At 41.9% G+C, this 72089-nt stretch overlaps 3 protein-coding genes across 4 annotated transcripts in view; 2 read left to right on the top strand and 1 right to left on the bottom strand.

The window, feature by feature from the left end:
- LOC139576815 (ectonucleoside triphosphate diphosphohydrolase 4-like) overlaps window positions 1-3868 on the top strand; it is a 13969-nt gene extending 10101 nt beyond the window's left edge. For both annotated transcript variants that reach the window (XM_071403319.1, XM_071403318.1), the window contains exons 9-13: window positions 1253-1419; window positions 1531-1855; window positions 1994-2079; window positions 2164-2325; window positions 2441-3868. In XM_071403319.1, the coding sequence (XP_071259420.1) occupies window positions 1253-1419; window positions 1531-1855; window positions 1994-2079; window positions 2164-2325; window positions 2441-2675 (975 nt within the window). In that variant the 3' untranslated portion in view covers window positions 2676-3868. The remainder of the gene's footprint in view (window positions 1-1252; window positions 1420-1530; window positions 1856-1993; window positions 2080-2163; window positions 2326-2440) is intronic.
- Window positions 3869-16752: 12884 nt separating this feature from the next.
- On the top strand, window positions 16753-48105 carry LOC139576814 (mitoferrin-1-like). Its single transcript, XM_071403317.1, has 4 exons — window positions 16753-17033; window positions 43470-43698; window positions 43944-44000; window positions 44133-48105. Exons 1-4 carry the CDS (start codon window positions 16878-16880, stop codon window positions 44663-44665), a joined length of 975 nt encoding a protein of 324 aa, XP_071259418.1. The 5' UTR covers window positions 16753-16877; the 3' UTR covers window positions 44666-48105.
- An 18288-nt stretch (window positions 48106-66393) lies between these two features.
- LOC139575231 (homeobox protein Nkx-3.1-like) lies at window positions 66394-67695 on the bottom strand. Its single transcript, XM_071400207.1, has 2 exons — window positions 67342-67695; window positions 66394-67123 (listed from the first exon to the last, which is right to left on the bottom strand). The coding sequence occupies exons 1-2, from the start codon at window positions 67541-67543 to the stop codon at window positions 66717-66719; spliced, it is 609 nt and encodes a 202-aa protein (XP_071256308.1). The 5' UTR covers window positions 67544-67695; the 3' UTR covers window positions 66394-66716.
- Window positions 67696-72089: the final 4394 nt, after the last annotated feature.

Here is a 72089-nt window from a genome sequence, read left to right as displayed (position 1 = left end):
ACCGCATAGTGGGTTAATTTCTGCAATAGCTAAGAGCGTTAAAGTGCAAGAATCAACTTCTTCGCTGTTTTTGATCCTCTGGCTACCATGCTGTAACAGCATGAAGCGAACCCATGCGCAGATATTGTCTGTAGCTAGCTTTCCATCCAATTGGCAACAGATTTTCATGGAAATATTCTAAAATCGCATTTTCCCACCAGATTCCATCAAATTGACTTGTTGTGGATAAATGGCTGTGTGATGACATAGTGCACATAAAACAAAAACAACACACTTTTGCGGTTAAATAAATACTAGTTAAATGGATTTCCATTGCATTTAACTCTACTAATGGTTTTCTCTCAAAAAATGTTGCATTATATAGCGTGTTTGCCCACAACAGCTCGCAGATACAGTGTGGGTAGGACCTACATTAGATTTATTATGAACATAATAGATCATATCACCTGAATAAGATCCTTAATATTTATTGGAAAGGGGCATCAAGCTCATCACCTTGCACTTTCACCACCCTGTGAAGTTTAATCTGTAGCCTAACAAACTGTATGGTTTCCCGACGAGTCGTAGGAGGACCACACATGTTATTGGGTGACTTTACTTCAATATGATGGTTATAATATCAATATTTGTGTGTAAGTGTTAACGCCGACATTTCTTGCATAATTTTTCCGACACAAACAGAAGATTTGTCAGTAAACTTTCCATACTTTCTTTTTTTTTATCCGACATGTACTGTACTTGCATAAAAAGGTTAAATGGAAACATGGTTACTGTGTGAGAGCAAAGTTTTGCATCTCGCTCATTTCAATATCTGCGGTGCTGCTCGTGGCAACGTCATTTTGCTGAGTCTACTTTTAAGATCACAGATAATGCTTAAGAGCCATCGTGCAAAACATCCATGACCAGATAATAATGCATTCATCTAAAGCAGTCCAAGTCCATCAGCTTTTCAGTCCTGCTCAATTATTTTTGCCAGTTCACAAAAATGTTTGGTTTATAATTTACTATGACAATTTGCATGTGCTCTTACTCTTGTAGTTTTTGCTTTCCAGTGAAAGTAATTCACCTGCAGTTTTTTCTAAATGCGGAACTTAATAGAACTGTCATCTTGATCAAAGTTTCTTTAAGTAAATGGTTGTTATACATGTAGTCTTTCTATTATCAATTAATATGTTGGATATTAGTGTAGACATAGTCCTAGAAAAAAGAGAATGTAATTTCCTGGCTGATATTGAATGTTTGATTTTTATAGGAGGAAGTGGCCAAGAACTTACTTGCGGAGTTCAACCTGGGTTGCGATGCCCACCGGACAGAGCATGTCTACCGGGTGTATGTGTCCACCTTCCTGGGCTTTGGAGGCAATGCTGCTCGACAAAGATATGAGGAGAGCATTGTCAGGAACACTCTCACTAAAAACACGTAAGAACCTTTAACACAAATGCTATGATAGCTAATGATACTGATAGTTTACTAGTTTGACATTGCTCAGTGCTGTCATTATGGAGAGCTCATTTTAGTTGGTTTGTCCAGGCTCCTGGGTCAGCATGTAGGTGAAACGGCAGAGTCCCCCCTGCTCGACCCGTGTCTACCTACAGACCTGCAGGACGAGGTGGGGCCAGCCACACAGAAACTCCACCTGCGTGGCACAGGGGATTTTGATCACTGCAGACAGCTGCTTCAGCCCTTCCTTAACCGCACCAACGAGACTCACTCCTCCCTCAATGGCATCTACCAGCCTCCCATCGACTACCCCAACAGCCAGTTCTATGGGTTCTCTGAGTTCTACTACTGCACAGAGGATGTGTTGCGCATGGGCGGTGATTTTAACTCCTCAAAGTATTCTGTTGCTGCCAAGGTGAGGCCTTACCGCAGCACTTCTTCATTGTAGATGGCACTCCTAACTGCATGGAAATGCATGTATTTCACCATAGCTTAGGCTAATTGCAGTAAGATGGTGGCTGTGTTTACAATCTACTTTGTGCTTCATCTCCAGGGTTACTGCGCCACCCAGTGGAGATCTCTGAAAGAGCGATTTGACTCAGGCTTATATGCATCTCACGCTGATGTTCACAGGCTCAAGTAAGTCCCAGCTCTGGCTCTTTAGTAAGACTTGAGTCCAGTAATAGTAAAGAGTTGTCATGTAAACATTTGTCTTGTGTGCAGGTACCAGTGTTTTAAATCAGCCTGGATGTATGAGGTATTCCACTCAGGCTTCTCCTTCCCTATAGACTACAAAAACCTGAGGACTGCCCTCTTAGTTTATGATAAAGAGGTGCAATGGACTCTTGGAGCCATCCTTTACAGAACTCGCTTTCTACCTTTAAGGTAAGAGAACACTTGCTGTGTCACACTTCATCATGCTTTAACACTGTGATAAGCCAATATATTTTTGCTGATTAGGATATGGAGAAAACCACACTATTTTACATTCCTTTCCAAGGGATATTCAGCAGGAGACCCTCAAAGGAGTCCACGCCCACTGGCGTCACAGCTTCTCCTTTGTCAACAACCACTACTTGTTTCTGGCCTGCTTCCTGGTTGTCTTCCTCTCCATCCTGCTCTACTTGCTGCGACTCCGACGTATCCACAGCTGTACCACGCAGCGCTGCACCCCCTCTACTGTTGAGTGGTTAGAGGAGGGTCTGGGATCCCCCTCACTGCCTATCACCCTCTAGACTTCAACTTTCACGCCAAAACCAGCTCATTTCCCTAGCTGGAGTCCCTATGCCTGCACTTTTATGTTCAGGCCTTCATTTGTTAGCTGGTCATGACGAAAAACTCTAAAACTGAGTTTGATTTTGAATGAGTCCAATGAACAGAGAAACAGCACTGGGAAGGGACTCTGGTATGGGAGATCTTGCATGTTGAGTTTGCATACTTGAGTTAGCCATGATTGTCATATTTTTAATGATGTCAATCTGCCTTTTTTTATGTTGCTGGAAATATGAACTAGGTACTAAGTGTAACTATCCTTGCCTGAGGTTTGAGAGCTCCCCATGCATACTTTATCCAGTCACACAGGTTTCGTTAAAGCTTCCTGTAAGGTTCGAATGGCAGCTGCCTCATAACGTCCCCTAATTAGTCAATCAAAAACACATTTTTAAAGAAAGTCCCTAAATTACTGTCTTTTCCAATTAGTGCACAGCATTGAATCAATGTGAATAGACAAGAGCAGGTTCGAGGATGATAGTGAAACCGTTACTGTTTAGAGTACATACTGTATTAGCTCATATGTATAGATTCTCTGTACTTGAGTGGAGTTTCACTTCCTTTCCTGTCACATTATCCTGATGCAATTTAATTTGTTTGTGTACTAGCAGCTCTGTTTGGGTGCATGATTAGTGAATGCTTATTTATTGTGTGGAGGAATGGTGTATGCCTCTGCTTACCCTCTGTGTACTCCTCAGTGTAGACAGACACCTGTCATACTTATTTTGATTGTCACCGCTTCTTTTTTTACTTTAGTTTCTTTGTATCCTTTGTTCTGCCTTCTATTGCAGAACACTCAGCATTTATCAAAGCTGCAATGGTGCAATATTTATTGTCTTATCACTGGAGAGACACTCCAGCCCACATCAGCTGAATCCACACAGGGCTCAGAGCTACAGTAGGGTAAAAATGTCTGCTGTCTTTTCAGCTCAATGGTGGCAAGTGATGGGATGCAGATCATTTAATTTGGAATCTCGACAAACACACTGGGCTTCGTTTTCAGAAGCTGTGATATCACTGCTGTAAAGGGGTTAGTTTATGAAAGCATATAGGCCATATTTATATTGAAGGGTGTACTTAGATCAATTCAGTTTGCACAGGATTTTTGTTTTGTTTTACAATACCATTGGTGTTGAATAATAAAGAGATTGTTTTGAGACTTATGGTTCAAAATATCAATGAAAGCTACAAAAATCATCAAATGCAATCTGTTGATTTTCACTTGTGTTCACGTGGAATATATTGGGTGGTCTTGAGGAGAGTTGGATGGAAATTGCTGGTGACGTAAGTATTGAGTAAATAAACACATGCATATTTACAGCAGCCATGGTCAGGGTTTACACGTCCCCAGTAGCACGGGAAGAAAAGGAGTGTACCACAAGGATATCAATCAAGACTACTAAGCTGCAGTCAGCCACTAATGACCAGGTCACCCAAGCCCATGTTGTTGTAGCCGGCCTGTCTCAGAGTCTGGGTGACCAGGTTTGAAACACTGCACTGGGGGTTTGTTTTCACTCTCCCTATCTGTGCTGTGTTACATTTCAGGTCTGCCAGCTGGTGATGGATGAGTCTGACGAGGACGTTTAGTTTAATACAGGTTGACCATTAAGATGGGGAATGTAAATACTGCATTGAACAGATTACATGCAATGCATTTTACAGATTGATCTATTTTCACTATGAATTGTCCTTATCTCTGTGGCCACTTGGCTATTGTCATTGTCCTGTAATTGTGAGAAATGCTTTGAGCTGAAACAACAGTATTTAACTGGTCAAATTGTTTAGCTTAGCTAGTGGTCATTAATTTAAAGTGCCAGAGACTAGCGACAGTAGCTGTCTGAGATGTCGGCACTTCGCATTTGTAAATTCAGTAAAGGTCTAACCTCACAAACCTCCTGCTGGCCTACACTATTCCTGTCACAGATAACCTTATCGCAATGTCCATATGGAATTATAGAAAGTACATACTGCATGCATAATTGCACATCACAGATGCTTTTTGATGCTCTGTCTGCACCCTAGGGCATTTTAAACCCCAGGAAACTGAGGTCTCAGCAGCCAATGGTTTTAATTCCAATAGGGGGCATTGTTACCCATGGTAGCATTTTACAGTTACCCTGTAAGTACAGTCTTATATAATTAAATGTATCAAACCAAGCAGAATGTTACAAATCAGAAATAGTCATGTAATAGCCACAGCATATGTGAGAGGGAATATAGTCCAATATTTGCTCTAATTTGTAAATTCCCTCTCAGATCATTGTTGAAAGTGTATACCAGCTGTAGTTGTCACCAGCAGCATTTGTGTACAAGTGGTGCAGGTGCTTCAAGAGGCTGCTCTCCATGTGCTGAGTCATCCTCTGTCTACACATGGGTCATACCACTTCAACTTCCTCCCTCCCCACTGAGTTGCACTGACGTTGGTTACGCGAGGAAGTTTGAAGGCGGGATGTTTGAGGAGCTTACGCTACAACTTGTGAGGTGATGGTAGGGCTGTGGGAGGGATCCCATCTGATCCTGCCTCTGCTGCACCTCATTCACTGTCTTAAACAGAGTAGGCCTTATAAACAAACCGAGAATTTATTTCCACAGCTTTACCACTTGGATTAGATTGGGATAAATTTGTTGTGGCAGAATATTACATTTTAATGTATATATGAGACGTAGACATACTGTTTAAAGTACACTACATGACCAAAAGTATGTGGACACCTGCTCGTTGAACATCTAATTTCAAAACCATGGGCATTAAAATGGAGTTGGTCCCCCATTTGCTGCAATAGCAGCCTCCACTCTTCTGGGGAGGCTTTGCACTAGATGTTGGAATATTGCTGGAGGGACTTGCTTCCATTCAGCCACAAGAGCATTAGTGATGTTGGGCAGTTAGACCTGGCTCACAGTCAGCGTTCCAATTCATCCCAAAGGTGTTTGATGGGGTTGAGGTCAGGGCTTTGTGCAGGCCAGTCAAGTTCTTCCACACCGATCTCGACAAACCTTTTCTGTATGGACCTTGCACGGGGGTATTGTCATGCTGAAACAGGAAAGGGCCTTCCACAAACTGTTGCCACAAAGTTGGAAGCACAGAATCGTCAAGAATGCCATTGTATGCTGTATAGTTAAAATTTCCCTTCACTGGAACTAAGGGGCCTAGGCTGAACCATGAGAAACATCCCCAGACCATTATTCCTCCTCCAGCAGAGTTTCCACTACTCCAGAGTCCAACGGCAGCAAACTTTATACCACTCCAGCCGACGCTTGGCATTGCACATGGTGATCTTAGGCTTATGTGCAGCTGCTCAGCCATGGAAACCCATTTCATGAAGCTCCCTTGTGCTGACGTTGCTTCCAGAGGCAGTTTGGAACTCGATAGTGAGTGTTGCAACCAAGGACATACAATTTTTATGATCTACGCGCATCGGCGATCCCGTTCTGTGAGCTTGTGTGGCCTACCACTTCGCAATGAGCCGTTGTTGCTCCTGGATGTTTCCAATTCAGAATAAAAGCAATTACAGTTGACCGGGGCAGCTCTAGCAGGGCAGAAATTTGACAAACTGACTTGTTGGAAAAGTGGCATCCTATGACAGTTCCACGTTGAAAGTCACTGAACTCTTCAGTAATGCCATTATACCGCCAATGTTTGTCTATGGAGATTGCATGGTGGTGTGCTCGATTTTATACACATCAGCAACGGGTGTGGTTGAAATAGCCAAATCCACTAATTTGAAGGGGTGACCACATGCCTTTGGTGATGTAGTGTATACTGTATCTGGACAGGTGTCTAGACTAGGGAGAACAATCTTGATAACAATTTAAGTAGCCTCATCTTAAATGTTTTATGATTGATAATGAGTAGATGATCATTCTGTCTTTGCGACACTAGACAGGTTTCCATCCAACTTTTTTATGCAGTAGAGTAGGCTAAATGTTGGACAAAACATTTCAAGACAGTTGAAATGTCGACAAAACTAAATATGCTAGACAAATTGGTGTCATTTGGGTTGGTAAAATTAATTATGCGGGAAATGGCGGTGGAAACGCCTTTATGCGAAAGAATTGACATAATAACCATCATATCAAAGTCAATTTGGAGTCACGCGATTATGTGTTGTGTGGTACTCCCACTTCGATTTGGGAAAGCATGCAGTTTATTAGGCTAGATTAAATAAATTATGATCAACTTCACAGGGTGGCGAAAGTGCACGGTCATGAGCTTGACGATCCTTTCCAATAAATACCGAGGATCTTATTCTGGTGACATGATGATAAATGCTTGGCTGCCGTTTGACAAATAAAAATATTCTTGCTCTTTTGTCCATAATAATCGCATCATGCAGTAGGCTATACCCGCACTGAGTGGTCACATTCGCTGTATAACCCCCACAAAAATTGTGATAAAACGATCAGTAGAGTTGAAAATGCGATGGAAACCCATTTAAATTGGATTTTGTATTAGGTACATGGAAATTTAACCGCAACAGCTAGTTTTATGTGCACTACTCAACACGCACAGCCTTTCATAAAGTAAAATTGATGGAAACATCTCTGGTGGAAAAATGCTTTTAGAATATTCACATGAAAATCTGTCGGCAATTGGATGGAAACCTATTTTATGTGACGTTCTTTTAAACTACTTATGTAGATCAACATTTGGTCCTGTTCAGTGGCAGAACTAAAGTTTTATACATGGGGTGGCCAGGGGGTGACCAAGGCTACTTCAGGGGGTCCATAGACCATGACAGAAAATGTGTGTGTAACCCTAACCTGGCATCTAAGGAGCATGAATGAATCCTATGATTACTGATTAGAGGTAGAAGTGATAATTCACTTAACCCGGAGTTTTTCAATGTGACAGATAGTGTGGTCCAAAAGGGTTACTTCTCTAGAATTCTTTAACATACTATGAATAGTCAGTGTCTCTACCTGCAGCTCAATTTCTTTCTCTCACACACAGGAGAGACTTGGGTCACTCTGTTTTCATGAATATATAATCTGGGTCTATAAGTGTTGAACATCCAAAATATTTTCAGAAAATAAAGCTCAAGCACCAAGGAGATAAGCTAGCATTTGTGTGTTACATAAATTGCATTGTTTATTTACAAAAAGGTAAACTTACTGCAATTTGACATACCAGATATCAAGCAGAAATGGACTTTAAAAATAATTTTGGTGCCCAGCAATATTACAAACTTACAGTATTATATTTATGCTCATATACAGTGGGGAGAACAAGTATTTGATACACTGCCGATTTTGAAGGTTTTCCTACTTCCAAAGCATGTAGACGTCTGTAATTTTTATCATAGGTACACTTCAACTGTGAGAGACGGAATCTAAAACAAAAATCCAGAAAATCACATTGTATGATTTTTAAGTAATTAAATTGCATTTTATTGCGTGACATAAGTATTTGATCACCTACCAACCAGTAAGAATTCTGTCTCTCACAGACCTGGTAGTTTTTCTTTAAGAAGCCCTCCTGTTCTCCACTCATTACCTGTATTAACTGCACCTGTTTGAACTTGTTACCTGTATAAAAGACACCTGTACACACACTCAATCAAACAGACTCCAACCTCTCCACAATGGCCAAGACCAGAGAGCTGTGTAAGGACATCAGGGATAAAATTGTAGACCTGCACAAGGCTGGGATGGGCTACAGGACAATAGGCAAGCAGCTTGGTGAGAAGGCAACAACTGTTGGCGCAATTATTAGAAAATGGAAGATGTTCAAGATGACGGTCAATCACTCTCGGTCTGGGGCTCCATGCAAGATCTCACCTCGTGGGGCATCAATGATCATAAGGAAGGTGAGGGATCAGCCCAGAACTACACGGCAGGACCTGGTCAATGACCTGAAGAGAGCTGGGACCACAGTCTCAAAGAAAACCATTAGTAACACACTACGCTGTCATGGATTGAAATCCTGCAGCGCACGCAAGGTCCCCCTGCTCAAGCCAGCGCATGTCCAGGCCCGTCTGAAGTTTGCCAATGACCATCTGGATGATCCAGAGGAGGAATGGGAGAAGGTCATGTGGTCTGATGAGACAAAAATAGAGCTTTTTGGTCTAAACTCCACTCGCCGTGTTTGGAGGAAGAAGAAGGTTGAGTACAACCCCAAGAACACCCTCCCAACCGTGAAGCATGGAGGTGGAAACATAATTCTTTGGGGATGCTTTTCTGCAAAGGGGACAGGACGACTGCACCGTATTGAGGGGAGGATGGATGGGGCCATGTATCGCGAGATCTTGGCCAAAAACCTCCTTCCCTCAGTAAGAGCATTGAAGATGGGTCGTGGCTGGATCTTCCAGCATGACAACGACCCGAAACACACAGCCAGGGCAACTAAGGAGTGGCTCCGTAAGAAGCATCTCAAGGTCCTGGAGTGGCCTAGCCAGTCTCCAGACCTGAACCCAATAGAAAATCTTTGGAGGGAGCTGAACGTCCGTATTGCCCACCGACAGCCCCGAAACCTGAAGGATCTGGAGAAGGTATGTATGGAGGAGTGGGCCAAAATCCCTGCTGCAGTGTGTGCAAACCTGGTCAATAACTACAGGAAACGTATGATCTTTGTAATTGCAAACAAAGGTTTCTGTACCAAATATTAAGTTCTGCTTTTCTGATGTATCAAATACTTATGTCATGCAATAAAATGCAAATTAATTACTTAAAAATCATACAATGTGATTTTCTGGATTTTTGTTTTAGATTCCGTCTCTCACAGTTGAAGTGTACCTATGATAAAAATGACAGACCTCTACATGCTTTGTAAGTAGGAAAACCTTCAAAATCGGCAGTGTATCAAATACTTGTTCTCCCCACTGTATATTATGTTAACTAATAGCAAAGAAGAGTTTTGGAATTGGCCTAATAAAGACCAAATTAAATCTCTGTGACATGATACCCTTTGAATTTATCATTTTAGAATGTCAGTGTACTAGCTAGTACACAGTGCAGGTTTTAATCATGACCAGAGGGACCGAAATATCCTAGGTAGATTTAAAACAGCATAATTCTGTGGTTCTGGTGAGAACTGGCTAAATGTTTCACAAACTCATCCATGTTAAGGGAGCGTGCCTTCCTTGACTCAACACTGAGAATTCCCAGGTGACTTAACCTGTCATCAACCATTGTTGTCCTAAAGTGGGTTTTAATTCGTTTTAAAGCTGAGAAGCTTCTCTCGCAAGAAGCACTGCTGACTGGTGTAACAGAAATCTTACAAAGTCGAAATAGCTCATGGAAGATCTCTTTATAAGGTTCTAGAAACACAACAAAGTCAAGGAGAGTAGACGGTCTGTACATTCCACTTTTCTCTCTCCTATCAAGAAGCCGCTTGGTTTGATGAACCTCATGTTGAGGTCCTCTAAATCTGACTCAAAGGTATGAGCAAAGGCAAACAGAGGCTCCTCAATCAAGAACGTTGTATTCTTTGGGTTGAGAGACTGGACCCCTTGCATTATCTTGCAATTCTTCTTTGAAAAACACCTCTGCAGCTCAGCTGTGAGACTGTCAAGCACCTGATAAAAGATAGCTCTTTGGAAGCTCTCACCATCACTATGGTCACTATTTTTCTGTCCTACAGTGCTCATCATCAATGAGTCGTGAAATCTTAAGCTTGTTTTAGGCTGGTTTTTTACACACTGTTTGTACACTTATTTTGCAGTGCTCTGCAATCTCTTCAAACTCTTTCCATAGTTCTCCAAAGTAACACTCACTTCTGTAGTCCTGTAATGTGTGTGTTAGGGCACATATTAGATCCACAGCCCTTGCTAGGTCAAGAGAGCTTGATTGGAGCATGTCAGAAAGACATTTGGCATCACCAAGCACTTTACAAAAGGTAACCAAAAGCCCTATGAAATGTAAATCTATCTGAGAAAGAAGGCCGCTTGCCTCCACTGATCTATCACCATTATTTTCAAGTGTGAATACCTGTAGCACTCTCAGAACTGCTGGAAGACTGTCCCTCAGATTACGGCATGCCATGTAGTCCAGACCATGTTTTTCAAGGCAATCAACTATAATTCTTGTGAGACCTGCTGCATCTAAGCTTTCAGCTGACTGAAAGTGTAAAGAGCTTCCGTGGATGACCCCGTTGTAATAGTACCTCACAACTAAAGCCATTTGTTCTTTTTTCTTTAAATCTTTGGTTTCATCTGCAATTACACAAAAAAAATCCACTTTCTTTTACTTCTCTTATTATTTTACTTTGTACCATCTCAGCTAAGCCCTCAATAACTTTGTTCTGGATTTGGTGGCTTGTGTACTTAGCATTGCCACATGCATTCACCCTTTTCTCTATGAGAGGGTCATATGTTGCTATTTCTTCTAAGATTGTCAAAAAATGACCCTTGTGAGAGTCATCAGACTCTCGATGACCTCTGCGCTACATTTTGAGTGGCAAATAGTAGGAGCACATCTGCAATTGTTTTAATGTAAGTACAGTTTTCCTTCACTTTCTTTTCCCGGTCCTCATTTATGACATCTAACATTGATGAGTTGCTGTCAATAGGCTTACCATTGGGTCCTTTTGGAACAGAAGTCTGATATATCTGCCTTTCTTTTCCTGTTTAATTGACCCTATGCAAAAGTAAGACCGTCTATGGTTACATCTAAGCATCCAATTACCCACATTTTAGTCCAATCTCAATTACAAATCCCCATTATCATAACTGTACGTTAAAATCAACTACCAGCCTAAATTACTAGTTAGATCATGGCTAGCCCTACTCTGCATTAAGTAATTTAGCTAGCTACAATTTCTTACAACTTTACGATAGCAAACAGGCTATCTGCAAACTGTGGTAATCTTTTGAGTAATGTTAACATATTGATAATAACAATTGTTCGTTTTGAGTTCAAGTATGACAATCTAACTGAGTTAATGGATTTCAAATTGCTGATTGTCAACTTGCTGAACACTGACAGCTGTAGCCTACTAGTTACCCCACATTAGCTAAACATTCGTATACTGTAACTTACGACACTGCACTGTATGTACTAGCACAGATGTAAACATAATGTTGGGCTAAATTGGGAACCGATCTCTCTTATCTGGTTAACTGTCTGCCAAAGGTCTAACGTTAACTTACACAGTGAATCAACTTTCGTAAAAATTGTTCAGGAAACCTAAACCCGATGCTAAACCTTAAAACTTACTTCAACTATGATGCTTTCGCCAATCGCTTTGAAGAGCTCGTGGAGCTGTGGCAATATTATCTCTTCTTCTTCTGTATCTTATTCTTCTTCTTCTGTATCTCGCAACCAACGTTAATATTCTCTCTTCCTCGTCCTCGATTTGAAAAATGCGCCGCCTAACGTCAAAATAAATGCTTCTTGAAATGAGGTGAAATGAGATGTCAATCAACATCAAACTGCCAGAAGCTAATTAAATGTTCCTGTTGCCACAACGAAGGTTTGCACTGGTGGGCCTAATTTGATGTCAAAGTTACATTTTTACTTCTGGTCTGCAACCAGAGTCAGTGGATAGCAGAAAGCCAGATAACAAATTACTGAGAGATGTAATGTAGAAAATGTGAGAATGGGTTTTGAACACACGTGTTGAGATTTTTTGGTTGTTAGAGGCCATTTTGAACCTAAACTACATTACAGAAGATTTGGAGCAGTAAACCTCCCATTGAAAGATCCCAGACCAACTGTGATTGATTAACTCCTGTTCTGGTATTTCTAGAGTATCTGAAACTAAAGGATTGATATGCTGCTCCTCTTTGAGATAGAAGCTGTTTTTCAGTCTGATGCACCTATACTGACCTAGCCTTCGGGATGATAGTGGGGTGAACAGGCCGTAGCTTGGGTGGTTGATGTCCTTGATGATCTTTTTGGCCTTCCTGTGACATCGGGTGCTGTAGGTGTCCTGAAAGGCAGGTAGTTTGCCCCCAGTGCTGTGTTGGGCAGACTGCACCACCCTCTGGAGAGCCCTGCGGTTGCGGGCGGTGCAGTTGCTGTATCAGGCAGGATGATCTGATTTCACCATCTCCACTGTGGTCCCGTTGATGTGGATAGGGGCGTGCTCCCTTTGCTGTTTCTTGAAGTCCACGATCAGCTCCTTTGTTTTGTTGATGTTGAGTGAGAGGTTATTTTCCTGGTACCACTCTCCCAGGGCCCTCACCTCCTCCTTGTAGGCTGTCTTGTCAATGTTGGTAATCAGGCCTACTACTGTTGTGTCGTCTGCAAACTTGATGATTGAGTTGGAGGCGTGCGTGGCCATGCAGTCATGGGTAAACAGGGAGTACAGGAGGGGGCTGAGCATGCACCCTTGTGGGGCCCCGTGTTGAGAATCAGCAAAGTGGAGGTATTGTTTCCTACCTTCACCAGCTGGGGTGTGGCCTGTCAGGAAGTCCAGGACCCAGTTGCACAGGGCGAGGTTCAGACCCAGGGCCCCGAGCTTAATGATGAGCTTGGGGGGTACTATGGTGTTGAATGCTGAGCTATAGTCAATGAACAGCATTCTTACATGGGTATTCCTTTTGTCCAGATGGGATAGGGCAGTGTGTAGTGCGATGGCGATTGCATCGTCTGTTGATCTATTGGGGCGGTAAACAAATTGAAGTGGGTCCAGGGTGTCAGGTAAGGTAAAGGTGATATGATCCTTAACTAGCCTCTCAAAGCACTTCATGATGACAGAAGTGAGTGTTACAGGGCGATAGTCATTTAGTTCACTTATCTTTGCTTTCTTGGGTACAGGAACAATGGTAGACATATTGAAGCAAGTTGGGACAGCAGACTGGGATAGGGAGAGATAGAATATGGCTGTAAACACTCCAGCCAGCTGGTCTGCGCATGTTCTGAGAACACATCTAAGGATGCCGTCTGGGCCGGCAGCCTTGCGAGGGTTAACACGCTTAAATGTCTCACTCATGTCGGCCACAGAGAAGGAGAGGCCACAGTCCTTGGTAGCGGGCCGCGTCAGTGGCCCAGTGTATCCTCAAAGCAGGCGAAGAAGGTGTTTAGCTTGTCCAGAAGGAAGACGTCAGTGTCCACGACGTGGATGGTTTTTCCTTTGTAGTCCGTGATTGTCTGTAGACCCTGCCACATACGTCTTGTGTCTGAGCCGTTGAGTTACGACTCCATTTTGTCTCTGTATTGACTTTTGCCTGTTTGATTGCCTTATGCAGGGAATAACTACACTCTTTGTATTCGGCCATATTCCCAGTCACCTTGCCATGGTTAAATGTGGTGGTTTGTGCTTGAAATTTTGCGTGTATGCTGCCATCTATCCACAGTTTCTGGTTTAGGTAGGTTTTAATAGTTACAGTGGGTACAACATCTCCTATACACTTCCTGACAATCTTGAAGCATGGATTCCGATTGGTCAGACCAGCGTTAAATAGACCTTAGCACGGGTACTTCCTGTTTGATTTTCTGCATATAGGAGGGAGGAGCAAAATGAAGTCGTGATCAGATTTGCCATAGGGAGGGCAGGGGAGGGACTTGTAGACATTTCGAAAAGTTGAGTAGCAGTGGTCCAATGTCTTTCCAGCGCGAGTACTGCAGTCTATGTATTGGTAGAACTTCGGTAGCGTTTACCTCAAATTTGCTTTGTTAAAATCTCCAGCTACACTCAGGATATGTGGTTTCCAGTTTGCATAAAGTACAGTGTAGTTTTTTGAGGGTTGTCGTGGTATCGGCATGAGGGGGAATATACATGGCTATGACTATAACCGAAGATCATTCTTTTGTGAGGTAATAGGGTCGTCATTTGATTGTGAAGTATTCTAGGTCGGGTGAACACAAGGACTTGAGTTTATGTATGTTATCAGAATCACACCATGAGTAGTTAATCATGAAACATACACCCCCGCCTTTCTTCTTCCTGGAGAGTTCTTTATTCCTGTCTGCGCGATGTACTCAGAACCCAGCTGGCCTTATGGATGGGGACATTATATCCGGAGAGAGCCATGATTCCATGAAACAGAGTATGTTACGGTTCTTGATGTCTCTCTGGAAGGAGATCCTCGCCCTGAGCTCATCTACTTTATTGTTAGGAGAGACTGAACATTAGCAAGTAATATACTCGAAAGCGGTGGATGGTGTGCATGCCTCCTGAGTCGGACTAGAAGTCCACTCCGACTACCTCTTCTCCGCCAGCGGTGTCTTGGAGCAGCCTCTGGGATAAGTTACCTTGCCCTGGGGGGTACGAACAAAGGATCCAATTCGGGAAAGTCGTATTCCTGGTCGTAATGCTGGTGAGTTACCGCCGTTCTGATATCCAAAAGTTATTTCTGGCTGTATGTAATAACATAAACTTTCTGGGCTAACAATGTAAGAAATAACAGACAAAAAAACGAAATAGTACAAAGTTGCTTAAGAGCTAGAAGCAGAGCTGCCATGTCTGTCGGCGCCATCTTGTCTCTTCGCCCTAAAAATGGGAGTCGTTGTCCACAAAGTGGCACAGTAGTCTGTCTAGCTCCCACCTATCCTTTCTTTGGATTGGTGGATACATCTCATTATTGTAATCCATTTTTAAATATTTTCGATGAGGGTTGTTGACGTCAACTTCCTGTATTCAATGGAGAGAGATGCTATGCTACTAGCCTCATGCCATGAATATGCATAACCATCTCGAGACAACTCCGATGTAGTGTTTTTTTCTCACGTGTCCTACTTATATCAGTACACTTGTTACAATTTAAGAATTATGAAACTTGTATTTAATCAAATAAACAAAACTTGTCTGATTGAGCCCCACAGTGGAGGTGTCATAATACACATAAATCTTAGTGGTCAAACGGAAATGTTCCAGTCATTTTAAAATAAGGGCTATGTTTCATGTAGGCTTACCCTGGCATGACATTTTGTTAACCATGTAAATCTCTCTTGGACAAGGACACTTCTATCAATACATTTGGCTCTATTTAGTCTCAGATTCCAAAATTCTAATTAGCATTAATGTAGACATCTTGCAAAACTACAAATCCCTGCAAGCTCCTACACGTCATCTCTAGCTGACACCTTTGCTAACAGGTATTGTGTCAATTTAAAACTTGCACAAGAAAGTTCACAGAATTGTCCATTTAAAGTAATGTAGGATACAGGCCAATATATTGATAAAAGTAACCTTGTCCTAGAGAGATTTACACGATTATCAAAACGTCACACCAGGGTAAGCCTACACAAAACACAGCACTTATTTTACTTGTTTCTAAAATCCCCTATGGGAAAAATGAATGGTGGAAAAATTATTGGAACCATTTCCCTGTTTGACCGCCAGATTATATGGTAATTATGGCTCATACTGTGGTACCCTATTGACCTCCATACAAAAACTCCATGCTTGGAGGGAGACAGATAGATTTTCTACCGAGTTGGGCCTCTCTCTTCCTCTTTGGTTTAGCTAATGTTCCACTCCTTGTACTCCATGCTCGCATCAACCCTCAGCTAATGTTGAGGGGATTTTAAGTGCTTCCTCATGCGGTATTCTAGTGGCATTGTCGGTTATTATTTAGTAAGGGAAAAATGTATTACTTTTGAAATAGACAAGGGATCAATGACCTTTGTGTGCTCATATTGGTCATTGAAAAGAACTGTCAGTGCGCGGATTCGATTATGCTGAGCCGCGGGGCACCGGGCAAGAGCGGGGTGGGAGGATCGCCGTCTCAAATCGAGCAGTAATCTGTGCTGCTCGGTCATTTTGCCAAGAAGGAAGCATCGTGCATAGTCCAAAAACATACATCTCTTTTCCATTAAGTAAATGTTTGAATTGTCTAACAATTTTTCATTGGAAAGGTAGATAAAGCGTTGTTATTTAAAGCAAACACTTTTGCATGGGAACCCCAGAATCCTACTAATTGCTACACGTACTTAATTACATCACTTTTGTTTGGAGCCGACTTCGCCGAATGCAATTAACTTTCAACCGATGCAAAACATGCCTACACGGGCACGTGAGATCAATCGAACACCCTCATTTTGGTAGTAGAGTATGCCTAGCGTGGCTACTCTCATTGGCTGTTGGTCCCGCCTCATTTTCGGTTTTCTGGATGTTCATTGCTCAAACTAGACAGCCATCGTGTTTACTGCCGACGTCATCTAGGCGCTGGAACTCGGTAATGATGTTGTGGTTATCCATGCCTCTCATTCAGTGCTTGTGTCTGAAGATATCCTTTTGACCAGTCTGGCTCGCATGGAGTTGCGCGCTGACGGCAACCGTGGAGATGTCGGAGATTAAAGGTAAAGATGAGGAGCCTTTGGAAGGCGACGGTGACTACGAAAGTTTACCACCTCATGCCTCATTGACAATCCACATGACAGCAGGAGCAGTGGCTGGAATCCTGGAGCACACGGTGATGTACCCCGTGGACTCTGTCAAGGTAGGTGAGCTAGCTACCGCATGAACCAAGTGATGACTCAATGACCCATTTCATTCGCATCATTATGCATTTCTGCTTTCCAGCCCACCAACAAGCAGAGGAGGAAATAACCTTACCAGATTTGCTTGTGTGAAAACTAGCTATTTGGCTAGCTAGCTGCTAACTAGCCAGCTAACTAACGTTATGAGACATGCAAGACACTGTTGCTAGCATATGTGAAATCCTCCCTGTCTCCCTGAAAATACTCACCCTGTTAACGAAACATGCTATTGGACGTTTCCAGTAAGCTATTCAGCCGCACACTTAGCTACAGTTGCTAGTTAGGTAACGTATAACAGTTAGCTTGTTTGCTAAAACTTTCAAATCCAACAACCATCAAGTACTGGTTAACGCCTGCACATGTTGAGATAGCTCTCTGACATTAACCACACAGTGCCCATTTGTTCTATATAATTCTTTATCGTACCCACAACCGACCTTCTTATTAAACTAGTTGTCAGGCAATTGAGGAAAACAGGTGAAGGTCAAAAGCTGTCAAACGGGCTCAAATTTAGGTGGCTTTGGGGGAAAGGTGTTCCTAAAGGAACTGGACAACTGTAGTTAGTGGTCAATATTATTTTTCATGTTAAATATACAAAACCAAGTGGTTTAGTCCTGGGCTGGACTAGTCAGGGCTGAAGGGCATGTAGGTAGCCTATAGTAAGACATATAAGTAATGAGTAAGTGGTTGTGAACTTTGTTCCCTGCTATGCCCCCTTTCATTGCATACCGGTAGTTATTGTTTTCCAGCTCATTCAGTGAAGTTCATTCATACACGTTTATCAAGTACATTGCTGGATAGCCCTGTCTACATAAACACTTGACTTGACACATCAACAGAATAAAGTTTGCGGCAAAAAAGGTATATAACTTTTTATCTTAATCACACCATTAGAATGAGACAATCTGACATGGAGCCAAACTAGGTTGTGTGTCTATTCAACAGGGTTACACAAGCCATTGTCGCCACTTCCTCAGTAGCTGCCAGGATCTGGTGTTGGACCTTTCACGCTGTCCATCTTACAGCTCAAGGTTTAAGAGCCAGACTTGAAAATAAAAGAGAGCCGCACACTCTAGGAGCTCAGATGCAAAAATATTTAATTTACCAACGTTTCGACAGGCAAGCTGTCTTCATCAGGGTACAATCACAGACACTGCGGGATGACTCGTTTATATATAGTGTCAAGACACACAGGTGTCTGTAATCATGGCCAAGAGTGGCCTAATATCATTGGTTAATTTCTCATATTAAAATGGCATAGAAAGAGCAACATACAATAAATACAAATGGATAGCATACGATCATAGACTCACTAAAGACCACACAAGCCTACAAACAACCACAATGGCAAAGTCACAACAAACACAACAATCACAAGAATGGCTTCAGATCAAAGTCCACGTTAAGACCGAAGGGAGCAAGGGTCTGCGTTTAGATTAGAGACGCAAAAACCGTAATGTATCGGCGTAGCGGGACAAGAAAGCAATAAAGAGGGTGACGGCAAAAGCATGCCAGCACGAGGGTATGCGCTGCTATGGTTATTTCAGTAAACAATGAGTGCAAATCAACATCTTAGAAAACAATGCTATGGCAAAATATGATGTATTCAAACTTTGGCGGCAATGTCCGTCTACTGTGGAGGCTGACAGCATTCACCGCCAGTCTCAATGGCATTCACCGTCATGCTCTCATTGAAAACAATGACATCGGGTTTGCCGTCTACCGTGAAGCGTTAGGCCTAAAAGTTTAGTGACTACTGACAAGGAAAATAACCCTGACAACTATGATGCAGCTCATCACTTCAATTGTTTGTCATTGGGCTAGGCCAATTCAGTGGCTGCATAAGACATTACTCATACTCTATAAAAACATTATGAGAAGAAAGATGGTACCAGGGTGATTTCCCCGCTTAGGAGACCCAAGACACAGCAGAGAAAACTATTTACTGAATCTCTGTAAAATTAAGAAACAATAACTTAGTTGTTGATGTCCCTGTGATAAGGATTGCCAGTGCAGGATAAACACAGGCTACATTAATTCATAAAACAATAACCCATGTGCTTTTCAGGAGCCTACATTACTGATCTAACCTTTTATTTATGAGGGAGTTGCAGGGAGTTACCTATACGGCCCTCTGTACTACTTCCAGAAGTGTCGGGTGTTATTTTCATGTCCCAGCGTGGAAGTGTTTCGAATTATTCACTTGCAGAAAAATGTTGTGCGCACTATCCCCCTCTTATACAAGCTGATTAGCAAACAGCTTGTGCCAGCCATGGGATGCACTCATGAAATGCATTTACACACATGCTATGAGCACATATTTAGTCATGATTCTCCCCAATTTCGTGGTATCCAATTGGTAGTTAGTCTTGTCCCATCGCTGCAACTCCCGTACGGACTCAGGAGAGGCGACGGTCGAGAGCCGCGCGTCCTCCAAAACACAACCCGCCAAGCTGCACTGCTTCTTGACACAATGCCTGCTTAACCCGGAAGCCAGCCGCACCAATGTGTCGGAGGAAACACCATGCACCTGGCGACCGTGTCAGTGTGCATGCGCCCGGTCCGTCACAGGAGTCGCTAGAACGCAATGGGACAAGGGCATCCCGGCCGGCCTAACCCTCCCCTATCTCGGACGACGCTGGGCCAATTGTTCACTGCCTCATGGGTCTCCTCGTTGTGGCCGACTGCGACACAGCCTGGATTTTCGACCGCTCCACCACTCGGAAGGAATTAGTCATGACTTTTAATGTAATAGAAACAAAACACATAGACATCCCCAGCAATCTGAAGACTATGTTCTGGTCTCCCAGTTTTATCATGGTAGGGTGACCTTTTAACCCCTACAGTGTGTGAGGTTTCTCAGGCTTCTGAAGTTAGCTTGCTACTGATGAAGTCACTCCCTTCTGAACAACTAAAGCAGCTGTGTTACACAGAAACAGGGATTCCCTGCCCCATGTCTAAACTACAAACTCCATACATTGTCATGGAACAGTGTAAAAGAACAGCATGTCTTATGCCTCCCATAGAGCCCAGATTAATTTTGCTCCTTCCAGACCTGCTTTTCACTCCTGCCCAAAACAACCAGGATGAGCTGGTGTGATTTTTCCACTCCAGTGCCAAATGGGTCCTTTTTCCCCCCTTGCCAGTAGGAAGGGTGAACGTAATTAATTTCTTTACAAAAATATTGTGTAATAAAGAGTTAATTGAAAAAATTAGAGTTTCAGTTGGATGTATTGGAGATTACTTTACAGTTAGCCTAACCCTAGATCCTGGTAGCATATATTTACTAATAGTTTTATTACTCTGTCATCTCCAAAGGGTGTGTTTTATCATTTTTTTTATTTATCTACTTCTTGTATGTCTTAATCCTATCAGGAATGCATCTCCTGGTGGTAAACTAAGATCGATGGCAGTAGAACAATGCAAACAAATGAGTCATTGCGTGTTATGCAGCAGATTTATTTGATATATGTTATACTGTTGGCCTAAATATGAGTTATTACATTGTTGGAGATTTTACATTAGTTGCTTGTTGGAAAAGGTGAGAAAATAAACCAAATGAAGTAAGGTCAACAAGTTTGTCTAATATTCAATCAATAGGCTAGTTTCCTGGTTCTTTGGCACTGCACAGCCAGAAAGAGTAGCCATTTTAATAGCCTGAGGCATTGTACCGTCACTGTGAGACCCGCCAATCGGGATAAAGCTAGCTCTGTTTTGTCAAGTGGACTGAGTGCAGACGGAGGCAGGCAAAGTCTCTCTGCAAGGCTGAGCCCAGAAGTACCGAATGAGCCTAGAGTATCAAAAAGTAAGATGTTTGACAGCACAGTCTCATTCTGTACACTTCCTTCACCACTTTGTGATTGCTCAATTTTGTATGTCTCACTTCATTAGTGCTTAAGAGGGAACAGGACACTTTACTAATCACTTAAAGTAGGCTCTGAAAGAGGATGTCCAACATGTATCAGTATTACAGATCTGAGATCACAATAATCACTGATCTGGCTTTCAAGTCTCTTTAAAAATATCAATTTGGTTATATTTTTTTAAACCAGAACCATGCACATTCACTAATAATGACTAATGCCTTGATCACACCGATTAGCGTCATTGCGCAAGATAGTACACAGTATCATCTGGATATGTGCCGCAGAAGTTCAACATTCACCTTCCACCATTTCTGTCAAGCCGTCTATGCATACAGTTTGACACACACGTTCGATAAATCCAACGTATGCACCACACAGGACGCACTGCCTCTGCAACGCAATGCTGCAAGGCAAACGCAGCGTTCCATTGGAAATGAATGTACTTCTGGTGTACCAAAATGCAATAACGCTGTCGGTGTGATTGAGGCGTAACTTCTTGTAGCTGGCATTATAGAAAATTAACACAGGTCTCATAAACAGGTCTCATAAACAATCTCTCAAGCACAAGCCTATGTGCTAGTGAGTCGCAACATAGGCCCAATCTTTATATTTCAAGTTTAGCCAACTTGTATCTATTTCCTAGCTAACAGGGTAGAACAGTTGAATTGTTATGCACACACCCTTCTGTCCATCTCCAACTGTTTAAACAGCATGCTAGCTTGTCCACTTTGTTCAGATGTTGAAATCAAGGAGCCTACCCCTTTTCTCAAAATGAGAACAAATTGCCAATTCCTTATATAATTTTGTTTTATGCTTATTGCATTAAAACACACACTTGACAGCCAGTATAACAGTCTTTGGCAAAAACATGCTGCTGGCCGTACATGGTACAACAAACTGAATTAATTTGCCAGAATCAATGTTCATTGATACCTCCCCTCTTTTAGTAGTGTATGCACGCAATTTCAGTTGAGAGACATAAAAAGTGTAACTTCTCTATTACAGTAAAATGTCTCAATATGACTGATTCTGTTGGACCAAACCTCAAATGCAAATAGCGAGTTGTCAGAGAGGAGGAAGTGATCTTTGTTGTTGTGAGTGGCAGGGGGAGGGGCTTGATGTGTGTAATTGGAAGGTGCATCCAGCCTACAGTCATTGCACGCAGCACAGAAAGAGATGAGACCAGAAAGACATGAGAACAAGCAGACCTAAACGCTCATAAAACTGAAAATAAAAAGTACATTGATTCTTGCGATACAGGCATTAGAAATATTGCGCAAAAACATTTGAATTCAAAACAATTCAAAACATCGCCCAGCCTTACATCAGAATCATTTTTATTCGCCAAGTACATTTATACACCGTGGTGGAAAAAGTACTTGTCATTGTCATACTTGAGTAAAAGTAAAGATGCCTTCATAGAAATTGACTCAAATAAAAGTGAGTCACCCAGTAAAATACTACTTGAGTAAAAGTCTAAGTATTTGGTTTCAAAAGTAAATGGCATTGCTAAAATGTACTTAAGTATAAAAAGCAGCACCATTTTTATTTTTTATTTATGGATAGCCAGGGGCACACTCCAACACTCAGACATCATTTGCAAACTAAGCATGTGTGTTTGAGTCCGTCAGATCAGAGGCCGTACGAGGTGTTCTCTTGATAAGTGCATGAATTGGACCCAATTCCCTGTACTGCTAAGCATTCAAAATGTAACGAGTACTTTTGGGTGTCAGGGAAAATGTGAGTAAAAAGTAAATTAATTTTCTTTAGCAATGTAGTAAAGTAAAAGTTGCCAAAAATATAAATAGTAAAGTACATAAACATCTACTTAAGTATTACTTTAAAGTATTTTTACTGAAGTACTTTACACCACTGTATAAACACACACAGAATATGCCTTAGTGAGAAGATATACTGCCTAGTGTTTTGACTTCGATACCAAGTTTAGTATCACATTACTCGATACTGTCACGATACTCAATACCAAAACAATACAAAAACAATACCACAAAAAAATACGTATTTAGCAAAAGTCACAGAATGGCACTTGATCCAGACAGATATAAACTCAGATACTGCGCTGTAAAATCAATGGGCATCTGAGTTCAATATCATTACATTTGAACATAATTTACATAATCTTAACACAGCCATGTAGGCATTAATTGAGTCAATTGTAAAAAAAAATATATATATATATTTTTACCAATCTAACTACAAAACAACAATGGTCATCATTTATTTGAATGGTAAATCTCTATTGATAAACTGGGTAAATCAAAATGTAGCCTAAGTCTATTCTCAATACAGGTCAATGCATATTATTCAATAGGAGTGTGTGTGAATGAGTTATTGAGCTTGTTTTGGCTGATTTCACGGGGATACCGATGAGAAACAATGCCTTCCATTTAGGACTTATGTTCTCTTAGCAGCTGCTAACATATTTTATTTGTACTGATTTTAAAAACATTTGCATTGAAGAAGCAATCTGTTTTCTAAAAGTGTGCGTGGTGTCTTTAAGAAATGAATGACTTCATTGCCAGTTGGGTCACATGCATTGGCATACTGTTATGTTCAGCTGGGAACTGTTTTCTTTCATTAATTCGTCTGGTGGTCAAACCAAGAGTGGTAAAACAGTTTGGACAAACTTTCTCCCTTTCTTTCTTTCTCTCCTTTCTTTTCTTTCTTTCTTTAACACTTCAGTTAATGTCACCTCTCCCAGATCTTACTGACACCTACCAATGAGCCCTGTCTCTTTCCATTTACTGTAACCAGCTTCCTTACTCACTGAGCACCGACCAACACCGGACGTGCATGGTCGTTAAAGTTTGGTCTGGCCACTCTTGCCTTGATGGTAATAAAGACGGACCGGACTGGACCAAATCTGAACCTATCATTGATGAATGTTTCACAAGTTTGGACAGTACAGTGAGTAGAGTACAGTCAATACATTACATTGAAGTAAAGTACAGTGTACTGTGCTGTATTGTACTATGCTCTGCTGTGATGTCCAAACTTGTGAAACATGAGGAGTATGACCATATCCATAATTATGCATTTCTGTGAAGTACAGATCAGGGACCCATGATGTAATTCCGTTGCCACTTCCTTTACTGTAGTTCAATAGCCAAACTAGAATTTTTTTCAAAATCAAGGTGTCATGTCGTAGCTGAAACTCTGTTCTTTCTGCAGACATCTTTGAATCTTAATTCGGAGCAGATATTTACTAGTTTCTAAAACAAGAAGTGGTTCTCAACATTGACAGAGGGGTTGCATAAAAACCATAATTCTGTTCCCAGTTTGCACAATTCTTCCACTAAATTAGTTTGTTCATTTTTCAGTTGAAATTGTTAACAGTAGACCTTGTGCATAGAGTTGTATGGATGGTTAAACTTTGAAATCAATGGTTTTTGTTTGGCATACATTTATTTTTAAAGTAAAAAAAAAAAAAATAGAGTCAAAGCATAATTTCGTTACCGTGGAATTTCCCTCAGGGTCTCCACTGGCAGATGGAGTCCGATACTTTCAGCTTGGGTAAATTTGTGCTCTAGCTGGTCCGGAATGATTGTGTTGAAGGCTGAGCTAAAGTCCACAAATAATATCCTTACATATGTCCTTGGGTTGTCGAGGTAGTGAAGCCCATGTTGTCGGCGTTGTCCACAACAATGTTTTATATAGACTTTTCCCCAACCTAAATATGATGGACTGGCTGTGAATTCTGAAACATTTTAGGGCAGGCTACTCTCCCCCAAAATATTACAGTACTTACAGTAGTTAGTTCTATTTCTCGTGTGCTTTTGTTCTACTTTACTTTTTTGTTGATAGCACTACTGATATTCATTACTGCATTATTGGGAACGAGCAAGCAAAGGCATTTCACTGTACTTGTGCACGTGACAATAGAAACTTGATACAAAGGCCTACTTCAATGTAAAAGATCAGCTGTTTAATTTGGACTGTGTACCAGTATTATAAACCACCCTGCATATGATATTGCAAAACCTGAAATACATACAGCCTATTTATTTACTAGGCTAATAGGTCCAATTTAAATGAGAGATGCCCATGGTAATTTCTTGTATGGCTCCTACAGGAATATGAACCCATCACGGCCAGAAAAGGTGAGGAATATATTCTGCAGTGGTTATGAAACAAAATAAATAGGAAAAAGATTCCTATGTCTAATTATATGGTTCTTGTGTAATTATTTTAGATTCTAAAAAATAATAATTAAAAAGCATGAGCTGGCGCACACCCAGAGAAAATGATTTAGTGTAGACGTGCTGACTAATGGTGAATAAACTGTAAGCTATAAAAACAAAGATAGTCACACACTCCATGTATAAACTCCCAGTGATTTATTGGGTAAAACACAAACGTTTCGGCATCACTGTGCCTTCTTCAGTGTAATGTCACGAATGCTTGAACCAGGTTATGTGGACAAAACAGTGCAATTAGTGAAACCAATGACAATAGTGAGGGTTGTCTTGTCATAATTATTAGGTTGATTAGAATTAATTGTGAAACTGTTAAAAGACAATAGTTTAAAGCATATTGAATATATTAGGCCATTGTTAGCATAAGTGACCCCAAACTTTTGAAAGGTAGTATAAATAAATAAATAAAAATACGTATGTAAAAAAATATATGTATATATGAAATTGGAAACAATTTTTTATATTTTTTTAATGAAATTTATATTTTTTTAATGAAATATATATGAAATTTCATATATACATATATTTTTTTACATATCTTTTGGTTCAACCATAATGCATAATAAGCATCATCAACAGGGGGAATATATTGGGTGTACGCTGATAAGCTGTAGAAAGAATATATTCATATTTAAGACTTGTTCATAGAAAATATATTTGTTCATAAGAAGGGCCTGAGATCAAAGTTAATATTCAGACTGCTAGGGGTCAATTATTTAAAAGAAGGATACCCAGTAGGCTTCTCTCTGTAGGAGTAGGATCTGGATTTTTATTTATTTATTTATACTACCTTTCAAAAGTTTGGGGTCACTTAGAAATGTCCTTGTTTTCCATGAAAACATACATGACATGAGTTGCAAAATGAAAAGGAAATATAGTCAAGATGTTGACAAGGTTATAAATAATTATTTTTAATTGAGATAATTGTGTCCTTCAAACTTTGCTTTCGTCAAAGAATCCTCCATTTGCAGCAATTACAGCATTGCAGACCTTTGGCATTCTAGTTGTCAATTTGTTGAGGTAATCTGAAGACATTTCACCCCATGCTTCCTGAAGCACCTCCCACAAATTGGATTGGCTTGATGGGCACTTCTTACGTACCATATGGTCAAGCTGCTCCCACAGCAGCTCAATAGTGTTGCGATCCGGTGACTGTGCTGGACAGAATACCAGCTGACTGCTTCTTCCCTAAATAGTTATTGCGTAGTTTGGAGCTGTGCTTTGGGTCATTGGCCTGTTGTAGGAAGGCCAGCATCCCGGAGTCGCCTCTTCACTGTTGACGTTGAGACTGGTGTTTTGCCGGTACTATTTAATGAAGCTGCCAGTTGAGGACTTGAGGCGTCTGCTTCTCAAACTAGACACTAATGTACTTGTCCTCTTGCTCAGTTGTTCACCGGGGCCTCCCAATCCTCTTTCTATTCTGGTTAGGGCCAGTTTGCGTTCTGTGAAGGGAGTAGTACACAGCGTTGTACGAGATCTTCAGTTTCTTGGCAATTTCTCGCATGCCACCCGTTAAATAAAATACGGAACGGTCCGTATTTCACTGAAAGAATAAACGTCTTGTTTTCGAGATGATAGTTTCCGGATTCGACCATATTAATGACCAAAGGCTCATATTTCTGTGTGTTATTATGTTATAACTAACTCTATGATTTAATAGAGCAGTCTGACTGAGCGGTGGTAGGCAGCAGCAGGCTCGTAAGCATTCATTCAAACAGCACTTTCCTGCGTTTTGCCAGAAGTTCTTCGCTGTGCTTCAAGCCTATCAACTCCAAAGATTAGGCTGGTGTAACTGATGTGAAATGGCTAGCTAGTTAGCGGGGTGCGCGCTAATAGCGTTTCAAAAGTCTCTCGCTCTGAGACTTGGAGTAGTTATGCCCCTTGCTCTGCATGGGTAACGCTGCTTCGAGGGTGGCTGTTGTCTTTGTGTTCCTGGTTCGAGCCCAGGTAGGAGCGAGGAGAGGGATGGAAGCTATAGTGTTACACTGGCAATACTAAAGTGCCTATAAGAACATCCGATAGTCAAAGGTTAATGAAATACAAATGGTATAGAGAGAAATAGTCCTATAATAACTACAACCTAAAACCTCTTACCTTGGAATATTGAATACTCATGTTAAAAGGAAGCACCAGCTTTCATATGTTCTCATGTTCTGAGCAAGGAACTTAAACGTTAGCTTTCTTACATGGCACATATTGCACTTTTACTTTCTTCTCCAACACTTTGTTTTTTGCATTATTTAAACCAAATTGAACATGTTTATTTATTTGAGGCTAAATTGATTTTTATGTATTATATTAAGTTAAAATAAGTGTTCATTCAGTATTGTTGTAATTGTCATTATAACAAATAAAATAAAAAAACGGCAGAATAATCGGTATTGGCTTTTTTTGGTCCTCCAATAATCGGTATCGGTGTTGAAAAATCATATTCGGTCGACCTCTACTCTAGAGCAAAACTGCAAAATAGATGGAATTACTTGGATTAGGATGCTGAGATAATAGCATAATAGGGAGGTAAACTACAGACATGCAGTTGGCCTATTGCTGGTAAATAAGGGACGAATCTTAACTTGCTCAAGGATTAGGTTTAAATCAAATAAAATTTTATTTGTCACATCCACATGGTTAGCAGATGTTAATGCGAGTATAGCGAAATGCTTGTGCTTCTAGTTCCGACAATGCAGTAATAACTAGAGGTCGACCGATTAATCGGAATGGCCGATTTCAAGTTTTCATAACAATCGGTATTTTGGGCGCCGATTTGCCGTTTTTTATTTTTATATATATATATATATATATATATATATATATATATATATATATATATATATACATACAGTGAGGGGAAAAAAGTATTTGATCCCCTGCTGATTTTGTACGTTTGCCCACTGACAGAAATGATCAGTCTATAATTTTAATGGTAGGTTTATTTGAACAGTGAGAGACAGAATAACAACAAAAATATCCAGAAAAACGCATGTCAAAAATGTTATAAATTGATTTGCATTTTAATGAGGGAAATAAGTATTTGACCCCCTCTCAATCAGAAAGATTTCTGGCTCCCAGGTGTCTTTCATACAGGTAACGAGCTGAGATTAGGAGCACACTCTTAAAGGGAGTGCTCCTAATCTCAGTTTCTTACCTGTATAAAAGACACCTGTCCACAGAAGCAATCAATCAATCAGATTCCAAACTCTCCACCATGGCCAAGACCAAAGAGCTCTCCAAGGATGTCAGGGACAAGATTGTAGATCTACACAAGGCTGGAATGGGCTACAAGACCATTGCCAAGCAGCTTGGTGAGAAGGTGACAACAGTTGGTGCGATTATTCGCAAATGGAAGAAACACAAAAGAACTGTCAATCTCCCTTGGCCTAGGGCTCCATGCAAGATCTCACCTCGTGGAGTTGCAATGATCATGAGAATGGTGAGGAATCAGCCCAGAACTACACAGGAGGATCTTGTCAATGATATCAAGGCAGCTGGGACCATAGTCACCAAGAAAACAATTGGTAACACACTACGCCGTGAAGGACTGAAATCCTGCAGCGCCCGCAAGGTCCCCCTGCTCAAGAAAGCACATATACATGCCCGTCTGAAGTTTGCCAATGAACATCTGAATGATTCAGAGGACAACTGGGTGAACGTGTTGTGGTCAGACGAGACCAAAATGGAGTTCTTTGGCATCAACTCAACTTGTCGTGTTTGGAGGAGGAGGAATGCTGCCTATGACCCCAAGAAACCATCCCCACCGTCAAACATGGAGGTGGAAACATTATGCTTTGGGGGTGTTTTTCTGCTAAGGGGACAGGACAACTTCACCGCATCAAAGGGACGATGGACGGGGCCATGTACCGTCAAATCTTGGGTGAAAACCTCCTTCCCTCAGCCAGGGTATTGAAAATGGGTCGTGGATGGGTATTCCAGCATGACAATGACCCAAAACACACGGCCAAGGCAACAAAGGAGTGGCTCAAGAAAAAGCACATTAAGGTCCTGGAGTGGCCTAGCCAGTCTCCAGACCTTAATCCCATAAAAAATCTGTGGAGGGAGCTGAAGGTTCGAGTTGCCAAACGTCAGCCTCTAAACCTTAATGACTTGAAGAAGATCTGCAAAGAGGAGTGGGACAAAATCCCTCCTGAGATGTGTGCAAACCTGGTGGCCAACTACAAGAAACATCTGACCTCTGTGATTGCCAACAAGGGTTTTGCCACCAAGTACTAAGTCATGTTTTGCAGAGGGGTCAAATACTTATTTCCCTCATTAAAATGCAAATCAATTTATACAATTTTTGACATGCGTTTTTCTGGATTTTTTTGTTGATATTCTGTCTCTCACTGTTCAAATAAACCTACCATTAAAATTACAGACTGATCATTTCAATGTCAGTGGGCAAACGAACAAAATCAGCAGGGGATCAAATACTTTTTTCCCTCACTGTATATATATATATATATATATATTTTTTTTTTTTACACCTTTATTTAATCTTTATTTAACTAGGCAAGTCAGTTAAGAACACATTCTTATTTTCAATGACGGCCTAGGAACGACAGATTTTTAACTTTGTCGGCTCGGGGGATCCAATCTTGCAACCTTACAGTTAACTAGTCCAATGCTCTAACACTGATTACATTGCACTCCACGAGGAGTCTGCCTGTGCCGCGAATGCAATAAGCTATGGTAAATTGCTAGCTAGCATTAAACTTATCTTATAAAAAACAATCAATCAATGACTGTCATTGCTCCAATATGTACTTAACCATAAACATCAATGCCTTTCTTAAAATCAATACACAAGTATATATTTTTTAAACCTGCATATTTAGCTAAAAGAAATCCAGGTTAGCAGGCAATATTAACCAGGTGAAATTGTGTCATTTCTCTTGCGTTCATTGCACGCAGAGTCAGGGTATATGCAACAGTTTGGAGCTGCCTGGCTCTTTGCGAACTAATTTGCCAGAATTTTACGTAATTATGACAACATTGAAGGTTGTGCAATGTAACAGGAATATTTAGACTCATGGATGCCACCCGTTAGATAAAATACGGAACGGAATAAACGTTTTGTTTTCGAGGTGATAGTTTCCGGATTAGTCAAAGGTATATGGTTTAGAGAGAAATAGTCGACGCGTTATAATTCCTGTAATAACTTGCGGCTGAACTTGACAGGGGTTCCTTCGTTATTTTACCGTTCATGTCTTCCATAGAGAATGTCTTGATCTACTTCAAATAAGGTCTGTTTCGTGCAGGCTTAAACCGCCTCGACGTTTTGATACACGTGTAAATCTCACTAGGATAAGGTAACGTTTGTCAACATACACTGCTCAAAAAAATAAAGGGAACACTTAAACAACACAATGTAACTCCAAGTCAATCACACTTCTGTGAAATCAAACTGTCCACTTAGGAAGCAACACTGATTGACAATACATTTCACATGCTGTTGTGCAAATGGAATAGACAAAAGGTGGAAATTATAGGCAATTAGCAAGACATAAAGGAGTGGTTCTGCAGGTGGTGACCACAGACCACTTCTCAGTTCCTATGCTTCCTGGCTGATGTTTTGGTCACTTTTGAATGCTGGCGGTGCTTTCACTCTAGTGGTAGCATGAGATGGAGTCTACAACCCACACAAGTGGCTCAGGTAGTGCAGTTCATCCAGGATGGCACATCAATGCGAGCTGTGGCAAGAAGGTTTGCTGTGTCTGTCAGCGTAGTGTCCAGAGCATGGAGGCGCTACCAGGAGACAGGCTAGTACATCAGGAGACGTGGAGGAGGCCGTAGGAGGGCAACAACCCAGCAGCAGGACCGCTACCTCCGCCTTTGTGCAAGGAGGAGCACTGCCAGAGCCCTGCAAAATGACCTCCAGCAGGCCACAAATGTGCATGTGTCTGCTCAAACGGTCAGAAACAGACTCCATGAGGTTGGTATATATAAAACTTTTAATTAAAAGAAAAAAAAATCGGCCAATTAATCGGTATCGGCTTTTTTGTCCTCCAATAATCGGTATCGGCTTTTTTGTCCTCCAATAATCGGTATCGGCGTTGAAAAATCATAATCGGTCGACCTCTAGTAATAACCAACGAGTAATCTAACCTAACAATTCCACAACTACTACCTTATACACACAAGTGTAAAGGGATAAAGAATATGTACATAAAGATATATGAATGAGTGATGGTACAGAACGGCATAGGCAAGATGCAGTAGATGGTATCGAGTACAGTATATACATATGAGATGAGTAATGTAGGGTATGTAAACATAAAAGTGCATAGTTTAAAGTGGCTAGTGATACATGTATTACATAAAGATGGCAAGATGCAGTAGATGATATAGAGTACAGTATATACATTATATTAAGTGGCATTGTTTAAAGTGGCTAGTGATACATTTTTGATCAATTTCCATCAATTTCCATTATTAAAGTGAGCTGGAGTTGAGTCAGTATGTTGGCAGCAGCCACTCGATGTTAGTGGTGGCTGTTTAACAGTCTGATGGCCTTGAGATAGAAGCTGTTTTTCAGTCTCTCGGTCCCTGCTTTGATGCACCTGTACTGACCTCGCCTTCTGGATGATAGCGGGGTGAACAGGCAGTGGCTCGGGTGGTTGTTGTCCTTGATGATCTTTATGGCCTTCCTGTGACATCGGGTGGTGCAGGTGTCCTGGAGGGCAGGTAGTTTGCCCCCAGTGATGCGTTGTGCAGACCTCACTACCCTCTGGAGAGCCTTACGGTTGTGGGCGGAGCAGTTGCCGTACCAGGCGGTGATACAGCCCGACAGGATGCTCTCGATTGTGCCTCTGTAGAAGTTTGTGAGTGCTTTTGGTGACAAGCCGAATTTCTTCAGCCTCCTGAGGTTGAAGAGGCGCTGCTGCGCCTTCTTCACAACGCTGTCTGTGTGGGTGGACCAATTCAGTTTGTCCGTGATGTGTACACCGAGGAACTTAAAACTTTCCACCCTCTCCACTACTGTCCCGTCGATGTGGATAGGGGGGTGCTCCCTCTGCTGTTTCCTGAAGTCCACAATCATCTCCTTTGTTTTGTTGACGTTGAGTGTGAGGTTATTTTCCTGACACCACACTCCGAGGGCCCTCACCTCCTCCCCTGTAGGCCGTCTCGTCGTTGTTGGTAATCAAGCCTACAACTGTAGTGTCGTCCGCAAACTTTATTAAATAGTGAGCCACTTAAGAAAGAACAAGATGGCGCCGACAGTAGGGTTGCACATTTAGGGGAATATTCATAGGTGGAAACTTTCCGTCTAAATTAAGGGAATATATGGAAATTAACGGAAATATATGCAAATGAATATTAATACCATTTAAATGTAGATGTTTTTTTGCATTGGATATATTTACCATATCATATGGAGACACAAACATAAACCTTTTACCTTATCATAAGTAGACATAATTGCAAATAATTAAATTCTTCTAATAGAAATAAAGAACGATTTAGTTACGAATTGAACTTAATGAGTTGACCCTTCACATGAGATGATTTTACTGAACAACAAAAGAAAGGGAATATTGAATGATCCCCAATGAGCCATCGCATCTCCCAAAAACGTTTTCAACATACATCTGTAAAATTATGTCTTCTCCCTGGAACTCCTCAATGTCCACCTCTTGAACATCAGACTCTGAGGCCTCATCTTCACTGTCAGTTTCCAACCTTGTTGAGGATGGCTAGTTGTCAGGCTCAAAAAGCCTAAAATTTGCCCGGATGGCCACCAATTTGTCAACCCTTGTATTGGTCAGCCTGTTGTGTGCTTTGGTGTGTGTTCCCAAACAAGGACCAGTTGCGCGCTCTGAGGTGGCTGATGTTGGTGGGATTTGGAGGATGATGGAGGCAACAGGGGAAAGAGCCTCAGATCCACAAAGTCCCTTCCACCAGGTGGCTGTTGAGGTATGTTGGCACGACTGCCATATTGCATCTCCATCCCAAAGCCCTTGCTTCGAAGTGTACTTCGCCAGATTGCCAAGAACCTTGCCCTCATCCAGGCCAAGGTGGTGAGACACTGTAGTGATGACACCATAGGCCTTGTTGATCTCTACACCAGACAGGATGCTCTTGCCAGCATACTTGGGGTCCAACATGTACGCTGCGGCATGTATGGGCTTCAGGCAGAAGTCTTCACGCTTTTTTATGTATTTCAGAACTGCAGTTTCCTCTGCTTCAAGCAAAAGTGAAGTGGGCAGGGCAGTACGGATTTCTTCTCTTACATCTGAACATCAGACAGGATGGCATTGTCTTCCTCAATCCGTGCAATGGCTGCTGCTATAGGTTTCAGGCTGCTTACCACTTTCTCCCAAAATACATCATCCACATTTAATCCTAATAAAAATTCCCTGTTTTAGGTCAGTTAGGATCACCACTTTATTTTAAGAATGTTAAATGTCAGAATAATAGTAGAGAAAGATTTATTAAAGCTTTTATTTATTTCATCACATTCCCAGTGGGTCAGAAGTTTATATACACTCAATTAGTATTTGGTAGCATTGCCTTTGTTATGGATAGGGGGCAGCATTTTCACGTTTGGATGAAAAGCGTGCCCAGAGTAAACTGCCTGCTACTCAGTTCCAGTTGCTAATATATGCATATTATTAGTAGATTTGGATAGAAAACACTCTGAAGTTTCTAAAACTGTTTGAATGATGTCTGTGAGTATAACAAAACGCATATGGCAGGCAATAACCTGAGAAGAAATCCAACCAGGTAGTGGGAAATCTGAGGTTGGTCGTTTTTCATCTCATTCCTTATTGAAGATACAGTGGGATATGGGTCATGTTGCACTTCCTAAGGCTTCCACTAGATGTCAACAGTCTATAGAACCTTGTTTGATGCTTCTACTGTGAAGTGGGGCCGAATGAGAGGGGAATGAGTCAGAGGTCTGGCAGAATGCTTTGAGCTTGTGACGCTCGTTCACGTGAGAGCGAGGTCTGTTCCATTTGCTTTTCTGAAGACAAAGGAATTCTCCGGTTGGAACATTATTGAAGATTTATGTTAAAACTTCTTTGGGATAGGGGGCGCTATTTTCACTTTGGGAAAAAATCGTGCCCAATTTAAACGGCCTCGTACTCTATTCTAGATCGTACAATATGCATATTATTATTACTATTGGATAGAAAACACTCTGAAGTTTCTAAAACCGTTTGAATTATATCTGTGAGTAAAACAGAACTCATTTTGCAGCAAACTTCCTGTCAGGAAGTGAAAAATCTGAAATCGAGGCTCTGTTCCAGGGCCTTCCTATTCATTTGCTTGAAATCTATGGATATACATGCACTTCATACGCCTTCCACTAGATGTCAACAGGCAGTGGGAGGTGGAATGGGGTGTCTAGCTTGATCTGAGGTTGAACAAGAGCTCTTGGAATGACGTGACCCCAAATTTCCTTTGTTCAGCAAGGCGCGGGAAGGAACCCTGGATTGCCTTCTGAAAAGCTTTCGGTGTAGATGGCTAATATCTCCGGCTTTGATTTTATTTGATACATGTGATAATATCATCGTAAAGTATGTTTTTTCAATATAGTTTTATCAGATTATTGAACGTTTATCGGGAGTTTTGGCGTTTTCCGTTCTCTGCGTTTGGTGAAGATGGACAACTTCGCACCACTTGGCTAGCTTTGGTTGCTAATTCGACAGGAGAAGAGGACATTCTAAAACCAAACAACGATTTATTCTGGACAAGGACTCCTTGTACAAGATTCTGATGGAAGCTCAGCAAAAGTAGGAACCATTTATGATGTTATTTCGTATTTCTGTGGAAAATGTTTAGTACTATTTTCCGCCCTCATTGCAGGCGCTGTCTCGCTATAACGTAAGCTGTATGTCCTACTAAAGTTATTTTTAGAATTCTAACACGGCGATTGCATTAAGAACTAGTGTATCTTTCATTTGCTGTACAACATGTATTTTTTTAGTAAAGTTTATGATGAGTTCTTTGATTAGGTGAGTGTCAAAAATATATCCGGATAATTTTGTGCAGTTTGGCTACGTATTCACATTGTAAAACCACGATTTGTACCGCTAAATATGCACATTTTCGAACAAAACATATATGTATTGTGTAACATGATGTTATAGGACTGTCATCTGATGAAGTTTGTCAAGGTTAGTGAATAATTTTATATTTTTTGCTGTTTTTTTGCGATCGCTACCTTTGCGGTGAATGAATGCGGTTGTGTGGTTGGCTATTGTGGTACGCTAATATAATGCTATATTGTGTTTTCGCTGTAAAACACTTAAAAAATCTGAAATATTGGCTGGATTCACAAGATGTTTATCTTTCATTTGCTGTACACCATGTATTTTTCATAAATGTTTTATGATGAGTATTTAGGTATTTCACGTTGCTCTCTGTAGTTATTCTTGCTGCTTCGGTGCTATTTGTGATTGTAGCTGCAATGTAAAACTATGATTTATACTTGAAATATGCACATTTTTCGAACAAAACATAGATTTATTGTATAACATGTTATAAGACTGTCATCTGATGAAGTTGTTTCTTGGTTAGTGACTAATTCTATCTCTATTTGGGGGTTTTGTGCAAGCTACCTGTGCTGTGAAAGAAATGTCTGTGCTTTTTTGTATTTGGTGGTGAGCTAACATAAATATACGTGGTGTTTTCGCTGTAAAACATTTAAAAAATCGGACATGTTGGCTGGATTCACAAGATGTTTATCTTTCATTTGCTGTATTGGACTTGTTAATGTGTGAAAGTTAAATATTTCAAAAAAAAAAAATTTGAATTTCGCGCGCTGCCTTTTCAGTGGAATGTGGGTGGGGTTCCGGCTAGACAGGTTAAAAACATCCTAAAGATTGATTCTATACTTAGTTTGACATGTTTCTACGGACTGTAATATGACTTTTCGTCTGAACTTTTGCCTGGACCTGCCCACGCGTCGTGAGTTTAGATTGTGTACTGAACGCACGAACAACAAGGAGGAATTTGGACATAAATTATGGACTTTATGGAACAAATCAAAAATTTATTCTGGAACTGGGATTCCTGGGAGTGCATTCTGACGAAGATCATCAAAGGTAAGTGAATATTTATAATGCTATTTCTGACTTATGTTGATTCCAACATGGCGGATATCTTCTTGGGTTCTGTTGGTCTCTGAGCGCCATACTCAGATTATTGCATGGTTTGCTTTTTCCGTAAAGTATTTTTGAAATCTGACACAGCGGTTGCATTAAGGAGAAGTATATCTTTAAATTTGTGAATAACACTTGCATCTTTTATTAATGTTTATGAGTATTTTTGTGATTTGATGTGGCTCTGTGCAAATTCACGGGATGTTTTGGAGGCAAAGCCAAATGTAAACTGAGGTTTTTGGATATAAATATGAACTTGATCGAACAAAACATACATGTATTGTGTAACATGTTGTCCCGGGAGTGTCATCTGATGAAGAATATCAAAGGTTAGTGATTTAATTTTATCAATATTTCTGCTTTTTGTGACCTAACATAATGAGATGTTCTGCTTTCTCCGAAAAGTTTTTTTGAAATCGGACACTGTGGTTGGATTAACGAGAATTTTATCTTTAAAATGGTGTCTAATACTTGTATGTTTGAGAAAATTGAATTATGAGATTTCTGTTGATTGAATTTGGTGCCCTGCAGTTTCATTGGCTGTTGGCGAGGGGTTCCACTAGCGGAACGGGGTTCCGCTCCTAGACAGGTTAACTTGGGTCAAACGTTTCGGATAGCCTTCCACAAGCTTCCCACAATAAGTTGGGTGAATTTTGGCCCATTCCTGCTGACAGAGCTGGTGTAACTGAGTCAGGTTTGTAGGCTTCCTTGCTCGCACGCGCTTTTTCAGTTCTGCCCACAAATTTTCTATAGGATTGAGGTCAGGGCTTTGTGATGGCCACTCCAATACCTTGACTTTGTTGTCCTTAAGCCATTTTGCCACAACTTTGGAAGTATGCTTGGGGTCATTGTCCATTTGGAAGACCCATTTGCGACCAAGCTTTAACTTCCTGTCTGATGTCTTGATGTTGCTTCAATATATCCACATAATTTTCCTGCCTCGTGATGCCATCTATTTTGTGAAGTGCACCCGTCCCTCCTGCAGCAAAGCACCCCCACATGATGCTGCCACCACCGTGCTTCACGGTTGGGATGGTGCTCTTCGGCTTGCAAGCCTCCCCCTTTTTCCTCCAAACATAACAATGGTCATTATGGCCAAACAGTTCTATTTTTGTTTCATCAGACCAGAGGACATTTCTCCAATAAGTACCATCTTTGTCCCCATGTGCAGTTGCAAACCGTAGTCTGGCTTTTTTTATGGCGGTTTTGGAGCAGTGGCTTCTTCCTTGCTGAGCGGCCTTTCAGGTTATGTCGATATAGGACTCGTTTTACTGTGGATATAGATACTTTTCTACGTGTTTCCTCCATCTTCACAAGGTCCTTTGCTGTTGTTCTGGGATTGATTTGCACTTTTCGCCTCAAAGTACATTCATCTCTAGGAGACAGAACGCATCTCCTTCCTGAGCGGTATGATGGCTGCATGGTCCCATGGTGTTTATACTTGCGTACTATTGTTTGTACAGATGAACGTGGTATCTTCAGGCATTTGGAAATTGCTCCCAAGGATCAACCAGACTTGTGGACGTCTCCAATTTCCTTTCTGAGGTCTTGGCTGATTTTCTTTTGATTTTCCCATGATGTCAAGCAAAGAGGCACTGAGTTTGAAGGTAGGCTGTGAAATACATCCACAGGTACACATTCAATGACTCAAATTATGTCAATTAGCCTATCAGAAGCTTCTAAAGCCATGACATCATTTTCTGGAATTTTCCAAGCTGTTTAAAGGCAGAGTCAATTTAGTGTATGTAAACTTCCGACCCACTGGAATTGTGATACAGTGAATAATAAGTGAAATAATCTGTCTGTAAACAATTGTTGGAAAAATTGCTTGTCATGCACAAAGTAGATGTCCTAACCGACTTGCCAAAATTATAGTTTAACAAGAAATGTATGGAGTGGTTGAAAAACGAGTTTTAATGACTCCAACCTAAGTGTATGTAAACTTCCGACTTCAACTGTAAATAGTTAAGCAGTTAGATTAAACATCTCCTTTGTTAGATAAATGTTTTAAAATGAAGCATGTATGGAAACAGGTGAATTAACACTCCTCAGTTAGCATGCGCAAGTAAGCTAAAACCCATATGGTAGCAAAAACTAACTAGCAGAAATTGTTAATAATTTTGAAATGAATTAAACACACTTCGTTGTAGGCTACTATTTACCAGTTAACAAAAAATCATGTATGTCATATAAATATATTCACCCCACCCAGTATTGTAATCAAAACTTACCAGAAAGCATGTAGTCCTTGGCTAAGACAGTGTACAGTAGTCTTCTGGGCTCAATAGCTTCTCATTAGTGTGCAAGAGGGTTGCAATTCCATTGAATTGGGGATGGTTCAAACAAAATATGCCACAAGACCTAGAATTGCCTTATATGTATCCCACAAAAAAGGTTTACTGTTATAAGCTAACTTTTTTTTGATGAATTTAAGCAAAATTCCGCAAATTCCAGGGCTTAACTTCCCATGGAAAGATTCTGGAAATTTACCACAAAGTTTCTGACCCTTTGCAACCCTAGCCGACAGACATAGTTTCCCTATTATTTTTTTTGTTTATTTCTTACATTATTTGCTCAGAACGTTTCTTGTATTATTACCTCCAGCCGACAATAACTTTTGGATATTAGATGGCCGGGCACTCACCAGAAATTCGAGCTGAAATTTGACCTGGATCCTTTATTTGAAATTCCCGAGGCAGCTCTATTCATCCTGGGGTCTGCACCAAGACGCTGGAGAAGAGGAAGAAGTAGGACCCTAGTCAGACTCAGGCGGCGTGCATACCATCCACTGCTTCCGAGTATATTACTTGCTTACTTTCAGTCCCTGGATGATAAAGTAGACGAGCTCAGGGTGAGGATCTCTGTCCAGGGAGACATCAGGAACTGTAACACTCTGTTTTACTGAATCATGGATCATTGCTAAGCTCCACTCCGGGATGGCTACAAGTCCCTCCCCCACCCTCCCTTAGGCACATCAGATCATGCCTCCAATCTTCTCCTCACCAGAGGAGAAACTTAAGAAGGAAGCTCCCGTAGTAAGGATGTTTCCACTGTGACGATTACAACTAATCCAAACCAAAAACCGTGGTAGATGGTAGCTTTCGCTCAAAAATTAAAGCACGAACCACCACATTTAACTATGGCAAGGTGACTGTGAACATCGGCGTGTACAAACAGACCAGCTGACCTCAGTAAGGCAATCGGAGGCAAAAGGACAGTACAGGGACAAAGTAGAGTCGCAATTCAGCGGCTCAAACACGAGACGTATGTGGCAGGGACTCCAGACAATCACAGATTATAAAGGGAAAGCCAGCTACGTAGTGAAAACCTTCAGCTCGCTCCCGGAAGAGCTATACGCCTTCGCCCGCTTTGAGAAAAACAACATTGAGCCGCTGACGCAGGCCCTCAACGCTCACAAGGAATGTGTGCTCTCGTTTTCTGTGTCCGACGTGACTAAATAATTATAAGCATGTTAACCCCTGCAAGGCTGCCGGTCCAGATGGCATCCCAAGCTGCGTCCTCAGAGCATGTGCAGACCAGCTCTCTGGAGTTTTTACGGACATATTACATTTCTTCATATCCCCGTCTGTTGTCCCACTTGCTTCAAGATCTCCACCATTGTTCCTGTACCCAAGAAAGTGAAGGTAACTGAACTAAATGACTATCGCCCCGTAGCACTCACTTCTTTCATCATGAAGAGCTTTGAAAGGCAAGTTAGTATATCACCACCACCTTACCCGACACCCTAGACCCACTACAATTCACATATAGCCCCAACAGATCCACTGACGATGCAGTCGCCATTTCACTGCACACTCTCTTATCCCAACTGGACAAGATAAATACTTACTGTATGTAAGAATGCTGTTTGACTACAGCTCAGCCTTCAACACCATAGTAGCCTTCAACACCATAGTGCCCTCCAAGCTCATCACTGGGTCCAGGACTTCCTGACGTGCCGACCCCAAGTGGTGAAGGGAGGCAAAAACACCTCCGCCATGCTGATCCTCAACACGGCATGGCCACGCACATCTCCAACTCAATCATCAAGTTTGCTGACGACACAACAGTGGTAGGCCTGATTACCAACAATGACTAGACAGCCTACAGGGAGGTGATAATGCTGGCAGAGTGGTGCCAGGAAAAGAAACTTCCTCAACGTCAACAAAATGGAGCTGATCGTGGACTACAGGCGACAGTAGAGAGCACGCACCCCTCATCGACAGGGCCTCAGTGGAGAGGGTCAAAAGCTTCAAGTTCCATCACTGATGACCTGAAATGGCCCCTTCACATAGACAGTGCATGGAGAAGGTGCAACAGCGCCTCTTCAACAGGAGGCTGAAGAAATCCGTCTAACAGTGCATTCGGAAAGTATTCAGACCCCTTGACTTGTTCCACATTTTGTTACGTTACAGGCTTACTCTAAAATGTATTAAATCATTTTTCTCATCAATCTACACACAATTCCCCATAATGACAGTGAAAACAGGTTTTTAGAAATGATGTACATAAATATTCAGACTGTTTGCTGTGAGACTCGAAATTGAGCTCCGATGCATCCCTTTTCCATTGAACATCCTTGATGTTTTTACAACCTGTGGTAAATATAATTGATTGGACATGATTTTGAAAGGCACACAACTGTCTATATAAGGTCCCACAGTTGACACTGCATGTCAGAGCAACAACCAAGCCATGAGGTCGAAGGAATTGTCCGTTTAGCTCAGAGACAGGATTGTGTCAAGGCACTGAGCTGGGGAAGGGTACTAAAACATTTCTGCATCATTGAAGGTCCCCAAGAAAGCAGTAACCTCCATTCTTAAATGAAAGAAGTTTGGAAGCCAAGACTCTTCCTAGAGCAATCTGGGGAGAAGGGCCTTGGTCAGGGAGGTGACCAAGAACCCAATAGCTTCAGAGTTCCTCTGTGGAGATGGGAGAACCTTCCAGAAGGACAACCATCTCTGCAGCGCTCCACCAATCAGGCCTTTATGGTGGCCAGACGGAATCAGTCCTCCAGTAAAATGCACTCTACCGCCCGCATGGAGTTTGCCAAAAGGCACCTAAAGACTCTGACCATGAGAAACAAGAATCTCTGGTCTGATGAAACCAAGATTAAACTCTTTTGCCTGAATTCCAAGCGTCACATCTGGAGGAAACCTGGTTAATGATGCATAGGCTTATGTTTTTTAAGTCACGTTTGGAAAAAATCTGAGTGGTAGATCTCTGCTTGCATTTTGACTCAAAGTGATCTCGACTCAAAGGTTGGTGACCACTGGTCTAGGGTGTCTGAGATGGTGGAGTTAATGTGCCATACCATCCTCTCAAAGCACTTCAAATATATATATATTGGGGGCTTACCTGTTTTGCATGTTATTTTGGCATTAATACGTGTCACATATCAATTTGGTACCTTCGGTCGAGTGTTTGCACCAACTCATGTAACCCCTGTTTCTCGACCGTGTAAATTGGGGTCACGTCTTTGCAGACGTAAGTTGTAATCTCCTTCCATCTTCGTGATTCTTTGCCATATGGTGCGCCGCGTGCAAAAGCCTCTTGCAACGTCTGAGTCGGGTTTGTTTTGAGCACTCGACTGTACTTTTTGGGGTCTCATCCGTAGACTCTCCGTACTGTTTCACATGATTCTTGCGTAGGTGGTAAGAGGTTAGTGGTGTTTGAGCCTGTTGTCAGGACCGGCCTGCGGCATTATTTTGCAGAGGACAGTTTTCTGGTCCGTGTCAGACTTTTCATACCCAAACCACGTCCATGCGACCGAAGTAGCCCCTCTTTTAGGTACGAGCTCCGTGTGTCCGTGCTCTGTGTCACGTTCACTCTCCTCCATGTTTGTTTGTGTTGCAAATTTCAGAACGCAAAGTGTTATCCAATTGACTAAAAATATTGCCTAAAAGAGTGTGATTTGCGACACAACGAAATAGACGATACAGCATAATATGAAACAATATGAAGCGTGAAAATTCTAATATAGCTACGATTGACTTGCATTGGATTTGTGCCACAAATACTAAATGAATAAAAAGAATGCCCGGAACAGCACTATCTAGTGGTCAGAACCGGGTAATATCAGAAGTAGGATAGGACATTTAACCTAACAACTTCAATGACAAATTTCTCTGGACCGGGGGAGAAACATCACCAAATTCAGTGTGAATAGATTACATAGGATGAAGAAACAATACTCCGAGCCGCAGCACCATACTACTTGTGAGACATAGAGAACTGATACTATATACTCATTGTTGGGTGGGATTGGCGTGGGTGGCTTTTCACCATTTCTTTGGATTCCTCGTGTCTAACTCATTGTTAGAAAAAGGTCAAAATCCATAGTCCAAATCAGATGTTGGGTGTAATATTTATTAAATATATGAATCCTATAAATTAAAATGGCCAATTTGGGTGCAATCAATTAGCTTAATTTCTTAGATCAAATCATATTTCAACAAAATAAAGCTGCAGGAATGCTAATCTTATTTCTAACAACATAAACAATTTCAGAACAATCTGAGATGGTGTCAATCCTCTTTCTTGTGCTCTTTGAGACGGAATGATCCATTGGAATCCCCCTTTCAAAGACTTGTTGAGAGAGTGATGGAAGATAAGTAATATCACATGTAAGTAAAAGACAACTACAGAAGCTAGTCTTGAGGGCACATGCAGAATTCATTGTCTCCTTGAGGCAGAGTTCAACTATGTCTGTGATTCGTGTAGAGTTTTAGTTCAATTTGACAAAAATTTAAACTAAGTTGTATGAGTCCCTCAAGCCTCCAGATGTATCTGAAGGAAATGTAATTGATATTGTATTGTTTGGGGAAAGGACGGAAACACAAGGCAATGTGCTGAGGAAGATAAATAGCCTGTCTTTTGGGCTGCCCTACATTTTAGGCCAAACAAAAACATTCTTTGTGCTGTCCAAATAACTTGGCATGGCAGGGTATAACAAAGAATTGCCACAGTTCCCCACCCTAGGCCTGGGACAGAAACACCCCAGGACATGAGTTCTGACAAGAACAGACATTAACAGAAACATGGCAGGACATCAGATCACTGGAGAAACAATAACCTCAGAAACAGACAGCCCAGGTGAGTGTGTGGAGGTTTGACTACGGTCTTTAGTTTAGCTTTTGCAGGTTGTATGAACCACGTCCATGAGAAGCTAGGGTCTCTCACTTCAAATTACCCTCTTCTTTCTCCAGACCAGGATGCAGAGTTTGCAGCCAGACCCGAAGGCTCAGTACAGCAGCGTATACGAGGCCCTGAGAAGGATCATCCAAACGGAGGGTCTCCTCAGACCCTTGAGGGGCCTCAACATCACCATGCTGGGGGCTGGCCCTGCCCACGCCCTCTACTTTGCCTGCTACGAACGGGTCAAGTGCACACTCAGCGAAGTAATTCAGAATGGAGGAAACAGCCACATAGCCAATGGTACAGTTCTGTTTCCCTTGGAACTCTCATGTTTCACACTGACCACTGGAAGGTGATCACTGGAACATGGCACAGAAATAAGTTAATTGTTTTGGTAGTCGTTTTGGCAGTTTTGATAAACTTACAGTATAAATAATTGTCGTGAGACAGTTGAGGTGAGAACTGATGTAGTATCACGAGGTATTGTATGTTGATGGGTGGTAACATGTGGAGGCCTGACTGACTGATGACTCTGTTCCAACTAGGACTGGCAGGCTGTGTGGCCACTGTGCTGCATGACGCAGTCATGAACCCAGCTGAAGGTAAGGCTTTCAAAGGGGGCATTGGGGTGTTCGATTTAGAAATGTTCTCAATTAGAAATGAGTACAGAATATGAACCCCCTTTTCTTTGTTCCCCTGTCTGTGTGATGATGCTGTCCTGCATGGTGTCTTAGTGGTGAAACAGCGGATGCAGATGTACAACTCTCCCTACCGGAACCTGTTGGACTGTGTTCGGACTATACGACATACTGAGGGGCTCGCAGCCTTCTACCGCAGCTACAGCACACAGCTGGCCATGAACATTCCCTTCCAGGCTGTCCACTTTATGACCTATGAACTGATGCAGGAGCGGCTCAACCCCCACAGACAGTACCACCCCGGCAGCCACATACTGTCTGGGGCTGCGGCGGGGGCCGTGTCTGCAGCGATAACCACCCCGCTGGATGTGTGTAAGACCCTGCTCAACACACAGGAGAACGTAGCACTCAGCTCCATGCACATCAGTGGTCATCTCACAGGCATGGCCAATGCCTTCAGGACAGTGTATCGCTTTGGCGGCATGGCTGCCTTCTTCAAAGGGATCCAGGCCCGGGTCATATACCAGATGCCCTCCACTGCAATTGCCTGGTCAGTCTATGAGTTCTTTAAGTACTTCCTGACCAAGCAGCAGATGGAGGGAGAGGCTGGGACAACAGGCCCAGTCTGAGGAAGGGCTGTGGACAGGGCCGACTATCCACCACACGTATTCTGGAAGCTCCTGGCTCTCCAATAGAGTCCATGCCAAAAGTCTCATTGTGTACGCAATGTCGTGTTCATAATTTATATCTGTGTGCTGTTGTGTAATAATCTGTGTTTTCTCGAAGGGAAGTCACTGCAATGGAGGAAGTTTGAAAGACTTGCTGTGGGAGTGGTAGACTGTGGCACTCCTTACCCTTCTTACGTACTCAGCAAGCCCTTCCATTGTACAGTGTCATTCATTAGAGTGGAGGCTGTTACATGAACAGGAAATGCACAGAGATGGCTTGTCTTTCCATTAATGCAGAGAAAAGGGCATCTTCATATGGCAACAGGCCCTTTTCACAAATCACCTGTTCACTAAGCGCACAACACTCCCTACTTCGTCTCTCTATCTGGTGATTGTGTTTGGCTACATTCATACAGTATGTATACTGAACAAAAATATAAATGCAACATGCAATTTCAACGATTTTATTGAGTTACAGTTCATATAAGGAAATCAATCAATTGAAAGAAATTCATTAGGCCCAAATCTATGGATTTCAAGTAACTGGGCAGGGGTGCAGCCATTGGTGGGCCTGGGAGGGCCCACCAGAATCAGAATGAGTATTTCCCAACAAAAGGGCTTTATTACAGTCAGAAATACCACTCAGTTTCATCAGCTGTCCGGGTGGCTGGTCTCAGACGATGCTGCAGGTGAAGAAGCCAGATGTGGAGGTCCTGGGCTGGTGTGGCTACACGTGGTCTGTGTTTGTGAGGTCGGTTTGCGTACTGCCAAATTCTCTAAAACGACGTTGGAGGCGGCTTATGTTAGAGACTTTAACATGCGAATCTATGGCAACAGCCCTGGTGGACATTTCTTCATTCAGCATGCCAATTGTACGCTCCCTCAAAACTTGAGACATCTGTGGCATTGTGTTGTGTGATAAAACTGCACATTTTTGTGGCCCTTTATTGTCCCCAGCACAAAGTGCACCTGTTTTAATGATCATGCCGTTTAATCAGCTTCTTGATATGCCACACCTGTCAGGTGGATGGAGAAATGTTCACTAACAGGGATGTAAAGGAATTTGTGCACATTTGTGCTTTTTCATACATATGGGGGAAAAAAATTATGTTTTATTTCAGCTCATGAAACAGAGGACCAGCACTTTACATGTTGCGTTTATATTTTTGTTCAGTATAGATCTGATATGGGAACACTTTTTTAAAATGTACTTTTCAGTGCTTGTATTTTATGGATTAGGAAGAGACATGTGGCTGTTTGCTTGATTTTCTTTTCTTGTGTATTTATAAAGGACTGTTTGATCACATTCCTGAGTCTCGCTGCACAGTAAACACAGAACAATTGCGCTTTCAAAGTGCCTCTTTAGTAATGAAGTCCGCTACAAGCTAAGCTTTGTGTGTTGTTCAGGTCCTAAATAGATTGGACTGATCATTATTTCCATGACCATAATCATTGTTTGCCATTAAAAGGGCTTATCATTCTGTGGATTGAATCTCAAATGGTCTTTTAAATGTTAACTCTGGAAGCCAGATTTGATCAATCATAGCAAGAAACCACTCATGTTAAAACCAAATGTACTGAAATAGTACCATATTGTTATTTTTCCTTGGTATCATGCAATGTGGCTGTAGTCTGAGCTGAACCTTTCAAGATTAGGGATATTTTCTATTCTGTGTTAGAAATGCAGTTCTGAGAGTTACATACAGTAGTGCATTGGCTCAACCCCCAAATGTTGGTTTATTTTCATTTTCATGTTGGGTGTTTTCACTTTAGATTGGTCTTCATTCAAACCTCTGCACCACCCATACTCAAGACTGCAGTAGTTTAGTTTCAGTAATTTATTTTAACCACACAGTGAAGTGAGTCGGCCTCCTTTTCCTGAGGTTACTGGAATCCCTCGAATTAAGCCGTAATGGCCCAAATATTAGCCTTGTTTGAGCACGGTAGTAGGCCTATGCACTGGAATCACGCACAATGATCAAGAGTGTTAGTGTAAATTGTATAACGTTCTTCTATGTTGCAGAGAATAAAATTTAAAAAATATATTTTTAGGCAAGCCCTTTAAGCATTGGATTCTGTCTGTGACCGTGAGACCAGTACTAATGGTTGACCAGATGAGCTGTTTGTTCTGTGGCATGTTTTAGCCACTTACTGTGCTCTCCCTCTTACCAGCATCTTGGCTCAGTGTTTTCTGCTCCGAAGACAAGACATTTCTCCACATATTGCTGTAACCACAAAGCTGCGAGATTTGTTTGTTTTTAAATAAATGCTTCTGTTTTATTTTCATTGACCAGTGAAGTATAAAGTTCTATGAGATCTCCAAAGATCATATTCCCTCAAATGTAGGCTAACTCATTCCTTGTTAAAATCCTAAAGATATGCATTGTATGCTTCCACTCACAAACCTGTATTTTTGAAGTTATTGGTGAACCTACCTGTGAAATAATAATAAATTAAAGGACTGCTTATTGTCAGTCCGTTCATTCCAAGCATCATCTCCAGCCAATATCTTTAGCATCTTTTTCTTTGGATTTCTTTATTTAAGCTTGTAATTTAGCTGTCTTGAGGCTTATTGCCTTATGTTTGAAAAGTATCTGTGGGTGCCTCAGCATTTTTATGAAGGGTAGCGATATGATCATTTCTTCTCCAAATGTACTGTATCTGTGGAGGCTGAAGTGTTTGGTGGAAGGGAATATTTTTGTCTAAACTGGGACTACCAGGTTAAGTGGTAGAGAGAAGTTGGCACAGTACATGACCATTTCTTTTAATTTAAATTGTCCCTCTTAATTTGAGCCTTTTCTGTGTGTGTGTTTTATAGAATTACACCTATGTTTTTGCTAAATATCACAGCTATTTTTTATGTAAATGTAAACAAATATGCAACACTAACACATTTAGGTTTATTAAATTCAAGCTTTTTTACAACTATTGGACAGCTGAAGGTTAATTAATTTGATGTTAGTTTATGGCATATTGTTGGTTCATATTTCTGAAAAGTGAATTCAAGACTTGTCATGTATGATTCTGTACAAATCAAATGTTATGTCACATGCACCGAATACAACAGGTAGACCTTTACTGTGAAATTCTTACTAACAAGCCCTTAACCAATAATGTAGTTCAAGAAATAGAGTTAAGAAAATGTTTACTAAATAAACTAAAGTAGAACATTTAAAAAAGTAACACAAAAATATACCGGGATTTCTTATAAGCGTCCGGATTAGTGTCCTGCTCCTTGGAAGCGGCAGCTCTAGCCTTTTTAGCTTTGTGTGGATGTTGCCTGTAATCCAATTGCAGAACATGCAATTTCTGTTCTGACTTTTATTCAATTTGTATTAATCTTATGCTTAAATGCTTGTCATTCAGTTGATGGAATTCATTGCATTAAAAGCACTCACCAGGTCTTTTAACCCCTCTTCAATAATACTGCTCTTATACATTGTTAAATGTTTAGCAGGACTGATGTTCTATTTAAGAAATCGATGGGTTGGTTGATAATTCACGATAATTAGAATATTGGAAACATTTGATTAACTAATATTGTTCACAGATTCAGTCTGAAGTACCTTTTTTAGCTTCTGATAAAATATCCACAGAATACAGGTCTTGCCTTGTTTAAACACATTGCATTACAGCCCTGGAGATATAAGGAAAAATACTTGAAGGAAAGACCTTGCTTAATTATCTAGCTTGTCTAACTTGACCGTAAGATCATTTCAACAATGTACATTGTAAGTATTATTATGTATGCCACATTAAGTGATTGATATATTTCAATGAATTGGGAAATTAAAATCTTATCCAGGTATGTTCATGTAACATTGTTGCTGCTTTTTTGCACACAACAAAACAAGGGGGGAAACTGGGATGATATGACTAGTGCCATCTACAGTAAAATTATATGTTAGATTTGGGGGGAAAAACACCATGCAAATGTTAAAATGATTGTGGTTATGCTGCTACAGTATGTAACACTGAAGCTCAAATAAAATGCAAGTGGTCAATGCTGTGTTTATTGGATAAACCTATTATTTTTGTTGATAATGATGTAAAGGAGTATCGCTGAGGGCTCAATCTAAAGTAGACTGATCAGTCTACCTTAAACTTTGTTGCATTAGAACCAATAGAGGGCACTATAGTTGAAATAGTTCATCTCATGGATAGCCTCCTTAATCCAGCCTGCACCCATGAGGGCACTGCTAGAGTTGTTGGCCTATATTGAAAGATAGACCAGAGCTTGTTCTTTCCAAAAAGAGTACCACTGTAGGAGTTCTACTATCTAACCATGTGTATGTGACTAATAAAATTTGATTTGATTTATCTTTATAAATCCTAGTGGTAAAACCCGGTAATGGTTACAATCGTTCTTTCACCATTCATTTTTCTGTTTGGGATTTTACTACTACTTCATATAAATCAAATTATATTTGTCACATGCGCCGAATACAACAGGTGTAGACCTTACTGTGAAATGCTTACTTACAAGCCCTTAACCAACAATGCAGATTTAAGGGAAAAAAATGAAGGTAAGAGATAACAAATAATTAAAGAGCAGCAGTAAATAACAATAGCAGGGCATACCGGTACAGAGTCAATTTGCGGGGGCACCGGTCTTGAGGTAATATGTACATGTAGGTAGAGTTATTAAAGTGACTATGCATAGATAACAGAGAGTAGCAGCAGTGTAAAATGGGGGAGCAATGAGAGTAGTCTGGGTAGCCATTTGATTAGCTGTTCAGGAGTCTTATGGCTTGGAGTAGAAGCTGTTTAGAAGCCTCTTGGACCTAGACTTGGCGCTCCGGTAACGCTTGCCGTGCGGTAGCAGAGAGAACAGTCTATGACTAGGGTGGCTGGAATCTTTAACAATTTTTAGGGCCTTCCTCTGACACCGCCTGGTATAGAGATCCTGGATGGCAGGAAGCTAAGCCCCAGTGATGTACTGGGCTATACACACTACCCTCTGTAGTGCCTTGCGGTCGGAGGCTGAGCAGTTGCCATACCAGGCAGTGATGCAACCGTCAGGATGCTTTTCCTGTAGTCCACAATCATGTCCTTTTTTCTTGATCACATTGAGGTTGTTGTCCTTGCACCACACGGTCAGGTCTCTGACCCCCCTATAGGCTGTGTTGTTGTTGATCAGGCCTTCCAATGTTGTGTCATCAGTCATGAGTGAACATCCCTCCGATGTCAACAACTACAGACCAGTATCCCTTCTTTCTTTTCTCTCCAAAACTCTTGAACGTGCCGTCCTTGGCCAGCTCTCCTGCTATCTCTCTCAGAATGACCTTCTTGATCCAAATCAGTCAGGTTTCAAGACTAGTCATTCAACTGAGACTGCTCTTCTCTGTGTCACGGAGGCGCTCCGCACTGCTAAAGCTAACTCTCTCTCCTCTGCTCTCATCCTTCTAGACCTATCGGCTGCCTTTGATACTGTGAACCATCAGATCCTCCTCTCCACCCTCTCCGAGCTGGGCATCTCCGGCGCGGCCCACGCTTGGATTGCGTCCTACCTGACAGGTCGCTCCTACCAGGTGGCGTGGCGAGAATCTGTCTCCGCACCACGTGCTCTCACCACTGGTGTCCCCCAGGGCTCTGTTCTAGGCCCTCTCCTATTCTCGCTATACACCAAGTCACTTGGCTCTGTCATATCCTCACATGGTCTCTCCTATCATTGCTATGCAGACGACACACAATTAATCTTCTCCTTTCCCCCCTCTGATAACCAGGTGGTGAATCGCATCTCTGCATGTCTGGCAGACATATCAGTGTGGATGACGGATCACCACCTCAAGCTGAACCTCGGCAAGACGGAGCTGCTCTTCCTCCCGGGGAAGGACTGCCCGTTCCATGATCTCGCCATCACGGTTGACAACTCCATTGTGTCCTCCTCCCAGAGTGCTAAGAACCTTGGCGTGATCCTGGACAACACCCTGTCGTTCTCAACTAACATCAAGGCGGTGACCCGTTCCTGTAGGTTCATGCTCTACAACATTCGCAGAGTACGACCCTGCCTCACGCAGGAAGCGGCGCAGGTCTTAATCCAGGCACTTGTCATCTCCCGTCTGGATTACTGCAACTCGCTGTTGGCTGGGCTCCCTGCCTGTGCCATTAAACCCCTACAACTCATCCAGAACGCCGCAGCCCGTCTGGTGTTCAACTTTCCCAAGTTCTCTCACGTCACCCCGCTCCTCCGCTCTCTCCACTGGCTTCCAGTTGAAGCTCGCATCCGCTACAAGACCATGGTGCTTGCCTACGGAGCTGTGAGGGGAACGGCACCTCCGTACCTTCAGGCTCTGATCAGGCCCTACACCCAAACAAGGGCACTGCGTTCATCCACCTCTGGCCTGCTCGCCTCCCTACCTCTGAGGAAGTACAGTTCCCGCTCAGCCCAGTCAAAACTGTTCGCTGCTCTGGCACCCCAATGGTGGAACAAACTCCCTCACGACGCCAGGTCAGCGGAGTCAATCACCACCTTCCGGAGACACCTGAAACCCCACCTCTTTAAGGAATACCTAGGATAGGATAAAGTAATCCTTCTAACCCCCCCCCCTTAAAAGAGTTAGATGCACTATTGTAAAGTGGTTGTTCCACTGGATATCATAAGGTGAATGCACCAATTTGTAAGTCGCTCTGGATAAGAGCGTCTGCTAAATGACTTAAATGTAAAATGTAATGTAACAGGGAGTACAGGAGGGAACTGAGCATGCACCCGACGGGCACCCGTGTTGAGGATCAACGTGGCGGATGTGTTGTTACCTACCCTTCACCTGAGGGCGGCCCATCAGGAAGTCCAGGATCCAGTTGCAGAGGAAGGTGTTTAGTCCCAGGGTCCTTAGCTTAGTGATGAGCTTTGAGGGCACTATGGTGTTGAACGTTGAACTGTAGTCAATGAATAGCATTCTAACGTAGGTGTTCCTTTTGTCCAGGTGTGAAAGGGCAGTGTGGAGTGCAATAGAGATTGCATCATCTGATGGTGCGTTATGACAATTGGAGTGGGTCTAGGGTTTCTGGGATAATGGTGTTGTGAGCCATGACCAGCCTTTCAAAGCATTTCTTTTCTCCCGTCTTACCGGAGTGTGCTGTTCTATCTTGCCGGTGCAGCGTGTATCCCGCTAGCTGAATATCCATGTCGTCATTCAGCCACGATTCCGTGAAACATAGGATATTACAGTTTTTGATGTCCCGTTGGTAGGATATTCGTTGGGAGGATATTCGTGATCGTACCTCATCTAGTTTATTGTCCAATGATTGCACGTTGGCGAGTAGTAGTGACGGTAACGGCAGCTTTCCCACTCGCCTTTTTCGGGTCCTGACCAGGCATCCGGCTCTTTGTCCTCTGTACCTGCGTCGCTTCCTCTTGCACATAATGTGAATGTCGGCCCTGCCGGATGTCTTGTGCGTCTTGTTTGTTGAAGAAAAAATCCTTGTCTAATCCGAGGTGAGTGATCGCTGTCCTGATATCCATAAGCTCTTTTTTGCCGTAAGATACGGTTACAGAAACATTATGTACAAAATAAATAAATATAAATACAAATAACGCAAAAAAACAAACATAATAGCACAATTGGTTGGGCGCCCATAAAACTGCTGCCATTTCTTCCGGCGCCATTTTGTATCCTTTTGGACCTACCTTTTCTGGTAAATACAGGGCCATTTCTCTTTACCAACAGAAAATGGCAGTTGCAGACCTGAGCGTCATTACTGGGTTTCCGGTCCGCCTGCCTGAAAGACAACAACAAAAAAGTTACTTTTTGCTAGCCAACTAGGTTCATTACTAAAATGGTAACATCGATATTTAAATACCATAACCCACAGACTTGACTATAGTAATGGTAAAATAGATAGTAGGATTTTATGTGGATGGGACATTTTTGCTGGGCTGGAGGAATTATCTGGAATGCTCAACTAGATGATCAGGACAGTCAAGGGTACTATTTGCCCGAAGAGGTGAAGTATTGCGATAAGCTATACAACTGTACTTCTTATTCTAATTCTCAAGACATGAGGTCACTGAGGAGGACCAACAGTGATAGGGGGGGGTCTGTGCATAACAACAGCTGGTGCACGAAATCTAAGGAAGTCTCTAGATTTTGCTCGCCTGAAGTATATTGTGATAAATTGCAGGCCACACTACTTGCCTAGAGAGTTTTCAGCTATACTTTTTGTGGCTGTTTATTTACCACCACAGACACAATCTGTCACTAAGACCGCACTCAGTCAGCTGTATAAGGAAATAAGCAAACAGGAAACCACTCACCCAGAGGTGGCGCTCCTAGTGGCCGGAGACTTTAATGTAGGGAAACTTAAATCAGTTCTACCAAATTTCCATCAACATGTTAAATGTGCAACCAGAGGGAAAACAATTCTAGATCACCTGTACTCCACACACAGAGACGCGTACAAAGCTCTCCCTCGCTCTCCATTTGTTAAATCCGACCACAACTCTATCCTCCTGATTCCTGCTTACAAGCAAACATTTAAGCAGGAAGCACCAGTGACTCGGTCTATAAAAAAGTGGTCAGATGAAGCAGATGCTAAACTACAGGACTGTTTTGCTATCACAGACTGGAACATGTTCCGGGGTTTTTCCGATGTCATTGAGGAGTACACCACATCAGTCACTGGCTTTATCAATAAGTGCATCGAGGACGTCGTCCCCACAGTGACTGTACGTACATACCCCAACCAGAAGCCATGGATTACAGGCAACAGTCGCACTGAGCTAAAGGGTAGAGCTGCCGCTTTCAAGGTGCGGGACTCTAACCCGGAAGCTTACAAGAAATCCTGCTATGCCCTGCGACGAACCATCAAACAGGCAAAGCGTCAATACAGGGCTAAGATTGAATCATACTACACCGGCTTATGTGGCAGGGCTTGCAAACTATTACAGACTACAAAGGGAAGCACAGTCGCGAGCTGCCCAGTGACACAAGCCTACCAGACGAGCTAAATCCCTTCTATGCTCGCCTCGAGGCAAGCAAAACTGAGGCATGCATGAGAGCATCAGCTGTTCCAGGCGACTATGATCACGCTCTCCGTAGCCGACGTGAGTAAGACCTTTAAACAGGTCAACATACACAAGGCTGCGGGGCCAGACGGATTTCCAGGACGTGTGCGCCGGGCATGTGCTAACCAACTGGCAGGTGTCTTCACTGACATTTTCAACATGTCCCTGATTAAGTCTGTAATACCAACATGTTTCAAGCAGACCACCATAGTCCCTGTGCCCAAGAACACAAAGGCAACCTGCCTAAATGACTATAGACCCGTAGCACTCAGGTCTGGAGCCATGAAGTGCTTTGAAAGGTTGGTAATGGCGCACATCAACATATCCTTCCTGTTTGGCCCTGTCCGGGGGTATCATCGGATGGGGCCACAGAGTCTCCTGATCCCTCCTGTCTCAGCCTCCAGTATTTATTCTGCAGTAGTTTATGTGTCGGGGGGCTAGGGTCAGTTGGTTATACCTGGAGTACTTCTCCTATCTTATCCAGTGTCCTGTGTGAATTTAAGTATGCTCTCTCTAATTCTCTCGTTCTCTCTTTCTCTCTCTCGGAGAACCTGAGCCCTAGGACCATACGTCACGGCAAACCGGGCATGATGACTCCTTGCTGTCCCCAGTCCACCTGGCCTTGCTGCTGTTCCAGTTTCAACTGTTCTGCCTGCTGTTATGGAACCCCTACCTGTTCAACTCTTAATGATCGGCTATGAAAAGCCAACTGACTTTTATTCCTGATTATTATTTGACCATGCTTGTCATTTATGAACATTTTGAAAATCTTGGCTCTCTCTAATTTTCTCCTTCTCTCTTTCTTTCTCTCTCTCGGAGGACCGGAGCCCTAGGACCATACGTCAGGACTACCGGGCATGATGACTCCTTGCTGTCCCCAGTCCGCCTGGCCCTGCTGCTATTCCAGTTTCAACTGTTCTGCCTGCAGTTATGGGACCCCTACCTGTCCCAGACCTGCTGTTTTCAATTCTTAATGATCGGCTATGAAAAGCCAACTGACATTTATTCCTGATTATTATTTGACCATGCTTGTCATTTATGAACATTTTGAAAATCTTGGCTCTCTCTAATTCTCTCCTTCTCTCTCCAGACCTGAGCCCTGGGACCGTGCGTCGGGGCTGCCGGGCGTGATGGCTCCTTGCTGTCCCCAGTCCACCTGGCCTTGCTGCTATTCCAGTTTCAGCTGTTCTGCCTGCGGTTATGGAACCGCCACCTGTCCCGGACCTGCTATTTTCAACTCTTGATGATCGGCTATGAAAAGCCAACTGAAAATTATTCATGATTATTATTTGACCATGCTTGTCACTTATGAACATTTTGAACATCTTGGCATAGTTCTGTTATAATCTCCACCCAGCACAGCCAGAAGAGGACTGGCCACCCCTCATAGCCTGGTTCCTCTCTAGGTTTCTTCCTAGGTTTTGGCCTTTCTAGGGAGTTTTTCCTAGCCACCGTGCTTCTACACCTGCATTGCTTGCTGTTTGGGGTTTTAGGCTGGGTGTCTGTACAGCACTTCGAGATATTAGCTGATGTACGAAGGGCTATATAAAATAAACTTGATTTGAACACCATTATCCCAGAAACCCTAGACCCACTCCAGTTTGCATACTGCCCAAACAGATCCACAGATGATGCAATCTCTATTGCACTCCACACTGCCCTTTCCCACCTGGACAAAAGGAACACCTATGTGAGAATGATATTCATTGACTACAGCTCAGCGTTCAACACCATAGTACCCTCAAAGCTCATCACTAAGCTAAGGACCCTGGGACTTAACACCTCCCACTGCAACTGGATCCTGGACTTCCTGACGGGCCGCCCCCAGGTGGTGAGGGTAGGTAGCAACACATCTGCCACGCTGATCCTCAATACTGGAGCTCCCCAGGGGTGCGTGCTCAGTCCCCTCCTGTACTCCCTGTTCACCCACGACTGCTTGGCCAGGCACGACTCCAACACCATCATTAAGTTTGCAGACGACACAACAGTGGTCGGCCTGATCACCGACAACGACGAGACAGCCTATAGGGAGGAGGTCAGAGACCTGGCCGGGTGGTGCCAGAATAACAACCTATCCCTCAACGTAACCAAGACTAAGGAGATTATTGTGGACTACAGGAAAAGGAGGACCGAGCACGCCCCCATTCTCATCGACGGGGCTGTAGTGGAGCAGGTTGAGAGCTTCAAGTTCCTTGGTGTCCACATCAACAACAAACTAGAATGGTCCAAACGCACCAAGACAGTCGTGAAGAGGGCACGTCAAAGCCTATTCCCCCTCAGGAAATTAAAAAGATTTGGCATGGGTCCTGAGATTTTCAAAAGGTTCTACAGCTGCAACATCGAGAGCATCCTGACTGGTTGCGTCACTGCCTGGTATGGCAACTGCTCGGCCTACGACCGCAAGGCACTACAGAGGGTAGTGCGTACGGCCCAGTACACCACTGGGGCTAAGCTTCCTGCCATCCAGGATCTCTACACCAGGCGGTGTCCGAGGAATACCCTAAAGATTGTCAAAGACTCCAGCCACCCTAGTCATAGACTGTTTTCTCTGCTACCGCACGCCAAGCGGTACCGGAGTGCCAAGTCTAAATCCATGAGGCTTCTAAACAGCTTCTACCCACAAGCCATAAGACTCCTGAACAGCTAATCAAATGGCTACCCAGACTATTTACATTGCTGCCCCCCCCCCCCCCCCCCCACACACACACACACACCACCACCACCACCACCACCACGCTGCTGCTACCCAAACAGCGTTCCTTACAGGTGATGCTGATCTAGAGAATGCCAAGAGTGCAAAGCTGTCAAGGCAAAGGGTGGCTATTTGAAGAATCTCAAATATAATTTAACACTTTTTTGGTTACTACATGATTCCATATGTGTTATTTCATAGTTTTGATGTCTTCACTGTTATTCTATAGTGTAGAAAATAGTAAAAATAAAGAAACTCTTGAATGGGTAGGTGTTCTAAAACTTTTGACCGGTAGTGTAAATTCCTACTGTGCACATGATAAAATGCTATGTTAATTGTGTTGTACTACTGAGTGAAACTGTGAGAGATGCACTCAGACCAGCCTTTGTGATTGAACTTACATTAACTACAGTACTTTAGTTGGCTGCTTTGAGCAAAACTTGTATGTAATATAACATTCTGGGAGCCTAGTGTGCGTATGATCTATGTGGAATATTTTTGGACCCTTGGCTTCCCTGTTTTCCCTGTACTGACAGGAGGTGCGACTAGAACGCTGATCCAGTGCCCCCCCCCCCCAAAAAAAACCTAATTGGAATTAAACCGCAATGTAAGACCCAAAACTGATTTGTGCGAAAACTATTTACAAGATATTTAGATGTTCACTGGTTCACTGTTGCAGTGTCAATTTTTTGAGCATGTGGTCCTTGAAAAGCTCCTCTAGTCCAACAATATGAGTCTGCCCAAGGTCGTCACGCTGGATGGTGATGGAGGGTTTGGTGGTCCACACAACGAAGGATAAAGTGTCCCTTCCAGTGATGTGGAGCTGCCCTTGAACCTGGTGCCAGTAAGGATGGTCTTCACGGAGGCTGTAAGACACCCCCTCTGGTTATAGAAATCCTTTGACTTTACTGCCTCTTCAATGGTAAGGTCCCTTGCACCATACGGTCGCTTGACCTCCACCACTGTTGGGGTGCCCACCAGACCATCTGGTGATTCCAGGATCCCAGACCATGTGACCCAAAGTCCTGACTCCTGCACATCCATCCCTGTAGCCATTTTGAATGCCTTGATGTTCTCCTCTTTATCTGTGCTTCACTTTACAGACAAACCCCCATCCAATGAAAACACCTTGAAATGTATTTGTTGTAAGAAATGTGCTATATAAATAGTTTTATTTTATTGATGACATTACAGCTGTAGAATTATGAAATATTCTATCACTTTATCAGTTGACATATCAATCATATAGTGGGAAGGATCCTATAAATCAAAACGGAATGCATGTAGCACTCTGAATAAATAAATAAATAGCCTTTTTGAAGATTTGTCTCTGGTCATGAAACTAGAATACAGGCTGGATGTCCAAACAAAGTCCATTTTGAATGTCAATAGATTGTTTTATTCATTCTCAATGACAACATTCTAGAATTAGCACTCATCGAGTTACCACTTATCGAAGTCTGGTATCAGGGGTAATCTGGTTAATAATTATGTCATTGAATAAGTGGTTCTTTGTATTAAAAAACATTGTATTGCTAAGATGCTCAAACTTAATAGCTACGCTCACTGACACCGGATAAATTGTGTCATGCTGGCCCTGACCAAACCGGTAAGTTGCCTCTCACTATAGTGGTCCTCTCCCCTTTTAATGTTGTTATTCTCATCCTTGAAAAATGACATAAGGTATGAAATGGACACCAAGTTGACATACTGTACAAACAATTATCTAGGCTAAGTAAAGCAACATTATTTTTTGATCTACTACTCTGTTAACTAGCTAATGTGTTGTCCGTGGCCTAGCTTGGACAGAGGAAAGGGGATGCAAATTAATGGATTGGGCACAGGTCTCTGGGCACGCTGGTTAACGTAGCTGACAGCTTTAAGTGCAGGAATTTCCTGCAGGAATTTGTAGTCTTCTCTGTTGCTAATTAGCATTTCGAATTTGAGAGTAAATTGAGGCGAATATATTGACAAAACTCACCTTGTCCGAGAGAGAATTACATGGCTATAAAAATGTCACGCCAGGGTAAGCCGACACAAAACACAGACCTTATGTGAAGTAGATTTAAAATTCCAGATGCAAAAATGAATGGGGGAAAAACGATTGGAACCATTACCGGGTATTATGATGTGTCCAATGTGCCGGTCTATGGGAGAAAATGAATTATGGTGGGCAAAGCTAGTGAGATCCTATAGGCGCGTTCTAGCATTTATTTGCATATTTCCGTTAAAGAACGCCTACTTTGAAGTGTGCGTTTGCAATAGCTCAATTCGCCCTTGCACTCCTAAACAACGCAATTAAAAAAAAAAACTTTGGCAAAGGGTAAAGTCTACAAAACGCACTCCACTCTGTTACATATTCTAGTTTGGGAAACAGAAAACTGTATGGAGATCAAATGTTTCATCGATGAGAAAATGAGCAGGAAGTCGGACAAAATCCATCTCGCTCCATCTTCTCCCACTTGCCTGCCACAGGGCTTCCTCTCATCACCATATTTGTTAGTATGTGGAAACGCCAACCGGATGCTTCACATTTTATACATCCGGTGAAATTTCTGGCTCATCTATGCCTATATGCATTCAGTATTTTCTGAAATAATTTCGAAATAACTTAATTTAGTGTCATAGCTAATCACCTATGCTTTGACCTTTTTAGAGTTGTAATAACTGAAAAGCATCTGAAATAACTTTTCCCTTAGTATTGTATCTACAATGCTATGAATGTATTCACCAATCACATTCATAATATGAGTTATACATGTCCCAAGACACGTACACTCCTAGAGGGACTGCTGTCCCCTTTGTGTTTTGTTTTTCCTTGCTGGCTGTTTATCTGTATGAATGGCCCATGTCGCTGTCCTTGTCATTCTGCTCTGCTCTCTAATCACTTTATCTGCAGTAAACCGTCCCACCACTTTGTGTCTCTGTCTTTGAGATAAGGTCGTTGGAAATTTCAACAGACTGGATCCATACACATACTCACATTCTCTTAACCATGCTGCTAAAACACACACACACTGCTCACACACACTTTGCTCAAGACAGTACGTACAATCAATGACAACCATCTGACGAGTCGGATGCAAGGGTATATCTGCAGATGGGAGAAGAAAGGAGCTGTGCTGGTACCATGTTACATCAGGGATCCAGTTTCACTGCTGTCCTGGGAAGTTTATGAATCTTCCCTTGTGCAACGATCAGGGCTGATTTTAAACCACCTTATCAGCGCCAGCAAATTTGTTAGCCAGTCACGGCATATTGGAGCACTGACAATGCCTGTCTTTGTGGTGGAGTTCGGTTTTCCCCTGTCTTTAAAGGAAGAAATCTGTTAGTTTTCAAAAGTATGCGTGGGTACCATGAAGAGCTGTATGATGGCTTCATGACCACTCTGTGTGGGCCAATCAGATTCATGAGGAGATGGGACATACAAGCACAGGACCAAACAGAGGCAAAATGCAGGTATTTTTTTTTAAATCATAAAATAAATGTGAAAATATTGATTTAATTCTGTTCAGACATTACGGGCACATTTCCATGAAACCTTACTTCACTTTAGTCATTACAGATATACCACTGTCAAAAAATAACTCATAAGGAATAATATTAGATTATTTGGTTATTTATTTTTTTCCTCCACAATTTCATGTTATCCAATTTGGTAGTTACAGTCTTGTCCCATCGCTGCATCTCCCGTACGGACTCGGGAGAGGCGAAGGTCGAGAGCCATGCTTCCTCCGAAACACGACCCCGCCAAGCCGCACTGCTTCTTGACACACTGCCCGCTTAACCCGGAAGCTAGCCACACCAACGTGTCGGAGGAAACACTGTACAGCTGGCGACCGAAGTCAGCATGCTGTGTCTGTCCTAAATCTAGGAGATATAAAAAAGCTTAGGAAATATGTTTTTTTGAACACATCATTAACCCTTTATTTGTGTTGGCATAAAACTACCTCCATACTTCCATTTGTTTGTATGGGTTACCTTCAGACAAGTCCCGTGACACTTGTGAACATCGTGTTCTTGAGAGTCCCCATTTCATAGTGGTCATAATAGTTTGTAATGGGGATTTTTGTATTATGTCACTTAGATTGATGCACAGTTGCGTCAATAGACTTAAATATTTTTAAAGATTCTTAAGAAAACAATGTGGTGTTCCTCTGTTCTTATGCAGTTTCTCTTTCTATAGTATGGCAACTATGGACTCATGGCACTCACTTTTTCTTGCCACTGTAAACATTGCAGTATGTGAACCCTTTGGAAATGCCTGGATTTCTGCATAAATGGGTCATAAAATTTGATCTGATCTTCATCTAGGTCACAACAATAGACAAACACAGTCTGCTTAAACTAATAACACACAAACAATTATACGTTTGTCTTTATTGAACACACCGTGTAAACATTCACAGTGCAGGGTGGGAAAAGTATGTGAACCCTTGGATTTAATAACTGGTTGACCCTCCTTTTGCAGCAATAACCTCAACCAAACGTTTTCTGTAGTTGCGGATCAGACCTGCACAATGGTCAGGAGGAATGTTGGACCATTCCTTTTACATAACTGTTTCAGTTCAGCAATATTCTTGGGATGTCTGGTGTGAACTGCTCTCTTGAGGTCATGCCACAGCATCTGTCAGGTTGAGGTCAGGACTCTAACTGGGCCACTCCAGAAGGCGTATTTTCTTCTGTTGAAGCCATTCTGCTGTTGATTTACTTCTGTGTTTTGAGTCGCTGTCCTGTTGCATCACCCAACTTCTGTTGAGATTCAATTGGTGGACAGATAGCCTAACATTATCCTGCAAAATGTCTTGATAAACTTGGGAATTAATTTTTCTGTTGATGATAGCAAGCTGTCCAGGCCCTGAGGCAGCAAAGCAGCCCCAAACCATGATGCTCCTCCCACCATACTTTACAGTTGGGATGAGGTTTTGATGTTGGTGTGCTGCACATTTTTTTTCTCCACACATAGTGTTGTGTGTTCTTTCCAAACAACTCAACTCTTCTGTTCACAGAATATTTTTCCAGTAGCGCTGTGGAACATTTAGGTGCACTTCTGCAAACTTCAGACGTGCAGCAATGTTTTTTTTGGACAGCAGTGGCTTCTTCCGTAGTGTCCTCCCATGAACACCATTATTGTTTAGTGTTTTATGTATCGTAGACTCGTCAACAGAGATGTTAGCATGTTCCAGAGATTTCTGTAAGTCTAGCTGACACTCTTGGATTCTTCTTAACCTCATTGAGCATTCTGCGCTGTGCTCTTCCAGTCATCTTTGCAGGACGTCCACTCCTAGGGAGAGTAGCAACAGTGCTGAACTTTCTCCATTTATAGACAATTTGTCTTACCGTGGACTGATGAACATCAAGGCTTTTAGAGATACCTTTGTAACCCTTTCCAGCTTTATGCAAGTCAACAATTTTTAATCTTAAATCTTCTGAGATCTCTTTTGTTTGAGACATGGTTCACATAAGGCAATGCTTCTTGTGAATAGCAAACTCAAATTTTGTGAGTGTTTTTTATAGGGCAAGGCAGCTCTAACTAACATCTCCAATCTCGTCTCATTGATTGAACTCCAGGTTAGCTGACTCCTGACTCCAATTAGCTTTGGAGAAGTCATTAGCCTAGGGGTTCACATACTTTTTCCAACCTACACTGTGAATGTTTAAATTATGTGTTCAATATAGACAAGAAAAATACAATAATTTGTGTGTTATTAGTTTAAGCACACTATGTTTGTCTGTTGTTGTGACTTAGATGAAGATCAGATCAAATTTGATGACCAATTTATGCAGATATCCAGGTAATTCCAAAGGGTTCACATATTTTTCTTGCCACTGTACATGCTTTGATGGCTCCATGAGTGTGTTCATATGTTTACAGTGGGGGCTTATGAGCCTCTCTGTGTGGGAAGGTGCATTGGGACCTTCCAACCCCTCATCTTTGACTTTGGAAAGCCTGTTTGTCCAGGTGGCAGAGACACTCCCTCTGTCTGAGCCTAAAGAAAGATGTGAAGGAAGAGAGACACGGAGGATGATGTTTTACTCAACTGCATTTGTAAATCAATGTACCGTGTCCCTCTCAGCTCTTGGAAGTGCAGGCGTCACAAGGGCAAGTGGGGTAATAATAGTTCTAACCTTCAGCTATGCCTGTCACCAAGCTCCTTTATCTTGATGGGCATGTTCTTTTACACCATGTTGCCAGAGACACACTGAGAGATATTGATCTCCTCTCTTCACAGCTAATTACCTGCGTGCTCCAAGGGCCTTGTTCACGAAATATAGCTTGCTAGAGATGAAGGGAGACCACTTCTGTTATTTGAGCACTTGAATGGGGATTTAGTCATCTTTTTTAAAGTTATTCTTTCATTCAGACATATGTTTAAATTAACCTGTCCAGGGTTTCCAGATTTCTATGAAATTTTACCTATAATTAATTACAATATGAGTGAAATAGTTTTCCATACAATTAAAAAAAAAATACTGTATATATAGTATGTTAAAAGCAGCTTTTAAGTGTTTGGAATGGTGTGGGCGTACCCCAACAACAGAATGGTGTGGGCGTATACCGGTCATGAACAATATTCATACAAATAGACCACTGATTGGTTAGCTGACATCATTCTCTGTGAGGAAATAGCAAGCATTTTTGAAACGGTCGGTTTGAGATACAAGTATGATGTGGGTTTTGTAGTTATTTTTTTTCAATTTATGCCTTTGTCACAAATATGAGTATTGGATGAGTCAATAACATTTATTTGGGTATGAGTAAACAGAATATGAACTTTTAAAAGTTCACTGGACAGTTACTTTAAATGTCACTTCACATTGGCATAATAATGAGAAGCCATAAGCATCATTCCACCTTAGTTTCTTTGACTATACCATAGTATCCTTTAGAGAGGAGAATCTTGCATCAGTCCCCTGCTGCGAGTGTCTCCACAACATAAGTCATGCTCTTTATGACAATCTCCAGCAAGTAGTGCTTGGTTGAATCAACTCTTTTGAGTGCATCCAAGCAGTGCAGAGCAAGTTAACTTCACAAAGATGCAGAACCCAGACCTGCCCGTACGTGTGCAATGTTGACAGACAGATGAGCACTGCAAGAAGGAAACATTAACAAAAACCTCACTTGAATGAATAGCAACCAACTCTAGGGTGAGAAAAGGGATGAAAAACGAGCAGCACCTGTACAGTGAAGATTTTGACATTTTATTGACTATGAACACATGTATAGTGAAATGTAATCCTGACCATGTAAGTACTACACTTTTTATAACCCTACATTTACACAGTATCTGTAAACAGGTTACTGTTTATGTTATTTATTTTAATAGCAGTACATACATTGAAAACATAATCCATTGGTTTAATTATTCCTATATGATCCCTATAGTTAATATGGGAGTTACCAGTTGAATACCACTGTGTGTAACATGTTAGTTGGGTTGCCTGAGGAGGATCCACAAGGTCAGTGAGTTATCAGTCTCAGACAGGTTATTGGCGTGGGCGCTTCAAACTTCCAGATAAAGGATATGGTTATCTGAACTGGATCAGATTTCTGTTCACACTGGAGTTGTGCTACTGTAAACATGCCCTCCCTCATAGTACAGCCCCCAGACCATGTCATCTTATCAGCACTGTTCGGAGGATTTTTTCCTGTTTGTCTGGCTACTGTTATAGTTGAAACTTCACTTTGTTGCAATGTTCGATTTTGGTCCTTACCCATTCTTTGGTGAGCGATTATTTTTCTGACACAGTAAAAAAGTATTGCTTAAATCTACAGTACAAAATATTATTTAAAATCTATTTGATAAATGACGTAGATGTCCATTTTCTTTGTGCAATCTACTATCTCCAAATGGAAAAGGCTTACTTCCCTCTTCAATGATAAAGAGGAGGGGTGCTTCCTCAAATATGTCGATAGTCATTGTCGATAGCTCTATCAAAAACCTAATGAAAGTCGAGTTTGGAGACTCATTCTTAAACATTCCCTGACCTGTAGAAACATTGTGAAATAAGTAAAACCCTTCATTAGGATTTGAGTTAATCCTGTTTATCCATAAACTATTTCACCTCAGTCTGGTTGAGTGTCTCTTACAGTTTCAATAGTTATAACTATTGTGAACAACAACTACCTGGTATTGTTCTTGAAAATGCTCTCTGATTCTAATGTTGAATTTAATTATATTTTTTTACATAAAATTGATAGCACCCTCTTGTATCTGAGATGTCAAATCAAAACATGCTCTGCTAGAGCGAGGGGAATGTGATTATCAGTGGATGGATCATCAGCGTGGGTCTCTGCTTGGCCCATTGTTCCTGCCCTCATTTTGAGTGACATGGATGAGAACTCATCTGTCTAGGAGAGCACCAAGAGAGGGGCTTCTGGAGGAGAAAACCACCAACTCAAAACACATCTGACTCATTTACAATGAATCACAAAAACAGGCCAATGACAATCAAGGTACATTGAGCTAAATTGAGGTGAAGTAGTAGACAACTCTTCCAGACACTGAGGCCTCAGGCTTCGGGAAAGCTGTGCCTCCTCAGCTGATAAGAGCGAGGCCCTTGCGCTTTGACTATGTGATTGAGTGAGGATAGGAGGCACTAAATACAAGCCATGGATAATATCAAAATGCTTCCAGTTTCCTGAAAACAGACAACTTGACCGAGTGCATTCCATGGCTGCCAAAGAGGTCAGCGGGTTGCATTCCATTTTTCTCATTCATGGTACCATCATATCTTACTCTTGCCTACCCTTATGCTACCCTGCCTATCTCAATAAAGAGATTGCTCTTATTAGGTGGCATAACATTGCTGAGAAAATATGGGCCACAATGCAGCTTCCCTGACTGCCATGCAAGTGTCACATACTCAACGACCCTTTAATTGTGGGCATTCTACCAACAGTTATACCCCTCATTTGATCCTGAAGGCTAAACACTAACTTTGGTTTCCCCCATAGCTCCATATAATAATAAGAACTTTAGGTGGGTGTTTATAGTCGTCCTAATTCACACAAGTACAAGTGTGTATTATATGCATGTGTGAATTGGAAATGTTTTTTTGTTGTTTTTGCATATCCCAGGCCCCCCTGAGACACCCTCAGAGAGTAGGATCAGGGCTAGGGTCTGCCATTATCAAAGGTGACCCTGGAGCAATTAGGGTTAAGTGCCTTGCTCAAGGGAACATCAGAAGATTGTTCACATTGTCGGCATGGGGATTCAAACTAGCAATTTTTCTGTTAGTGGCCCAGCGCTCTAACTACTCTAGCCGATGGCTATCTGCTGCCTCAATGTGTCTATCCCTTGCCTGTCTCACAGTTCTCACAAGCATGCTTGTGGGGGAAACCACTTATAATTTCATGTAGTCACCACAATGAGGAACTGCCTTCAGTAGGGTCAGTTAAAAACACCTTGATGTTGAATCAAGCCTCAGTTTAAATGGATGGATAGGGGCTCTTTATCGGTTAAAGAAGCCAAGCATCGTTGTTTAGAGAGGGCCCTTATGTTTTCTGAAGATCCCAGGCAAACCCTTATCTGCTCATGCAATTTTCTAGTATTATCAAATTTGAACTACAGGTACAACCATTGTTTGCCTCTGGCAACAGTTACTGTAGACCATATTTCAAGCATTCATTCCTGAATGTAAGAATATACATTTCAGTTTAAAGCAACATTCATGGCTGCTCCAGGGAGAGGAGTTTGTCAAGATATTGCCAAGTAAAATTTTGGTCACATCTCATGTCTCCAACCAGCCATGTTGTGTGGCCTTTGCATACATAGTGTTTTAGTGTCTCACCGTTTATCTTCAGCATCTCAGAGCTCAGAATTATGACATGTATGCTTACACAGAGAGATAAAGTGTTAGCTGTAACTCTGTAAAATGGAAAGAGTAAACTGTCATTTTCAATAACCATCACTACTCTCAATAGTAATAAGCAAAACTTTTCATAGACCTTGACACTACAATATCCTTTGAATTACTTAGTCTCAATTTCAAATCAGTTACCCTTTATTTTCTTGCAACTTTGGTAAAAAAAATATACATAAAAAAGAAAATGCAAGCAACAAAGTGATTGTCATTTTTTCTGTGATAACATACTCAGACATATAGGCTATGAATGAAAAATGACAGCTGACAGTTTGACATTGGTAGGCTACATTTTAGCCATATAAAAGTAGATTGTGAAAAAATATGACAAGTTACTATGCTGAATAGATCAAATACCTAGGTAACATAATTAGTTGTTTAACATGCTCTCCTCATAAGGCATTGTGTCCACATTGACCTGAATATTGTCCAGTATTATGTAATGTTCACCACAGTATTGGTCTCCATGTGCTATTGAAGTCATACACATATGGTTGGTATTTATATGTTTTGTAGAACGTGGAGAGAAGCGACGATCTGACTAAATTGTCCTCTGTACTTAGTTCTTCTGACTTTTGAAAGATGTCCTTACAGTACTCCGTAGCTTGCTGCTTCCGTTTGGTTTTGTATCTTCTGTTCTGAAACCAGATTTTAACTTGGGTCTCGGTCAGTCCCAACGTGTTGGCAAGATTGGCTCTTTCGGGAGCGGACAGGTACTTCTGGTGGTTAAATTTCTTCTCCAGTTCTAACACTTGCAGATGCGTAAAGGCAGCGCGCGAGCGCTTCTGTTTGCCGACTGATCTAAAACTTATCATGGCATCTGGGGTGCTAGAACAAGAGCTGTCAAATAAATCTGTAAAAGAGAGACATGATTAGCCCATTTGTGGTGTGGTGACTTTGCGTCAAAAGCTGGCAATTGACAGGTAAACTGCCTACTCCACAGGTTCATATGGAATAGGTTTATTTCCAGTTGTTATTAGTATGAGTCCAGGGAATCTGGCACAACACCGTCAATCAATACCTTAGCCTAAACTATTTTTAAGTAGCCTACATACAATCCAATGTGCTCACCTTTCCGCGCTTCAAATGCTGTATCCTGTGCGCAAAGTTCCTCTGACTGTGATACATGCTCGCACTGTTGGTTATTCCATTGCGCGCATCCCTCCTTGGACTTGTGTGAGGAAGAGCACCTGAAGTTTAGCCGTGTATTCTCTTTAATGGAGAGGATGTCCTCGATGAAAAACGAAGTTGGTGGCTTGACTGTCTCCGACATTCTGCAGTTAGGAATCCACCGTATGGGCCAACGAATGTATGCTAGGCTTGACTGAATCGCACAAGCCAAGTGGGGAATGATGCCCGGGACACAGGGCTAACTCGTTACAAAGCTTATACCTTGGGAAAGACTTACTGGCGCGTCAATTTATACTAGTGCTGTAGTGGTCATGACAGCACAAGCGACTGGCGAGACGCGTAATCTCGGCGACGTCACGGGTGTAGGCTACCTGGATGACACTGATGATAGGAACAGAACTGCTGTGCTCACTTTACATTGATTTATTCTTGATTTTAAGATATCTTTGTCATGGCACCTCATGTGTGAGTTCACGATATAGTCAAATTAAACAATATATATAAATAATACTGCATGGACAATAAATAAAATGAACATGTTCATTTATCCGTGTCTCCCTGATATTTAAATATATGTATATTTATAAAACATTATGCCTACTGTTCAAAAGTGGAAATACTATTGTGATGTGATTAAATAGGACTTGGAAGATCTGGGGATGTGGCCCTTTGTCTTGTGCTCATTATTAGAACTGTGAGATGTATTTCTAAATGTGTGCAACAGGATAGCTATTATCATTACAGCCATGCCTGGGTTTCAGCCATGCCTAGGGAGTAAGTGACCCTTGTGTCTGCACTGCGGGGGCTGCCAGTGCCAGGGAGGGGTCAGCGTGGGTGGCCAGCCGTCTTGGAGGGGCTAATGTGTTCAGCAGATTTAGACTGGCTCCTTAACCAACACATACATTGTTCAACGGCTGTTTGTTTGTTGTGCTCTACCATGCTTCTGCCTGTTTTGTTTTCAGTGGCACAAACCCTTGGAGAATTGAGACTCTGTTTGTAATAACAAGAATCTAGGGACGACAAACAGATCAGTTTACCCCCACATGCCCCCTGCCCTCGCCTATTACCTCATCAGCTTTCCTTGACATCTCCTTTACCTACCACGCCATGAAAGCTAATAATTCTGACTTTAATTTTACATTCCCTTTTCTATTGTTACACTGCAGGTTATGTGCAAATAACACGTTTGCTTAAAATATATAATTTTATTTATTGTATTATTTCCCCAGTTGTCTTTATTCCCATTATTTTATGACTGATTGGATCTCAACAGAGAGTTACCTTTCCAAGTAGATCATGTAGCCTGGTATTTTAAGTAGAAAAACAAGAGCGTGGATATTTTAGGGTCCATCTTAATTTCAAACATTAGCTATTTTCATGTAAACATTGTATTAAGATGTTTTGTTTGATAAGGTTAATCTTGAATTCTTTGTCTGCCTTTCCCCCGGCTCCCTCTGTGAGTATGTTGTATTGTGGGATATATCTTCTCACAGTGCCTTTATTCCTTATGTACGTCTTTGATGAAGTATTTTTCCGGTTTAATGTTTTCCCCCGATGCCTATCTTAATTGTAAATGCATAAACGCTGTTTATCCTGTATACTGGCTATGTCATCTCCTACCCTGACTGTTAAACAAGCTGTGTAATTAAGATAGCATTACTCATATCATGTGGACACTGGTCTCTGTCTCTTCTGTAGACCACCATTGTGTCCTAAAGCTCATAGGATGGTGCAGATATGTAGTAGAAGCTTTCTCTTGGCTGGCCCAGCATGGCCACACCAGATGTTGGCTTGTTAGAATCTGACCCTATAGCCTAGGAAGGCATTAGTCTTCCACCATACATAATAACATGTTACTGTCTATTGTTTTGTTTCCACCCAGTCAAGATCTCTTGGTTTGGACTATCAGTCTTCTGTTGTTTTTATTCAGTACAATTATTTGTGTCCAATTCATGCTTGTTGTAATGAATATAATAATGCGTGATACATTTAACTTATAAATCACTTTTCTCCACGTTCTGCCTCTATACAACACAGTAAAAAGAAAGTTGGACATGCAAAGCTCGTGGAGATGCCCTCTACTGGTGCAAGTGCAGCAGAGCACAGGATCAAATACTCATCAATCACTTTGCACAAAGGAGTATGTATTTACAGGTGATGATCGTGATCCAGAAGTTCAATTTACAAAATAATCAAGATTGTAAATGTCAAACTTTTCAATATAACTTTAATGAAAAGAAAATACGAGCAGGCAAACTGTTATTCCATAAGACCAAGGTTGGGGTAGGCTAGACCAGGCTCACATCAGCCTACGCTCACAATTAGGCCTACCAAGACAAATCTCTCAGAAAAGCCCCAAAACAGTCGCTTATATTCACTTAGCCCCTCCTTCCTAGTACATACACAGCCTGGCCTCAGAGCCCCATGAAATACAGTTGAAGTCGGAAGTTTACATACACTTAGGTTGGAGTCATTAAAACTAATTTTTCAACCACACCACAAAATTACTTGAGTCATGAACAAAGTAGATGTCCTAACTGACTTGCCAAACTATAGTTTTGGCAAGTCAGTTAGGACATCTACTTTGTTCATGACTCAAGTAATTTTTCAAACGATTGTTTACAGACAGATTATTTCACTTATAATTCACTGTATCACAATTCCAGTGGGTGAGAAGTTTACATACACTATGTTGACTGTGCCTTTAAACAGCTTGGGAAATTCCAGAAATGATGCCATGGCTTTAGAAGCTTCTGATAGGCTAATTGACATAATTTGAGTCAATTGGAGGTGTACCTGTGGATGTATTTCAAGGCCTACCTTCAAACTCAATGCCTCTTTGCTTGACATCATGGGAAAATCAAAAGAAATCAGCCAAGATCTCAGAAAAAGAATTGTGGTTGGTTCATCCTTGGGAGCAATTTCCAACCGCCTGAAGGTACCACGTTCATCTGTACAAACAATAGTACGCAAGTATAAACACCATGCGACCACGCAGCCTTCATACCGCTCAGGAAGGAGACGCGTTCTGTCTCCTAGAGATTAATGTACATTGGTGTCGAAAAGTGCAAATCAATCCCAGGACAACAGCAAAGGACCTTGTGAAGATTCTGGAGGAAACGGGTACAAAAATATCTATATCTACAGTAAACGAGTCCTATATCGACATAACCTGAAAGGCCGCTCAGCAAGGAAGAAGCCACTGCTTCAAAACCGCCATTAAAAAAACATTACGGTTTGCAACTGCACATGGGGACAAAGATCGTACTTTTTGGAGAAATGTCTTCTGGTCTGATGAAACAAAAATAGAACTGTTTGGCCATAATGACCATCGTTATGTTTGGAGGAAAAAGGGGGAGGCTTGCAAGCCGAAGAACACCATCCCAACCTTGAAGCATGGGGGTGGCAGCATCATGTTGTGGGGGTGCTTTGCTGCAGGAGAGACTGGTGCACTTCACAAAATAGATGGCATCATGAGGATGGAAAAATCTGTGGATATATTGAAGCAACATCTCAAGTCATCAGTCAGGAAGTTAAAGCTTGGTCGCAAATGGGTCTTCCAAATGGACAATGACCCCAAGCATACTTCCAAAGTTGTGGCAAAATGGCTTAAAGACAACAAAGTCAAGGTATTGGAGTGGCCATCACAAAGACCTGACCTCAATCCTATAGAACATTTGTGGGCAGAACTGAAAAAGCGTGTGCGAGAAAGGAGGCCTACAAACCTGACTCAGTTACACCAGCTCTGTCAGGAGGAATGGGCCAAAATTCACCCAACTTATTGTGGGAAGCTTGTGGAAGGCTATCCGAAACGTTTGACCCAAGTTAAACAATTTAAAGGCAATGCTACCAAATACTAATTGAGCGTATGTAAACTTCTGACCCACTGGGAATGTGATGAAAGAAATTAAAACTGAAGTAAATCCTTCTCTCTACTATTTTTCTAACATTTCACAGTCTTAAAATAAAGTGGTTGTCACGATCTATCACAAGGATGACGCTGGAGAGACGAAGCAGGTACGGGGAGTAACATTTAATAAATAACGGACATGGAACGAGACATAAACAGCTTAGCAAACAGAAAAACAATCAATGCAGAAGCGGGGAACAGAGCTGGGGAACTGACACATATAGGGGAGGAAATGAACAGGTGATAAGAGAGTCCAGGTGAGTCCAATAACGCTGATGCGCGTGACGAGGAAAGGCAGGTGTACGTGATGGATGGCAGGAGTGAGTGATGCAAGGCATTCTGGCGCCCTCAAGCGCCAGGGGGAGGGGAAGAGCGGGAGCAGACGTGACAGTGGTGATCCTAACTGACCTAAGACAGGACATTTTTACTAGGATTAAATGTCAGGAATTGTGAAAAACGTAGTTTAAATGTATTTGGCTAAGGTGCATGTAAACTTCCGACTTCAACTGTATGTCTCCAGCTTCAGTGATTTTTGCAATTCGTTCCAGTCATTGGCATCAGAGAACTGGAAGGAAAGGTGGCCAAAGGAAGTGTTGGCTTTGGGGGTGACCAGTGAAATATACCTGCTGGAGCGCATGCTACGGGTGAGTGTTGCTATGGTGACCAGTGAGCTGGGATAAGGTGGGGCTTTACCTAGCATAGACTTATAGATGACCTGAAGCCAGTGGGTTTGGCGACGAATATGTAGTGAGGGACAGCCAACGAGAGCATAGAGGTC

Source organism: Salvelinus alpinus, chromosome 5 (genome assembly GCF_045679555.1).
Source record: "Salvelinus alpinus chromosome 5, SLU_Salpinus.1, whole genome shotgun sequence".
Classification (NCBI taxonomy): Eukaryota; Metazoa; Chordata; class Actinopteri; order Salmoniformes; family Salmonidae; genus Salvelinus; species Salvelinus alpinus.
Note: the sequence above shows the minus strand (reverse complement) of the source record. Positions and strands in the feature narration are given on the sequence as shown.

What these genes read in the sequence shown, in the direction of transcription:
- LOC139576814 (XM_071403317.1), top strand. Translation starts at nt 16,878, where the DNA reads ATGTCGGAGATTAAAGGTAAAGATGAGGAGCCTTTGGAAGGCGACGGT. An exon ending in AAACAGCCACATAGCCAATG is followed by an intron (nt 43,699 to 43,943) that starts GTACAGTTCTGT and finishes TGTTCCAACTAG; the next exon opens with GACTGGCAGGCTGTGTGGCC. An exon ending in AGTCATGAACCCAGCTGAAG is followed by an intron (nt 44,001 to 44,132) that starts GTAAGGCTTTCA and finishes ATGGTGTCTTAG; the next exon opens with TGGTGAAACAGCGGATGCAG.
- LOC139575231 (XM_071400207.1), bottom strand. Translation starts at nt 67,543, where the DNA reads ATGTCGGAGACAGTCAAGCCACCAACTTCGTTTTTCATCGAGGACATC. An exon ending in AGCATTTGAAGCGCGGAAAG is followed by an intron (nt 67,124 to 67,341) that starts GTGAGCACATTG and finishes TCTCTTTTACAG; the next exon opens with ATTTATTTGACAGCTCTTGT.